The sequence below is a fragment of the Lissotriton helveticus genome, chromosome 12 (assembly GCF_964261635.1).
Source record: "Lissotriton helveticus chromosome 12, aLisHel1.1, whole genome shotgun sequence".
Lineage (NCBI taxonomy): Eukaryota > Metazoa > Chordata > Amphibia > Caudata > Salamandridae > Lissotriton > Lissotriton helveticus.
The window spans coordinates 748,543,022-748,615,110 of record NC_136073.1 but is presented as its reverse complement, the minus strand read 5'-3'; positions in this window follow the sequence as shown (position 1 = coordinate 748,615,110).

The following is a 72,089-nucleotide window of genomic DNA, read 5'->3' as shown; positions in this document are numbered from 1 at the left end:
CTGCCAGCACTAAAGAGAAGCTCCTTGACGTCATTCCAGCAGGAGCTGCGGAGGTTCCAGGAAGAGGGATATCAAAGAAAGGACAAACTTTCAGATCTGAAGCTGCTGCATGCAGGCCTTGAGTGCTCAAAGCAATAAATAACCAGTTTTGCTTTAAATCCTGAAACTTGAAGGTTTGCTTTTTTCCATTGTAAAACAGGACTGGTCGTCTAAACCAGTGGCTCAATTTGTGCCTCTGGTTACCGGTGGTGGCAGTCACGTCATCAGTGGCGTAGCAAGGGGGGTGGACGGTCTGCCCTTGGCGACACGAGTTTTGGGGGCGGCGGCCTCCCCCGCTCCTACATGCGTTTGCCGCAGGGGGCCAATGTAGGAATGACCAGCACCGCCACCACCTCCACCCCCACCACACCCAGTTCTTCCAAGCACAAAGTGTCTAGCTACGCCACTGACCGTTGTGTACCACCCACTCCTTGAGGTCCCCTAGAGGTCTTCTTTTCGTGACTTTTTCTTCTTCTGCTAAGTGAGCCAGGTTCAATGAAGGAGACAGAAATGAGGAAAAGTAGTACACAGGGCAGGCAGCAGTAAATGGAGCTATGGGGAAGGGAAAAGTACTAAAGAAAACAATGTGAGGAACGAAACTGGAAAAAAGGGTGAAGGAAGAAAGGGCCACAGGTCAAAGGTCGAAAATATGGAAGCAAGAAAAGGTAAAAGGAAAAGTGGAAGGGAGTTAGGGTGCAGCTCAAGGTGACCACCTGGCAAGAAGGAAAGTTCTGGACACTGACAGTACAAATTCAGGACAAAGGGTCAAAATGCAGCACAAAGGGTCATTTTGCTGACACACCTGTGGAGATTGCAAGTTTATAAAATAAACAGCTGACAAAAGTTCTAGTCAAAACAGGGTCATGGTGTTTAGTTTACAATAGGCATTGGAGCATTGAGCAAACATTCACACATAGCTGGACATATTAAATGATAAAAAAACTAGCAAACATATGCACGTGCTGCAGAATTTGACAGACCACATTAAAGGCAGTTTTTACAATTCTACCCTGTGCCATGAATGATAGTGCTGGAAACAACGCTGTGTTGCTGTACGTAGACTTAGAGGGCCTTATTTCCGAGGGCCCAAGGGGCATATTTGCGCCCCCTGGGTGTCCTTTTTTTGACGCTCTGGTGCCACAGCATATTTACAAGGCCACTCAAAGCCACTTTGCAGTGGCTTTATATGGCCTTGTAAATATGTGCACCTTTCATGCAGAACACTGTGTGAAAAGGGCGTTCCATGGGTGTTGCTGTGGATGTTCCCACGCAACACCCATGGAATCTGAAGCATTCCCAGATTTACGAGGAATTGTAAACCTGTGAATGCGGCAAATTCTAATACCACCAGGGGTGGAGTTAGGGAGGCGCAATGAGGAGAAATATCCTTATTTCTCCTCAGTTTTAGGTCTCGTCTGAGAGAGCGCATGCGTTGTCTCTTCGAGACATTTAGTAAGTGGCTTTTAAAAGTGTCACCAGAGGCTTTTGCTGGCCTACAGCTTGCGTTCACGAGCTCGTGCATGTGCACAGCTGCCATCTGTGTTTTTATTGCTGTATTCAGGCTCCTCTGCTTGCACTACCCCCCTCCCTTTTCCCCCTCCCTCTTGGTCAGCTTCATTTGTGTCTTCTAGCTGTGAATCATGCTCCTCTGCTCGCACTCCTCCCTTCTCCCCCTCCTCCCCATCCTCTTTGTCAGTTTCATTTGTGTCTTCTATCACTGTGAATGCTCCTGCTTCCACCAGGCACACACACCATCAGTCGTCAGTGCACGCTTTCACCAGGCACACAAACCACCAGCCATCAGTGCACAATTCCACCAGGCACACACATCACCAGCCGTCAGTGCACGATTCCACCAGGCACACACACCACCAGCCGTCAGTGCACGCTTCCACCAGGCCCACACACCACCAGCCATCAATGAACGCTTCCACCAAACACACACACCACTAGCCGTCAGTGCACGCTTCCACGAGGCACACACCACCTGCCGTCAGTGCACACTTTCACCAGGCACACACACTACCAGCCGTCAAACACTACCAGCTGTCGGTGCACGCTTCCACCAGGCACACACTACCAGCCGTCAGTGCACGCTTTCACCAGGCACACACACACCACCAGTCGTCGGCGCACGCTTTCACTGGGCACACACACCACCAGCCATCAGTGCACGCTTTCATCAGGCACACACACTACCAGCCGTCAGTGCACGCTTCCACAAGGCACACACACCACCAGCCATCAGTGCATGCTTCCGCCAGGCACACACACCACCAGCCATCAGTGCATGCTTCCACCAGGCAAACACACCACCAGCCGTCAGTGCACACTTTCACCGGGCACACACACCACCAGCTGTCAGTGCACGCTTCTACCAGCCACACACACCACCAACCATCTGTGCACACTTCCAGCAGGCACACACACCACCAGCTGTCAGTGCACGCTTCCACCAGGCACACACACCACCAGCTGTCAGTGCATGCTTCCACCGGGCACACACACCACTAGCCGTCAGTGCAGCAGGCAGGCTCTTCTCAGTTTCTTGGTAAATATGTGTTCGATGCCTGGGACGGAGTGGGTCGAGTTTCCTTAAACCATGCTGATTATGCAGGGGCAGTGCATGAACTCCTGTGTGAGTGAGTCATGCTGCCTGGGGCTCACTCATTCCACACTTGTAAATTGCGCCTGCACCAGGCTTTTTCTCATTTGCAAAGTTCGGCGCATGCGCACAGCTAGGCAGCCCCGACACCCCCGGGAATGACTGCTTCCTACAACCAGAATGGAAACAACATTCAGAGCAATGAAAACAAGTTCATTTGATGCAAAGAACTGTTAACAAAAATCATGTCCAGCTGTAGTAGATTTGTCAACTTAAACAAAACAGCAACAAAAAACAAACAAGCATTGGCATAGCCAATAGGTCTCGCTTTTTGGACCCTATAAGAATTTAGTTATGCAGCAGAATATCCTTGGTGCAACAACACCAACTGTTGCATGGCTAAAAACTTATAAGGTCGCAAATGCGAGACCTATTGACTATGCCAATGCTTGTTTCCTCGTTCTATGTGTGCTGCATTCTGCAGCACACATCAAAAGAGGAAGACACCTCTCGTGATTGTTTCTGTGCAGGAAGGTGTCCCTTCCTGCACAAAAACAATTACCCCTACAAAGCAGATACCCTTGTGCCAATGCGCAAGTGTGCCTGCATTGGTGCATGGCAGGCTTTTGTGCGCCCACGCAGGGAAAAAGGACAGGAGTGTTCTGTGTCTTATAGAAATGGCAGATTCCTTACCTTTTCTTTTGATGCAGGGCAGCTCAGCAAGATTCCTTGCAGCGCTGCCCTGTACGAAAACCTTGTAAATGAGACACAGAGTTCACAGGCAGTAGCACCAGTGGTGCAACATTAGCTCCTGAGGTGCTGGGAGCCCCGACTCCAGGGGGCCCCCTCAGCACAGAGCACTGACTGGATCTGGGACCATAGTGGTAGGTGGTGGGCCGGGGGCTTCATGTACTTTGCAGGGGGACCCCTTCAAGTTTCATTATGCTGCTGAGTAGCACTACTAGAGAGTGTGAAACAGAGTGAGAAATGATGGTGTGAAGGGAGGAAGGAGAGCTATATACAGAGATGAAGAGACAGAAATTTAGAACAGTGGAAGTGTACAGTGAGAGAAGAGGAAAGAAAGCAAGAGTCTGCCAGCTAAGAGTGAGAAAGAACAGGCAGTGAAAAATGAAAAGAGAATTACAGAAGAAGATGGGGCTTTGAAAGGAGAAACAAAGAGATACAGAAAGATGCTTAAGGTGACAGAGAGAAGGTTCAGAAGAGAAAAGAGGTAGAGGGTGCATATAAAAAGCGAGGTAGATTGAACCGAGAGAAAGCATGTGGGAGAGTGAGAGAGGCAGGGATGAATGACAAGGTAGAAGAGAAAGGAGGGAACAGATGGAGAAAAGGGAACGGAGAGACAGGTTTAAAAGGGAGTGAACAGTGAGATTATGTGAGGGTTCACTGTATAACTTTTATGTCAGAGCTTTCAATCACAATTCCAATGTACCATTTCTTTGAATATATGGTGCTCATCTGCTCTTTCACGCAACGGAGCGCAGTAACTCTATTTATTGTGCTGTGTTGCGTGAAATGTTAGTAAATCTGCCCATCAAGGGTTTGGCACAGGTGTACAGACATAAATGTAGTCTTGGACCTTGTGCAGTGCTCTGCTGCCTTTTGGCCAGGGTTGCGCTACTGAAATAGCATATACATATATACAGACAGACTGCAAATTGCTATTTTTTATGAAAAGGTTATTTTTCAAGGAAACAGGGGAAGCATCCAAGGCTCCAGCACGGAGCATTTGTGTGGTAGGTTACATTGTGGCACTAGAAGATTTTGGGATTAGTTCACACCAATCAGGTTAAACATTTCTCATTGTGCGCTTTCTTCTCCATTAACTGAAAATGTTGAAATAAAAACTTTACAGAAACAGCGATTACAATAAAATGAAATCTCGCCATTCTATGACTCTGCCTTTCTATCAGTCTGTCCCACAATCAGCTCCTGAAGTGCTTTGGCCTCAGGACCCGGGCACTGCACAGGCTCCCAGAATGAAAAAAGAAAGCAAGCCAACAAATGAAAGGGTCTGGCTTGGCTCTTAGAGCCCATGCACAATCTAAGCCTTGGAAATATTTGCTATGTAAATCACTACAAACATCACCTAAATATGAAAAAGTCTCTAACATTAAAACAAGGGTGTTTCTTCAATATGTTGAAGCATTAGCATTAATATGTCATATCATAGCACTACCCCAAGAAATACTCATTAAAAGTGTTTGTTTTTAAACAACAATTTAGAACCATTCCTGCGCCCACCCCACTCTGCTGACAGCGGCATTAGTGAACTAAGAGGTGAGACATTTGTCATGTGAACCCTGTATGAGGCCCAGATTGTTATAGAAAGAACAACATTATAGTCTATTAAATCCAACACAATAGTTTACATTACAGCTGGAATTCCGAACTCACATATCCGAAGGTGCCTTCAGATGTCAAAAAAGTGCAAAAAAGGGAGGGTCGGTAAAATAAAATATTTTCTTAATATCAAACAATGAAGTTAAGGGGGAAGCAGTGATTAATCCAGGTTTTGTGGTTTCACTATGTACAAGCCACTAATTGTTTTTACCTCTTGGTGCATGAAAGTAGAGCGAGGGTGGCAGGCAGAACCATAGGAAAGCTCCACTTGTTACGGGATTGAGGTTCAAATGGGACTTCGAGCAGAGTTAGAGCCAACTTTCAAGCTTGCGTCTGGCTCAAGCTTTGAGCGGCTCCCGCACCTCTAGCAGGGCAAGCTTTAGTGCTGGTGGCAGAGGGTGTGACAATCTTTGTTGTCACCCCCCCCCCCCACCAAAGACCTAATCCTCCACAGATTCCTTCACTACCACCCTCTAATGCTCCACTCGTGCCCCTCATCTCTACACCAACTCTCTCTTATGTGTATTTTATGTTATAGTGCTACTCATCTGAAGTATGCAGAGTGTTACATCACACACATAATATACAGAGACAATCACTCATTTGTGTGTAAGTCAAAGTATAGGAAACGTTACTTCAGACAATGAGGGCTACAAGGTGTAGGAGTCACGTGACATCCATACTGGTTGGCATTATATGTTAAGGATGCCTGGTTTGGAGAAATACCAACCAAGGAGTTAAAGTATAACATAGTGGCTGGAGTGCCTTTACTAATAAATATGTATTATTATCCATAGAAACCCTACTTAGTACCCTTAGAATAACGAATGATTGAGAAAGCATAATAATGTTCTAATCCTATGTATTGCATTTTGCATGCAGCTCTTTGATAACAGTTCAGAGGTCACTGTGCTATATTAGGATTACAATGTATGAACTGCAAGGAACTTTGTAACAACAGCAATACACCACTGAACTGTTTACATCAGAAAACAATTCTTTAATTTGCATGTTACACTTATGCTTTGCAAGAGTCACATTATCCGTGCTAAGTCAAAGCTGGAACTAGGCAAAACTCTGATCTCTCCAACAGATTCATTCATTGCCATAGTTAAACTGCCATTTTTATTATTGCCAACAAATTGGTGGCACATAAGGAGCTCTGAAGTCTGTACTTTTGAACCCTTTAATTGATTTAAAAGCACAGGGCCCCCAAAGTTTGGGCTGCAGGCCCCTGGACAAAAACAGAATGTATGCTTTAGGCAGGGCAGGAAGAGGTGCACCATTTTTTAAAGAGAGAACCCTGGCTCATATTTCTTAAATCCAGTTTACAGGAACAGCTGGACGGTTTTCTCTTCAGTTTTTTAAAACTGAGTATATCACAACCAGGAACTAGTTCAATGTTCTGTTTACAGTGGCAGACAAGAGCAATTTAAATGTTATCACAGTACATTTGACCTCACCATGAAAAGTGCTAGGTGTCTGGAACCCTTTGCTGCATTTACAACAGCACTGGAAATACAAAGGCAGGTCCATTGCCTGGGTGGCGTAAGGAAAGTTTAAGGCCCCCCCTTGCAATGTACACGGATTTTATCTGGAGCGCTCAGACCTGAGTACCGTGCTGAGGAAGCCCCCTGCAGCTGGGGGCCCCCCGCAGAGCGGGGGATGCGGCGACCTGTGTTAAGCCCCTGTCACCACCCCACCAACACACTTTTCCCCTGCAAATAAAATTAGATGCTGAAACTTCCTGTGTAGCTTTGAAAGCAGAGGCTTGGAAATAGTATTGTTTATATTGTCAACTGTTGTCATGCTGTTAAGAAAGTGCAGGGAATGCCAACCCGCACCCAGCCCTTTATTTGCAAGTGCAGGTGAAAGACTAGTGATGGTGATTACTCCCCAGGCTGGCCCATTGTCATTCTGTATGTAACCATCAGTCAGGAGACAGAATGCCTATGGGCCCATCGCAAGCTGATGCAGGTCGGGTGGGGCTGTTGCAGCCCCTTGACTTCAGAGAAAGAGAGCAAGCTGCCCCAGTAGCAGGGCTCGAGTCGGGGTACCACGCGGGTGGACGGCGTCCCCCCACTTATTTTACCAGGAGCTCAATAACTGGAGCAAATGGAGCCACACATTCACTCTTTGGCCTCTCTGGGGCGAGATGGGAGCCCAATCAGAACGCTGCTCACACGCTGGCTTCTCTGATGCAATCGCATCTAAGGGGTGAGCCAGGGGAGGCAATGAATCTGATGGTGCAAGCCAAATTTCGTGACGTCACTTCCTGTCGTGACGTCAGCGTCCACGCACTACTTTTTTTAGGACTTGTGCCCCGCCCAGTAGTGACTCCTGCAGAACTTGGAGGCTGCTCACAGGGAAACAGCAACACTGACTGCAGTCCCCAGAATTATGGACAAAAGGTGTCCCTAAAAGGGATCATTACGGACAATAGACATATCACCCAAATAATGGACGGTCCGTGAAATTTATGGACGACTGGACACCCTAGTGCAGGTCTGGAAGGTAGAAAGGATGAAAGAATGGATGGGTTGAAGTGTGAAAGGATCCGTTGAAAGGGTGCAAGGATGTATTGAAAGGTAGGCAAAAGGATTAACCAAAAGGATGAATGGATAGACCAGTGAAAGAATATATTATCGACATGTGAACAAAATGATAATTGGATATATGATTGTATGGATGAATGGGTGGAAGGCTGGATGGGTGAAAGGATGGACAACTGAAAGGCTGAATGGATGGTACAGTGAAAGTATGTATGATCGACTTGTGAACTAATTGATAATTGGATAGATGGATAGAAAGGGGAAAGATGGATGGGTTAAAGGATAAGCGGAAATGTGAAAGAATGGGTGGGTGAAAAGTTGGAAAGGTGAAAGGATAGAAGAAAGGAAGGGAGATTAAAAGGGTGAAGGGGACTAGTCTAGGAATGGCTGGGCTTACTTGCTCTGCTCCTTCAGTGTCGTCATAAGATTAGTTCAAAGTGGGAGACATTTTAATTTTCTGGCTCATATTGTATGTGCATTTATCTATTTAGATACATCAAAAAGCATGTATAGAACCCTCGTTGAAAATCTCTTGATTTAATGTAATGCAAAGTTTAATTATTTATATATAACGTTATGCCATTCAGCCTGCTTCCAAAATCTTATTAATGCATACAGATATGGAAACTGGGACTCGGGGAAATTAAATACTTTGCTTAAGATCATACATTGTGTCACGATGGAAGTAAAGATACATTTTCAAATTTCCAGCAACTAAAACACTACATTAGGTCTCCTCTCCTCCCACGAATGTTTCAAAGCAGCTGTGGCAGAAACGGATTAATTGTGGGTGAACATCATTGATTCAACATCAAATGCAAAAATCCTTCTCAAAAGATGTCCTATTTCAGGGGCATGTGGAGATAATTTCTGATTGCATGGGATGAGCAGGTTTAATTTGTCACTGTGTTTTTTAAAGTAACTTTCGACCTGATCTAGATTTTGGGGTGTTTACTCTGTCCTCCACTGTCACGCGGTTCAAGTATATGCGGCCCATTAATATGTTAATTTAGAGCAAATGTACTAATTAACATGTTTATTACTACGGTGCAAAGGTCAAATTCGAGTCTATTACCATGTAGTGCAAAATTGCCAGGAGAAACCCCCTTCTAAATGACCCACAGACTGCATGTAACAATTACTTTATAAAGGGAAACTTTAATGACTTTCATTAATCACTTGTCCACTTAATGTGATTTTTCATTACTGCACAAATGTAACCCCTTGCATCCTTGTTTTGGTTAAATACCGTTTGTTAAAACAAGTACAGATGAACAAATGTCGTGGCTTCTGCTATATATGCAGACCAGTATAGTACAATATGCCATTTACTACTATTTTTGAAGGAGGTGCAATATGACTCACTCAATGTTCCTCTCCTAAGTAAAGGCCTGCCCCCACACGAAACAAGGGTAATAAATAACATATTACACTCTGTGTATCTGCATACACAGTATGTATGGCGTTTCTGAAGACTTCCTGCTTACCTCAGATACATTTCTGACAAAGGGACTCAGCCTCTTGTTCAACATGAAACAGTCCCAAGAATAAAGCAGGGACCATTCTCTGAAGTTCCACTAATAACTGGATAAATAGGAAATCATAGCGCCTTGAAGCAGTTTCAAAATACATAAAGTAACCAAAACATCTAGGATTTCATTTACACAAGTATTTCAGAACAAACCTATGTGACTAGGAGCGACGAGCAGGATGAGCATGGTTTTAATAAAATAATAATTCTTAATCATGCATATCAGCCGTTCTCTTTGTGGACTGCACGTCCTGTGTGCAGTGACTCAGACGGTATATAGACAACCCATCTGTGTACAGTGAGTCACTTGGTGTTGTTCATGGGTTCCTCCTAACTGTGTGCCTCAGTGTTGCCATGAAGGAATGTTCATCATGTCCTTCCAGGCCCACATGCACAGTTGGAGATGCACTCTGGGAAAACAAAAATACCTCAGCATATACTGCCCAGAGTGAGCAAGGAAAAGAATCAAGTGTAAACCCAACAATGAGGGTTGCTTTTTAACCCAAGGACATTTTGAGGCAGTGTGGATCTGCTTTTTTATGCATAGTTTCTAGATTTATTAGTGAAAATCCATAGGTTTAATGGTTGATTTTACTAGGACCTAATAAAATGTTCTAAATATCAGCTGTCCCACAGAAGCCTGCAGTATCATTTCTTCACAGACGGAAAACTAGTGGCAGCTCCGCCGCTAAGGCGAAGGAGCATCGCCCCACTGCTCAATAAGGAAACTAAAAAGATAATAACATATTGATTACGAAAGTTCATGTGGTTTACTTGAGAACGAATTTGGAGGGGAATGCGATTCCAAGTTTTGGCAACATTACACGAAAACGGGAAACATCCTTTACAACGCAACTTTTACTCCGCACTACCATTACGACGCAACTATTACAACGCAAGTCATTACAACGACTTGCGCTGGATGGCGCTCTAGGATAGGGAATAGTTTAATTACTATCCAACACCTTCCCTACTATCCACGGGGACTGGAGTTGGAATAGTAAATTAAACTATTCCACTATCCAGCGCCCCCCAACGCTGTCATCAGGTGTTTACCCTCTGATCTTAAGGCTCTTTTGGACTGGTAGGGATGAATCACTGCCTGAATCATGGGGGACATTTTTCCGGACAGTGCTTTATGTGCAATGCACATAACCTTAAACTGAATCCTTTCCTGGATTGGAAGCCAGTGCAGGGAGCTCAGAGCTGGTTTGACTGAGAGCCGTGTCGGGACATTTAGGAGCAACCGGGCTGCACAATTCTGAACTGTCTGCAGTATTTTGCTTGTGGAAAGTGGGGCTCCTAGGTAAAGGGTGTTAGCATAATCAAGTCGTGACATGATCAATGCTTGTACTAGCAACCTTCTGGCCAAGAAAGGTAATAAGGGAAGGATTGTCCTGATCATCCTCAAAGGCCATAACAGGTGGCTGCCACTTGCCGAGCTTGTTCCTTAAAATCCAGGTTGGAGTCTCCACGTCTCCTAGGCTTTTTATATGCTTTTTCGGGGTAGGAGGAGGACCCAGACAGTTAGGCCAACAGGAATCTATATTGAGGTGGGCCAAGTTGCCAATATGAAATTGAATCTTCTGGAACAATATTTGCTTACATATTGTGTGGGTTAAGTGGGATGTCCTTACATAGCAGTAATACATATATACTCAAATATTAGTGTGTGCTCTACTCAGATAAACATCAGGTCCGTATCTGTAACCTGAGGAATGATTCAACTGTTAGAGGTCTGGTAGAAACCAGGAGGCCCATAAGTAACCTGCACTTGTCATAGCACACTCAACAACCACCCTGGCACAGCGTCAGTCCCTCTTCTCCTGGCACAGTAAGCAGCCCCCTGGCTTTGATCCACAGTGATCACACCAGAAAGGCCGGCACATTTAGACATCTACAACATATTTGGCCAGCACTCTTGGCAGGCTGATGGACAGAGCATCATGCTATTAGAAGTTCCTTTCAATATTTTAGCAGAACCTATACATATAGAAATGTTTTAGCAATATAATATATTTAGGATATGCCCTGCTATCTAATAACTGCACACTTTCATATAATTGCATCAATGCTGTTTGAAATTTAGTTTCCAGACCAGAGGATTTGATTGGCTATACCTGGCACAGAAATAGTGGTTCAGTGTCAGAACCCCTTCAAGAGGGTCACGGGGCATGCAGGGACCTCTGGGTCCAACTTGAGGGTTGAGGCTTTTTACTCCTGATGTCCTGAGGACTGACTTAGTATGGATCTTGAGCAACTGGCCCAAGTACACCTTTGGCACTTGACTCTCAGTAGTTAGGTGGACGAGTAGTCCAATACTCCCTCGAAGGTAGAGGTGGATTCATATAGTGAACATGGGCTCGCAGCACAAAAATGTGTGCAGCAGGAGCAATAAATTATTGTCCAGTCAAATACTCACATTATGAAAAAGAAAAGTGTTTTATTTCTACAGCTAACCAACCCAAAGAAAAAGTATGACATTCGCAAGCAATCACACAGTCCCCTCCGAGGTCACAGCTCTAAGATTGCCTTGGTCATCCCTGTCCCATTCCCTCCTTGCACTAGCAAAGTGGTAATTCCCCATTCACTACTGGTAACATCCAGAGGTCGCCCCACTAGTAGCCTGAGTCTCAGGAGTCCATTTTGACTGGAATATAACGTCAACTGTGTTCCAGCACCACAGCGCTAACTAGCGGCAAGGTCCTCAAGGGCCGAAATGCACAAAATCAATCTCATCCACACAAGTAGGTGTGAAGAATCTGGAGTTCCTTACCGCACCCTGAACTTGGTGCTTGAAGCAGCAGCAGCTGAGTATAGGTAAGTTTGCCCCACATCCCCAGAGGGCTGCACTCAGCTAGTGCAGAGTTTCTCACTCATGGTCAGTTTCTTGAGAAGACTGGAGGTTCCTCCTACAGGGTAAGTATCCAATCTGTCTCCCTGTGGGGGTGGTTGTCATGGTCCTGACATGAGTCCTTTACCTAAGTGATTGTGTCCTCACTTCTCCGCCAAGGGTTGCAGATCAGGTTGCAGTTCTTGATGCTCCTGGTGACCTCTCTGGCAGATGGGGTCACTGTATCCTCACAGTAAATAGACTCCCGCCTGATTGACATAGTGAAGTCCTTGGTAGTGACCCCACCTGACAAATGGGATCATGGCCTGCTATCGCTCAAGGCTACAGCCTTTACACTGTGGCAGTCTTTTCACAGTGGCCCCTCCTGGCATACGGAGTTGCCAGCTCAGCACTGCTGACAGTATTCGGCTCAATCGGTGCAGAGTGACACATGTCTCAATTTACAGAGGCCCTTCTCTGGCATGCTGGGGTCACTGACTTTGTCCTGCACATGGGCAATAACCCAATCGGTGATGCAGCTGGCCCCTCACACCTTGAAATTGGAGTCCACTCATCAGGGCTCCCCACTAGACCTTGCTCCCTCCAATGATCTCTTCTTTCTCACAGGGCACAATGTTCTAGTCAACCAGACAGGCAGTGGTGTTCCCAGCTCCAGGCAGGTGGTCTTGGACTACCTGGGTGATTTCTCCTCACCCAGCAGGGAGGCTAGCAGGCTTTGGACACCAGTCTTGGTCACAGGCGGAAGTCTTGCAGAGCTTCCCCTCCTCACACAGCCCATATGGCTGTTTGGCAGATGACACTCTTTGGGGTCTGAAACTCCCCTTCTAATAGCCCATTTACAGACACCTAATGTGATGTAGGGTCTGTGTCTTTGAAGTTTTATGTTGGGGCGGCGTGCTTATTTGGAAGTTTCCACTCCTCTATTCTCTCTTCCTCTTGAAAGCAGTCTGTCACAGCAGGAGTGACTCCAAAGCTGATACCCACATTCCAGGCCACTGGAGTGACTAGAGTTTGAACCTGGATGTCAGCTAGAGTGATATGTGTATCAAAAGGTTAACCCAGGGCACCTGCCCTTCTTTTTATGATTCTCTCATCAGCCCAATCTCCTTCCTGAGAGGTATCCAGGCCTCTTCTCTGTGACCTCTCACTGAATCAACGAGCACCCTTTGAAGTGTACAGAGGAAGGCTGTCTCTCCCATCCCCAGTGTGTGTCCCACAAAGCTTACATGAATGCAGCATACACACATCTGTCTGGGATATTTCTCTACCTCCTCTCCATGATTTAATATTTAGACCTGTGTCTCCTAAAATGGAACCCAGGGTCCTCCATGTATTGTACCATTTATAGGCAAACCAACATCCAGCACACAAATTTACCATGCACACACTGCACAGCACTGCATCCTCCATGTATTGTCCCACTCTTGGTTACACACACACCAAGCACATATACTCACCATGCACACGCTGCTCAGTACTGCATTATTCCTGTATTGTACCCTTCCCAGGCACACATGGACTCAGCACAGATAACCACTGCTGAGCTTCACAGAACTTTACATCAAACCTATGTAGGCCGAGGGCGAGTTAAGCACACAGCTGTGTAACTCTAATGATGAGTCAGTCTATAGGCCTCAATCCAGCGGCACTGGGTAAAAAGCAGCTTTTCACTACTACTGATCACTACCCAGTGTGCTGCCACCATCGCACTTGTGCTGCTTAACTCCTGGTGAAGGCAGTAGTCCTCCACCACTATGAGGGTAGTGCTTTGGGTGCTTTTGGTCCAAAAAGACCGCATTAAGTGAGACAGGCCTATGTCATGGCACACATTAGGCATCCAGATGTCAGTACAGTTGGGTACTCAGGGCAGTTGTGCACGTCCATTACCACACAGAGGACTTTTCCATCCCAAAATTCTGTGACATTTCTCAGAGAACAGGAGTGCAATAGCCATTTTTAGGTATCGCCTTACAGACAGCATAAGCTTTCTGCTGCCGAAAACACATACTGTCAGCTTACAGTGAGCAGAGAGTCCACCTACAGACCTCCATTGGTTGGCGTTTTTGTTCAATGGCTTACTTTTCATTCATTAGCTTAAGTGGGCTTCCCTTCCGCTTCCTGTATTTGTCCCTCCCTGGAGCATTAACATATTATTTTTCTTCTTTTCCCTTCAGTCCCTCTTGCCTATCTCTCCTCTTCCTCTCACCCATTTGTTTTTTGGCTGTAGGAGATTCTGAATACTAAGTGAACGAAAAACAAGAGTTTGTGTAATCGAAACAGACTATTCGTATTGCTCTGTTGATGGGCAAATATTGGAGTCATAATGAAAATAGAGTTTTCAAGCATCAACCATTTCATTTAATAATTCCAACATGCAGTCAACACAGGTTTCGCTACAGCAATTACCATTAGATATTTTTCTAAGCTTTACTGATCATAGTTTGTTAATAGGGTTTCCTCTCATATATTAATTAGTGTGCAGTTCTTTATTTAACATGGGAAGTTGCAATGTTGTCATTGTTGTATCAGACACCAAACATTTCTGGTTAAAGTGGGTACCTACCTATCTCATTGGTTCGCCCAACGAAGGTCCATAAGAAAACACTTGTTTGTCGCCAAAGCAAAACATTTGTTTGCCTGGTACCTCGCCGTTCCATTGATGAGTGAGTGCAGTCATACAATCTTGGCCTCTAAAAAGACCGATAAAAGTGGGTAGGCATGGAAAGTCACTATAGGCCATCGCCAAGTGGATAAGTCTATATACTCAGGCAACTAACATTGTTTTTGATGGGTGTAGTTCCATGTCCTGCCAGTATACTAGAAAAAGTGTGAGAAAAGGATGCTGGTGTTGATGCTGATTCAGGAATTCTCAAAGCCCAATCACCATCATCTTGCCTGAGGGAGTAAACAAGACTGTCAATGGCTTTCTATAGACTCATAGAAAAATGAAGTGTCCACCCTCTAAACTGTTCTCCACTTTCCCCTTCTATTCGAGGAGTACCTAGAGCCGGAAGATGCAGAGACTAGGACTGGGTGTTCTGGTAAGCCTGGCAAGATTATGTACTGATACAATCCGGGGATCATTCTGGACCCACTGTTCCATCCATGCATGTATATATAGGTGCAAGTAGGGCACGTACGATTCTAAGCCCTGTGTAAGTGCCCCATGTTTCATGACTCCACCATGGGTCTGAAAGGTCCTGCTGGGCTTTATCACCAGAAATGTAACCATCCAACCAGAGAGTGTGGTAGGCTAAGGGGCTTCTCCAGCTTTAGCGGGCCAACGCAGCTGAGGGTTGTACTCCGCTGACCTGGTGGACGACCGCCTGCCAATTTAGAGATCTCTCCCTTCCTGATGAGTTGGTGCTGCACAGGCTCCACTCGAGGTTTGTAGTGTGGGTGCATGTTCAATGTTTTTGAAGAGCGGACTCCTAACTAAGGAGCTTTAAAAAAAAAAAAAAAAAATGTCTCTTGCTCATTGGGAGTTTTCTCTGATTGTATGGGGGTCATTCGTTTGTTTTCCTGTTGAGTACCACCAGCTTTTCTGGCAGTGAGCAATTCAGTCAAAGGTTTCCACCAGCAGAAACATGATAGTCTGACCGACTCAAAATAGAGTAGAGGAACCGTAAGTTGGGTGGGCAGGAGCTTGTGCCACATCTGTGGTAGAGGACCCTGCATGCCAAGCTAAGCTCCTAAGCCTGCGCCTGTCCTTACTCATAGGAATGTGCTGTAATGTGATGTTTTGGGTCTGTCTAGCACCCGGTTGAGGAGCAATCATTGTTGCGCTTATTGGAGGAGTAGCTCATCTTCATTGAGTGCACCCACTCTTAGGCCACTTGGGCCCCTCCTGTTCACCAGTGTAGATTGTGCCCCTCTGTGTTCACCTCAATGGAGAGAGATGTATCCACTCCCAGGCATTTTCCCACACAACCTAGTGACTACATGACATTACCCATAGGCAGCAAAGTGCTGAGCATCATTCATAAAAATTGTGCTTTCAAAAAATGTAATCAAAGATACATTTCAGAAATAAATAATATCTTAGAAATAAATGGGATAAAGTGGCCATACATCTCAAAACAAAGAAAAAGAGAAACGTTTTGGCCAATAAAAATCTTCATCTCTAATCAGTATATATATATATATAATGTGCCTCTTTAGGTATGTTTTTTTCTTCAATCAAACAAAATGCCTCTTTAAACTCATTTCTTTTCATCTTACTTTATTGTAGCCTCGAAAGCAGTAAATGTATGAACAGGCGCATTCAACAATCCTTATGTATTAAAATCTGACCTATGCCACCTATAAACTGACCAGAGTTTCCATTCTGCATTATTTGGCCTTACTAGACTATCAACCCAGTACATTTCGCAGGTGTAGGGGCGTTTGTAACACTATACACTATAACCCAATATCGTTGTACCTCCATTTCCTTCTAGCTTTGCAGGAGTCAGTAATCCTATCAGACTAACATATATAATAGAACATAAAATTAACATGCAAATAGTGCATGGCCAGATATCCCTCCAGTCTCTTAGACTAATCTCAATTCATTGGAGCAGTCATTCAACCCCTCTGTCTCAGCATCGAACAGAGAGAGGAATCTGCATAAGGCAGTGTTTGCATAAACTGTCTGGCCAGTGTGGGAAAATGGCAGAGGCTGAATTTTTGAGTCACCTGCATACAAGGAGAATGTGTTTCAGAAACAAAATGGACGCAGGAGAAAAGGACACTTGTAAGTCTCTTCTGCTCCCAGTCATTGGTTCATAGAAGTGAAGGGCAGGTTTAGAGGTCAGCATTAATGCAGCGTCGGCCAAAAAAGACGGATTTCCAAAGTATTACTTTTGATAAAAGTAATGATTCACTTTTAAAGCACTATAAAGTAGCAACATTTGGGTAAAAAAAAAATGCTTTATAAAAAGCGCCAAGTCTCCCCTGGGCATTCGAGCGCTATATAAACCCTAAAATCAAATCAAATCAAATAAAAGTGTTATTACTTTTGTCTGAGGCAAATCACACTCCACTGTTTGCACGTCTCGCGCTCACTTTTCACAGTTTGATGGAGTAAGAGCGCTGCCAGCAGCCGGTACTCTGCCCCGCCAAGGTCTTGGTTCCTCTGTCTCATTTAGAAGTGGGAGAACCACTGGGTTTCCGTCAGTGGACCCTAGCCAGGCAGAAACTCATGATCTAGTGGTTCAGTCACCGCAGGAATGCCGGGCTTTGGTGGCAGTATCCCTGCCCTACTTTGGGCGGGGCAACTGGCACTTGTTTTTCCTGCCAGGGACCACAGTGCAAGATTTGATGGCACGGGTTTTGAATTGTATGTATGTGTTATTTCTATGTGGTACAAAAGGGGGTGGTGATGGACGGAGCATCTGAACCAATCAAACACTCACACCCAGTCAAAAGATCTGGGTTTAATCCATCACCGTTCTTTAGCCCACTCTACCACCCCAGTTCAGACATGGCCATATGCAAAGCAGTCTGACCCTGTGCCTCATGGGAACAGTCCAGCCCGAACTGCCAAGCCATGCCTTCCCTGGACTGGAAACGAGCTTCCTAGGACCGGTTTCTGGCATTTCAGCCATCTTCAGCCAAGCTTGCTTCAATCCTGTGGCAAAGTGAGCAAGGGACTCACGTCTGAGCATACCCTGCCAACTTATGGCGAACAAAGCGGTACAAAAGGGGGTGGTGATGGACGGAGCATCTGAACCAATCAAACACTCACACCCAGTCAAAAGATATGGGTTTAATCCATCACCGTACTTTAGCCCACTCTGCCACCCCAGTTCAGACATGGCCATATGCAAATCAGTCTGACCCTGTGCCTCATGGGAACAGTCCAGCCCGAACTGCCAAGCCATGCCTTCCCTGGACCGGAAACGCGCTTCCTAGGACCGGTTTCTGGCATTCCAGCCGTCTTCAGCCCGGCTTGCTTGAATCCTGTGGCAAAGTGAGCAAGGGACTCACGTCTGAGCATACCCTGCCAACTTATGGCGGCCAAAGCGGTACAAAAGGGGGTGGTGATGGACGGAGCATGTGAACCAATCAAACACTCACACCCAGTCAAAAGATCTGGGTTTAATCCATCCCTGCACGTTAGTTCAATTGTTCTTGCTTCCTGCAAGAACATACTCCTGCTTTGTGAGTTGCTTCTCAAAGAAAAAAAATATTTGCCAAGCAGGCACATCAACCATGGCACCTTCTCGGCAAAGGATTAGGGCCTTCACAGGACCTGCCGCAGAGGTGGGTCTACTAAAGGCACAGATATCCCTGCCAGGTAGATGGGGATCCCTATACCTGGCGGCTGTTCACATCTAGGGCAGCGGAAGACATAGCTTCTGATGTCCTGGTGGGCCACAGCTGGCTGCCAGGATTAAAATGAAACTCAGTGTTTCCACAAGCTAGCTGCTATGGCTGTGTAAGGAAAACCTGCAATGCTGTTGTTGCTGTACTGTGCTTGTTCGGCAGCATCTTCTGAAGTGCGATACCTGTGATATATGTGAAGGGGCTCTAGTACGGCTTCTAGTTGGGCAGTCCCACTTGCATATGGTTGGTAGGGGTGCATTGAAGATCCGCTGCTGCTAGTGACTCCGTTCTGGGATATTTAGGCAGAATATTGATTTAAAAAAATTGCATGAGCAAAATATTGTGTTAAATCAAAGCCAGTTGGAAATTCAAGCTTGCTTGCACCGCATTCTCAGCTATTCACATAGCATTGTCTAACTACCTTCACCAAACACTGCTCATCTCAGGCAGACAATGCAACCTCAATAGCTCAGATACCAGGATACTGGAAATTCCGGCCTGCCAGAAATAATAGATTAGAAAACAGGCTGCAGGGACAAATGTATCCAGTATCCAGAACTCCATCACCCATCAAAAAGAAGTCCACCCAACTTTCAACTATTCAAGAAGAAACTCAGAAACGTATTATTCCTCCAATTGTTCCTCCTGATATATACCTCTACCAACTCCTCAGGACATTTAGCTTCAGCATACTTTTATTTTATTCTCTTATCATTGTAAAGCTTGTTCAAACTTACAGTGTTGGTATAAAATCTAGGTTTAGTTCGTGCTATATAAAAAGTATTTATCAATAAGTAATATAAAGTGTAGATGCTGCTACATGGTATGGTGTAGGGAAACATCCTTTACAACGAAACTTTTACAACGCAGTGCTTTTACAACGCAGGTTTTACAACGAAAACCATTACAATGCATTGCGCTGGGAGGCGCTCTAGGATAGGGAATAGATTTAATTTACTATCCAACACCTTCCCTAGTGTCCACGGGGACTGGAGTTGGAATAGTAAATTAAACTATTCACTATCCAGCACCCCAAAGCGCTATGCGTTGTAAAGGTTTGCGTTGTAAAAACCGCGTTGTAACAGCATGCGTGGTAAAAGCATGCGTTGTAAAGTCATACATCCTGTGGTGTAGAAGGGAGGGTCTAGTGTTTGGTGTATGGAATGGGGAAGATTTAGGGTGATGTTGCAGGTGACAGTAATGGAAAGTACATGAGGTGGTATTTATTGAAAATAATTCTGTATAATGTGGGTGATCAAAACATAGTATATGAATGTCGATGATGTGGGGTGAAGCAGGAGTATAGAGAAGGTATAGATGCAAATGTAGATGCTTTTGTAGAAGGCAAGGTAGATGTAAAGACGTAAAGTATCATTGCAAGCGTAGAGCGATGTGGATGTGCAGCTCTTGTGGGTGTAGAATTGAGCTGAAGGTTGTTGGCATTTAACTAGGATATAGTTGATGTAGGTGGAGTTGGAGTGCATAAGATGCAGGTGGTGAAAATGTCGACCATCGGTGTAGGGTACGGTTGGTAATGTAGGTGGGGGTGTAGGCACACTCCTAATCCTGCCCCTCAAGCCTTCCATGTGACTTCTGACATTTACCCTGGACCAACCTCTAGATATATTAAAATGATTAGTGTGCCATGCTTACACCACTATATATTGAGGTATGGACAACAGCAATAGACATGCGTGCAGTGGCAGGAAGGTGGACCAATACTTACTCTCCAAGCCCGATGCCGCGTTCCAATAAGAACACAATAGTTTATCCCAGTGTTACTACAACTGTACTATGGCAATTACACTTTGACTAATACTTCTGAGATAACAACTGAATTCAAGTTTAAGTATTTTGGTGTTAGAGTGTAGAGGGGCCTGTTTCCGATACATGGCAGTCAACCATGCCCTGGTCAGATGGCCTACTTTCATTCTGTACTCTCTTTTTCACATGCTGATACTACAATGCTGAGGCATGTGTTTTCGCTTTTCCAATTAGAAGTATGAGCTAACAGGTCCTAGAACATTTTACTGAAAATGGATTACCACTAGAGAGTCATCAATATGCCAAATAATCTCAAGACCAGCGGTCAAATCCATGCAGGCAATGGCAAAATCAATTATTGCCTTTATTAAAGGATTTAGACCTTTTGGCTTTGCCAATACCGCATTGGTTTGGCATAGTTTATGGTAAATTTTCCAAAAATCATTCAAAGTTGGCTACTCGTGCATGCATGTGGCAACAAAATACATTAAAAAGAATGGAATCCACAGATATTGGCCAATATCAGGGGGGCAGGCAGCAGTATTGGCAGAGAGGGAGCAGTTGAGTGGGGACCCTGGATAGCAGGAGTGAGAAAGAAGAGAGTGAGAAATGGTGGGAGCGATTTGGAGAGGGTGTGTAAAGGGATGAGTGAGAACGTGGGGGGTGGAAGAGAGAACAACAAGTAAAGAGAGCGAGTGACAGGAGAGAAAATAATCCTGCATGAATTGGAATGCAAAGAATCTATGGCCGATGGATTGACACACCAACAGAGGGTGGATTAGGTGAGAAGGACAATTGCCTATGTGTGAACTGATCTAAAATGTCATTGACAATTTTTCAAGCCAGGAAGAGAAAGCCTAAAAGAGAAAGAACAGATTGAGTTGAAGTGAGCTAATCTAAAGCCCACTCTTAGAACATGTTAAACTTTTATAATTAATAGGTCTGTCTATGACCAGCAGCTTAAGCTGTCTCAAAGCCAGACCTAAAAATGTGTAGAGCTCTGCACTGACTCAAGCGTTTTAAGCATTTTGATGAGCAGCTCAAGAACTTACCTTAGGAGATGATCTCATCATGAAAGAACTAATAGAGTCCAGTACTATGGTTAACTTTGTGACTTTGGAAGATAAACATGTGATGAAGAGGTAGGACGAGAGGTCATTGAACTCCTTATACAATAAATGTTTTCCATCCAGGATTAGGCATTCACTGTGGAATGTCCAGGAAACCTCCAGTGGCCTACAGACTGAAGCCAATAGAAATAGCAAGTATACACTTGCAATAACAAATGTGGGTTTTGCAATCTAAACAGCAAAATATAAAATTAAGCAGTGGTTTCTGAGATACTCTCAAGTTTATACTGAAAAAATATTGACCTTGAACTGGATGTCTTGCTATGGCTGTTCTTTGATGATTATCGGCTTCATCCATGGACCCGGTGGCTGTAGCCGGTAACTCCACAATCCTGAAGTTAGTGATACCGGAGCATTGATATCTTCTGTCGCAGAAGGGAGTTACCAGGTATCGCATTTGGAAATCTGAAAGTCTCCTTAGAAATGAGGAATTACCACTGGAGCCTGTAATGCTGCTCCAGTTTTCCCTGGTTATTCCTCGTTTGTCACCCACAGACCCTACCTGCTGCTTCGTCTGTGGGTGAAAGAATCCTAATCTTTGAAGTTACTGAGGATCTTGAAATCCTTGATCTGCCAGTAAGTTCTGTTAATGCCCAAATAGGAGATTACCGGGGACTTTGTAATGATCTGTACAAGAAGGTGTGGAATACATATAAATTAACATCTGATTGGTGAATCTGGTTATTGGTGGGGGATATGGGTCTACTGTTGAGGTGGCAGACTTTAGCCAACTATATGGCTTTTTTGAAGGGCTAAAATTCGATCAGTGTAGTTGGGGTGCAGTCGATTGACCATTAACTAACTTCGCTTTTTGACTAGTCCCACTAGGCTCAACGAATGACTTGACTTACACCCGCTCATCACCAGGTAACCTACCAGGTGAAAGTGCGCTCGAGAAATCTGCATAACTTGAAATGTTCAGGTGATTGGCACTCTATCACTTCTTTCAAGGAAGGAAGCCTTCATCCGCCACTCTGGACAAATGTTTCAGATCTCCCAGGCCTTCAAGTCTAAGGACAAAGGTACCTGTAGCAGTGGTCCACAGTCTCACGATGCAGGGGGTGTGCAGCTTCCTGGACTGCTTGTCGGTGGTGCACCTGTGTGAAAGTTGCAATGTGGGAGACCTCCCGACCATTGTATTTCAGTATAAGGTCAAGATGGGGGTCCAGTTTCAGTAGCCTTTGCTTCAAATGTTCTTGGTGCTGTATCTTATTAGAAAGAAATGTATCTTCAGCCTCATTTACATTGGTAGACCCCTCACTTTAGCACAATTTCAAAAAGCTGGAATCAGACTATTGTATCCTGTCTCCTGGTAATGAACTTCCCCCGAAATAAGTAAGATTTGTGATGGAATAGTGTTGAACTTGGAGTAATGAAGATTACTATTTAACATTCAAAAGCCTTCAGTATAGAGTGATAAATGGAAGTCTATATTAGAGACTAAGGGAGATATGCATCAACACCTTTTCCCATAGACACAGAGGGGCATATTATCAAGCCTGTGCGATAAAATTATCGCCGCTTTATCGGCCGAAAACGGCCGATAAAGCGGCGATAATGGGCTTGATAATATGCTCTATGGAATTCCAATCGAAGCCCATGTTAGATGTCTTCATATCTAACATGGGCTTTGATTGGAATTCCATAGAGCATATTATCAAGCCCATTATCGCCGCTTTATCGGCCGTTTTCGGCCGATAAAGCGGCGATAATTTTATCGCTCAGGCTTGATAATATGCCCCAGAATTTTCAAAACCCTTTGATGCATCTGGCCCTAAGGCCTGATTACAAGTGGTCCCCGTTAACGTCTAACACGAGAGGTGTTCGGAATTGATCAGATGTGATAATTATCACCTATTCTGACTTTTTGGAGGCTAACATGCAGATTTTGCTGATTAACGCACCGAAATCTATGTGTTCCAGAAAATACCATCCCTTTTCCCTCAGTCAAACTGTGGAAGGTTGGACCTGCTGCAATTTAATAAATAATAAATGTTGTGATCTTTTCTGCACCTGGTAATTACCAAGTGAGATAAATAGAGAACCATTTGTAATTGGGATCCCCGCACAGGCACATATTTGCGCATGAATCTCAATTGAACGGACAAGCTGTAATTGTGCTCTGCATTGTGAGGGTTAAATTCCGATCTCGAGCAAAACTGTGTTTGCTTAGCTTTGAATTTTAACTAATACAGTAATTACCACCCACTCAATTTCCTCTTGGAAAATTTTGGCAGGTCAAACCAGAAAATCTACCAGGTGAAAATGTACAGCAGTTTCCAACGAATGTGAAATTTAAGTGTGGAATAAACAATTTGACATATAAAGCCACATTTCACAGAGGAAAACTCGAATTATGAGGAATTTGCCATTCCTGGTAAATATTGTACCTAGCGTTATCTGTATTTAATGGGTGTGGTATATACCTCACCTGTTACCCCTTACACCATGTAATCAGAGACTAGTATTCGGGGAGGGTTACTTTATGGTCAATAAGTTAACAAATGTGGAACCAGAGGCCCAGGTTATTATGCCAGTTGTCCGGCTTAAGCTCATTTGGGGCATATTACCAAGCTTAAGCGAAAATTATCACTAAGCTTGGTTAGCGGCTACATTTATATCGCGCGCTTCGCCTATTTTTATCGCTTAGGAGCCTTGCTATTATCAAGGTTTATCTCCTAAGCGATAAAAATCAGCCGAAATGCATGAATATCGCTGAAAAGTCAGCGATATTCATGCATTACCGAGCAAATGCTCTTAGCCATGTTATCCACCTACCATTGGATAACATGGCTAAGAGCTGCTCTGGGCAGGCGTTAGCTTTTGGAGATAATCGCGCTTAGCGCGATTATTTCCAAAAGTTGGTAATAGGAGTTAGCGATGTTAGCGACTGTTTCCAGTCGCTAACATCTTGGCACGCCCACTTTGCATGTCATTAGCGATATATATCGCTGACATGCAAAGTGGGCCCCCAGAAGCTCGCTATCTCCTACTAGCTGTCGCTAACTGGTGTTAGCGACAGCTAGGTAATAGGGCGATTAAATTATCGCCGTTTTAGCGGGAAAAATTCCCACTAAAGCGGCGATAAGGCCCTTGGTAATATGCCCCATTGTGTTTTCCTAGGCAAGCAAAAAACTCATTCTCACTTTGTTTCAGTTAAAGGTACAGCAAAAACAAAGCGTGCAAAGATGCCCAATAAGCATTAGTAATGTGTTATGTAAGAGCAGTCTCATTTTCTGTAGCCTTGAGTTGGAACAAGTGCATTTTGATATTTCTCCATCTCCCTTATTATGCCTCAGCAGTATCCAGCACTATTTCATCGTCAATTTTCACATCATGGTTGGACAATAATTTACCATAAGGCCCCCTGTGTTTGGTCACTAGCCCTCTTCACAGTTAATTGTGGTTTTGACCTGCGCATGGGGGCACATCTCCCAAGCCTCTGCCTGCCCTTGGCTGCCAGGAATGGTTTTCTCTTTGCTCAAGGCAGATGAATGCCTCTCTTGTGCTCTCTGGGAACCTCTGCATGGTGCCTTGTGATAGACAGCACCCTCCCTTTCAACCTTCCTTCATCTGTACGTGTGGTTAGGAGCCTGACAACCGAGGCAATATGAACATACACAGAGAAACTGGTTTTTACATCAAGTTGATACAATTTCGTTCTCGTGCCTTCGGAGCATGGTCATCAGAGTTTTTCTTGTAGGCTTGGTGGTGGAAGACTAACATTTTGTGGTAGAGTGTCAGTTAGTGAGTCAACAAAGGTTATTCAGTTTCACAACTATAAATATAAGTAGCGTAACAAATACGTAAAGTACATAAAAGACATGGACATTATCAAAAATCATTACACACATTATGCACTCAACATGTCAAATCATCTAAAATTCTATGTCCTTAATCAGATGTATTAAAAGTAGGTAGATTTTCACTTTGAGATCTGACATTTCTTCTATTATGAGTGAATTAACAGATAGTCATTGCCTTGGTGAACTCATTATAAATAATATAAATGTAAAAGTTCTTTCCCACAATGTAAAGTTCATTAGTATTAACTGGCTTTTGCCTCCAAGAGACGTTTTTAAGAGACATAGATTAAAAAATATCACAATATTATCAGACACCGGTGCATTCCTCTCGACCTGATTAAGGCTCCAGAAAACTTCAAGAAGTGTTGAAACCATTTTAGACCCTGCAATACTGTTCGTATCTTTGGAAGCCGGTTTAAACATAACCAGGCGTTTCTGTAGTGAGCAGTTTCACAGACACTGCCCAAACACTGCACAGCAGGAAAAATAACTCTGGAACTTCTGCACAGCCTTTAAAGTGCGCCACATTTATCACTAAGCCCTGTACCTGCACACTCATACACCGAATTGTGTTTTTCAATTAAAATATTATGGCCCATATGCTTTAAGCTTAATAATGTCTGTGAATGTGTGTGTGTGTGTGTGTGTATATATATATATATCCAAGCTCAAAACTTTGTTGTATTTCATGAACAAAGCAGAAGCACTCCGTGGTGGGTGGTCAAAGTTATTTTAATCCAGCAAAAAGCAACAGTGTACACAGACGCGTTTCGGACGTCTAGTCCTTCATCAGTGTTTCAACATAGCGTGTGTGAGGTGGCTGTATTTAAACGCATCATCGCGACATAAACATTGAAAGCGATGACGGATTAGGACCTCTGATTTTGCATGCAAATCGCGCGGCCATAATAATCCTGTTAACATACAGGTTTAAGTATTTGAAAAACGCTATAAATCAAGCGCAAATCCTTTCAACTCATTATCATGCCGTGAATCGGCAAATTGGCCGCTGTGAGACGGTATTGTAAACAACCATGAAGCCGTGTATTGGCACTGCACCAGCTATCACTCTGCATATAAAATCAAACTATGACCAATTAATAAAATATTTTAGGGTATGGCAATCAAAATTACATAGATCATTCTAATCCTCTAGATAGGTATCCACATTTTGTAATTCCGTTCATCTCAACAACCTGGAAAGATGATAAATCAAGATAATGATACACAAAAATTCATAAATATACCATGGTACATTTTCAGCAAAAAATCATGCATGCAAAAAGGAATAGTTGCACTGTACAAATCCACATCATCAATTCATTCCGATTCATCTATGCCTTACTTGCCCAGATGTGCTGTTAATTCTTCCCCACTGTTCATCCCTTGTGGGGTCTTGGTTTCTAAATCAATAATATAGCGTGACTCTAGCCTCCGCAACCTGAGAAGTCTGTCACCGCCTCTAGGTTGTATAGGTACATGATCTAGCCCCCAGTATTGTAATAGATCCTTATTACTTTGGTGCATTTTAACAAAATGACGGGCAACAGGGTATGTTATATCTTTGTTCGTAATTGCTCGTTGATGTTCCAAAATTCGTAGTTTAACACTATTAATTGTACTGCCAATATATTTAAGGCCGACTACGAAGGGGGTCGAGCATGTAATGAATTTATTGATTACTCTGCCTCTGGATAAGCCCGGTACTTTGTAAGTGAGTACTCTCGTACTGTTTTCGCACTTACAAAGTACCGGGCTTATCCAGAGGCAGAGTAATCAATAAATTCATTACATGCTCGACCCCCTTCGTAGTATATTGTCTGTCATGCCCATGCGGCCTTAAATATATTGGCAGTACAATTAATAGTGTGAAACTACGAATTTTGGAACATCAACGAGCAATTACGAACAAAGATATAACATACCCTGTTGCCCGTCATTTTGCTAAAATGCACCAAAGTAATAGGGATCTATTACAATACTGGGGGCTAGATCATGTACCTATACAACCGAGAGGCGGTGACAGACTTCTCAAGTTGCGGAGGCTAGAGTCACGCTATATTATTGATTTAGAAACCAAGACCCCACAAGGGATGAATAGTGGGGAAGAATTAACAGCACATCTGGGCAAGTAAGGCATAGATGAATCGGAATGAATTGATGATGTGGATTTGCACAGTGCAACTATTCCTTTTTGCATGCATGATTTATTGCTGAAAATGTACCATGGTATATTTATGAATTTTTGTGTATCATTATCTTGATTTATTATCTTTCCAGGTTGTTGAGATGAACGGAATTACAAAATGTGGATAACTATCTAGAGGATTAGAATGATCTATGTAATTTTGATTGCCATACCCTAAAATATTTTATTAATTGGTCATAGTTTGATTTTATATGCAGAGTGATAGCTGGTGCAGTGCTGATACACGGCTTCATGGTTGTTTACAATACCGGCTCACAGCGGCCAATTTGCCGATTCACGGCATGATAATGAGTTGAAAGGATTTGCGCTTGATTTATAGCATTTTTCAAATACTTAAACCTGTATGTTAACAGGATTATTATGGCCGCGCGATTTGCATGCAAAATCAGAGGTCCTAATCCGTCATCGCTTTCAATGTTTATGTCGCGATGACGCGTTTAAATACAGCCACCTCACACACGCTATGTTCAAACACTGACGAAGGACTAGACGTCTGAAACACATCTGTGCACACTGTTGCTTTTTGCTGGATTAAAATAACTTTGACCGCCCACCACGGAGTGCTTCTGCTTTGTTCATGAAATACAACGAAGTTTTGAGCTTGGATTTTGACTCGCGGTACCGGCGTGTTAAAGCACCCGCCCATGAGTGCCCTGGGATTGTTTGGTACAACTGGAGCTTCATATATATATATATATATATATATATATATATATATATATATATATATATATATATATATATATATATATATATATATATATATATATATATATATATATATATAATATTTTAGTTTCAGAACTACAGGAATGAGGATTGTCCATGGGTTGCCATCTGCAGCATGGTATCTGGCGTACTTTCATAAGGACTAGATTAAATACATTTGCATACAGTTTGTGTGCAAGCAAATCATTTACAAATCCAGTGATTATCCTGAAAATCAGTCAATTACTTAAAAAGATCCTCTTACCATATACTTTATCCTTCAGACTCTGAGACCCTGGGATGAAGGCCTATTCGCCTCTTCATTCTCCCGCTGCCTGGCAGCGTTTCCTGCCACATGGTGCAGTAGTCACCGCCGGTCTCCGGGACGTACACACCACACCACAGAACATACATGGATGTTTAAACATTAGCCGTGGTTGGCGCCAGGCTAGCCACCTGCACACAAGCACGGGTGGTCTGTAGGAACCCCATGTTTGCCCAAAACCCTGGCAGAGGGAGGCTGAAGGTGCAGATTATATGCTTAATGCTCGGAAAAGGGAAGCTGGGAGGTTGTATGATTTTAATGTATAAATGGTTCCTGGGAAATATGTAGCCAGAAGGAAAATAGTGATTCACAATGAATTGTGCAAAATAAAGCAGGAAGGCGTTCCAGTTAGGTGTAAGGGCACTATTGCACCAGGAAGCATGTTTTGAATGAATGAATGAATGTTAATAAAGCATATGGTTGTGGCCCGAGAGCTGAGGGCTATCAGGGAGACTTCCGTGCCTTCCAACATGCGTCATGACGTTCAACTTGACGCAGGAGAAGCGGGAAGGCGTTCTAGAGAGTGGGTGCAAGTAAAGGCAGAGAAGGCGCAAGCTCCTCCTCGAGAGTTTGCAAAAGTGGCACAGTAAAAAGGCAGCGTGGACTGTAAGCTGCTTGTACCACTGTGAGTCTAAGCACCAGACAAATGTATTGTGGAAAATACTCCACCCACAAGCCACCCCCCGCGTTGCCTTGTCTTAATTTCTCCTTTTCGATCTCCAGCAACATGTTTTGCATTCACTTCACCAGACCACACCCCACAGCACTTTGGAGCCACCTTGGGTGTCATAAAGCACCATACAGATAATAAACATAACAAAACGCAATATGATCGAACTCTGATATCCTAGCCATCCATCTTTCAGAGACCTTGTTATATCTTCATTAGTTTCGTCACGCTTGCACTCTTAGATCTCCTTTGTTTACTGTTGTTGCGTGCGCCAGGGTGTACCCTCCTTCTGAGTACAAGTAAAACAAATCTTGCGTGACCCTTAATTGAGTGACGTCCCCTGGTCACAGCGTTGTGCCCATAGATTGGGTTGTAAAGTTCCACAGAAAGTTTCAAATTAATTCAACTATCTTCAAACATCTTTATTTTCGTCGTTTCCAAAGTAATTTTCACAAAAATAAGTAATCCAGCCTTATGGATAATTGCTTTTGCGTCCAATGCATTTCGGCTATGTGATAGCCTTCATCAGGGACTGGATTCTACAAATCAAACCATCGAATAATCACATATGAGGATATATCAGGGACTCAATGTCTAATTCACATCTAGTATGTAAATAAAGTCTCAAAATAGTGCATAGTCATGTGACTTCTAAATGTCACCCCGTGAATTAAAGTGATAAGTAAGAAAATCCAAACATAGAGAACTGTTTTAACTAATGTAAGGAGTTTGGTTCAATTACGCTTAATCTGTGTACAAACCGAAACTGAATGGTTCGAAGTATGTGATACAAACACACCTCCACCAGATAAATAAAAAATGAAAACCAGCCGTGCACATGTAATGGACAGAACCGTTCGAGTGTGGTTACGAAAAGAACTCTTCGCATGCATAATATAAAAGAAGAAACGTGTGTACCCGCTTACCGGTTACGCTGAAAAAAGGTCCTGTGCGCCAAACGCGGAAGTTGTTTCCCGATCGGGTTCGAAGGCACAGGTTAAATCACCGTGTTCTTAATGAATATAGAAAGCGGACTAAGTCCCTAATCATTCAGTGAAAACAACCATGATAGTAAATATAGAAAACGGGCTGAAGTCCGTAATCATTTGGTGAAAGCAGCCATGATAGATAAGGGTGAAATGTGTAGACCAGAGTAAAATAAAATAAAAGATGAAGCAAAATACCGTGTTCATCATGCATAAAGAGCTCTTGGTGACTTAGTCAACACTTAAGTTAAAAAATGAAAACGGTGCCACTATTCTATTTGTGAACAATAAAGACAATCTATGTAAACAAATATAACAAACATCTCTGGAAAAACTACGTAAGATTAATCAAAATTGAGGGGTTAAAGATAAAAAATTAGCCGTCACTATCATAAGAAGGCAATTATAAGAAAACATGCATAGTACATTTCAGTTAAGTATATTATGATAAAGCTCATAAATAGCAGCTGAATTCAGTCCGGTCATTCATTCCAGTTGGTTTAAGAGTTTCCAATTTAAAAATCCAAAAGTTTTCTCTTTGCAGCAGGTTTTTATGGTTGTCAACACCTTCACGTTTTTTTACAATTTCTAAAATGGTGAACCTAAGCTGGCTAACGTTATGTGAAGCTTCACAAAAATGGGTTGCAACAGTTGATTTTGTTTGTTTGTTGCGAATGTTCGACTTATGTTCGTTTAGTCTTACTTTCATCTTTCTCTCAGTCTTTCCCACGTATCCTTGTCCACAGGGACATTTCAATAGATATATGATATTCATAGAATCACAGGTTGCTGACACACGTAGTTTGATCTTATATCCTTTGCTTGGATGGGTAATGACATTCCCTCTAATAATGTTGTTGCAGTGACTGCAGTTGTAGCAAGGCAATGTACCATGAAAGACTTCATTAGCACTCTCAGTCCTGGATTTAATCATGTTGCCTAAGTTCGTTCCCCTTTGATATGCAAAAAGAGGCATTTCTTTGAAAACATTATTGAACTCTGCTTTTTGGGATAGTATCGCCCAATGTTTTTAATGATGTTCTTAAATGCTTTGCTCTTGGTTGAGTATTTCGACACAACAACGATTCTTGTATTCTCTTTTTTAGGGGCTTGAATCAATAGGTTTTTCCTTTCTTTCTGAGCACATCTAGCTTTAGCATCATCTAGTATTTTTTGAGGATATCCTCTACTTTTGAATCTTTTTTCCATCTCGTTGATCCTAATCTCTGATATCTCAGGGGATGATACAATCCTTTTTACTCGCAACATTTGCGAGTATGGTAAATGAGTTTTCAAAGGATTATTGTGAAAGCTGTTATGATGCAAAACATTATTGCGATCTGTCAATTTCCGATATATGTCTGTTTCGAAATGTGACCCTTTCCTGCAAATTTCCACATCCAGAAATGTGATCTTGGTGGTATTTATCTCCGATGTGAATTGAATGCGTTCATCACGTGTGTTGAGCTCACTGATAGCATGTCTTAGCTCAAGTTCTGAACCAGTCCATATAACGAACATATCGTCTATGTATCTCAATATCATTTTCGTGTTAGACTTCCAAGGTTCCTGATCAAGGATATGTTTGGTTTCAAAATGTTCCATATACAAATTCGCATAGACGGGGGCTGCCGAATTTCCCATGGCAGTCCCGGTCAACTGCAAATAAAACTTCTCCTTCCATTTAAAGTAGCTGTGGAAAAGTATGAAATGTAGTAGTTCCATAAGGAACACTTTAAAGTCCAATTCCATCTCTGTGTTGAGCAATGTGTGCTCTATTGCTTCAATTCCATCTTGGTGTGGGATGGACGTATACAAAGATTTAACATCCATGCTACATAACGTGACTTGTTCGTTTTCTTCCAGATGGACCATTCCTAGTCTTTCCAAAAAATGGGTCGTATCCTTTACATATGTCTTCATCCTCATCACATTTGCCTGCAAGTGTCTATCCAGTAGTTGACCTATGGGTTGATGTATGCTCCCAACTGTTGATACAATGGGTCGAAAGGGAGGGTGCACCAAGTCTTTGTGTATCTTCGGCAACATATGTATTGCCGGACTCCTGGGGTGGTTTGTGATCAAAAATCTTTTAGTTTTTTCATTTATTATCCCATCATCGAAAGCTTTATTGATAATGGCCTTCAAAATCTTTGCAAATTGTTCAGTGGGATTATGATCCAAAAGCAAATATACTTGTTTGTCCCCTAGATGTTTTTCCACTTCTTGTTCATAATCAGAAACATTCATGACAACTATAGCTCCTCCCTTGTCAGCTTTCTGACATATGATATGTGGATTATCTGCAATTTTTCGGAGTGCGTCAATCTGTTTTTGTGTTAGATTGTGTTGTCTTGATTTTCCCTTGAAACTCAATTTAGATAACTCCGTTTTAACCAGGTTCTCAAATGTGTCCAGTGTTTTATGTGACACAGGTGCCTCATAGGTGCTATGTGGTGTTAATCCTAGTAGTTGGTCTTCTTTAGCCTCATTTCTTTCTGTTATGACGTTATCAAAAAAATGCCTGAGACGCAGTTTCCTCATGAGTTTATAGAGGTTGACCTCTAGCTCCAATCTGTTTGTTTCAGTAGTAGGGACAAAGGACATTCCTTTTTGTAATGTTTCAATAGTGATGTGATCTAGTTTGGTGTTGGAGATGTTGATAACTAAGTTGTTTGGATCATGGTTTTCTTGGGTTTGTCCTTTTTCTTCTCCGCCGCTACACTCCTGGTAATAGGTGGCTCTTTTTCTTTTCCCTTTGCCCCTCCTGGGTGTTCTTTTTCTTGCCGGCCCTCCTCTAAAAAAGGCTCCTCTCTATTTATCTGTGTTAAATTTTGAGCGGATCCCAAACTCTCTGAAAGTTGTTCGCCACTAGTTTGTTGTTGTTGTTGCTGTCGGGGTCTCCCACTTGTTTTAGGTCTTGAAGATTGGTCACTGCCAGTTGATGACGTGTCTGTACTCTGTGTATATGGCTTGTTCTGTCTACGGTGGGCGTACACCTCTGCCCAGGTATACACCTCCCCGAGCTTGTAATCCACCGTATCTCGTCTTAGCTTTCTAATTTTTCTATCATTCACCTCCTGGGTGTGTTTTCTCAATTGGACATTTATGTCCTCCAAGATCTTAGCCCAATCTTCAGGTGGTGTGCTTTTGGTGAGTTCTTCAGTTACTGTTTCTATTTCCTTCTGTAACTCCTCCAAAATAGTAGATAGTTCCTCGATGATAAGAAGGATAAGGTCCAAAGAACACTTGTTTAGGATAGCGAACCACTTCTCCTTAAACTTTAATGAATTTTTACACAGTGAAGGCTTAAGGGCAATCCTTAAGCCCTGAGGAATTCAAAGTGCTCTATGATATTTTACCAATGTACTCGCATGGAGTCTTTGGTTAATTGCCCGTTTTGAAAGATAGATTAGTTGTCTAATATTCTAATATTCTGCTCTTTATTTCAGAAACATTTGCTTTCTCAGCTGAGGAAGCGACTCGCATTTATTCTTTAATCCATGAGGAGACATCAGAGACTACTTCACACAGAAATAAAGAGCAGAATATTAGACAACTAATCTATCTTTCAAAACGGGCAATTAACCAAAGACTCCATGCGAGTACATTGGTAAAATATCATAGAGCACTTCGAATTCCTCGGGGCTTAAGGATTGCCCTTAAGCCTTCACTGTGTAAAAATTCATTAAAGTTTAAGGAGAAGTGGTTCGCTATCCTAAACAAGTGTTCTTTGGACCTTATCCTTCTTATCATCGAGGAACTATCTACTATTTTGGAGGAGTTACAGAAGGAAATAGAAACAGTAACTGAAGAACTCACCAAAAGCACACCACCTGAAGATTGGGCAAAGATCTTGGAGGACATAAATGTCCAATTGACAAAACACACCCAGGAGGTAAATGATAGAAAAATTAGAAAGCTAAGACGAGATACAGTGGATTACAAGCTCGGGGAGGTGTATAACTGGGCAGAGGTGTACGCCCACCGTAGACAGAACAAGCCATATACACAGAGTACAGACACGTCATGAACTGGCAGTGACCAATCTTCAAGACCTAAAACAAGTGGGAGACCCCGACAGCAACAACAACAACAAACTAGTGGCGAACAACTTTCAGAGAGTTTGGGATCCGCTCAAAATTTAACACAGATAAATAGAGAGGAGCCTTTTTTTGAGGAGGGCCGGCAAGAAAAAGAAGACCCAGGAGGGGCAAAGGGAAAAGAAAAAGAGCCACCTATTACCAGGAGTGTAGCGGCGGAGAAGAAAAAGGACAAACCCAAGAAAACCATGATCCAAACAACTTAGTTATCAACATCTCCAACACCAAACTAGATCACATCACTATTGAAACATTACAAAAAGGAATGTCCTTTGTCCCTACTACTGAAACAAACAGATTGGAGCTAGAGGTCAACCTCTATAAACTCATGAGGAAACTGCGTCTCAGGCATTTTTTTGATAACGTCATAACAGAAAGAAATGAGGCTAAAGAAGACCAACTACTAGGATTAACACCACATAGCACCTATGAGGCACCTGTGTCACATAAAACGCTGGACACATTTGAGAACCTGGTTAAAACGGAGTTATCTAAATTGAGTTTCAAGGGAAAATCAAGACAACACAATCTAACACAAAAACAGATTGACGCACTCCGAAAAATTGCAGATAATCCACATATCATATGTCAGAAAGCTGACAAGGGAGGAGCTATAGTTGTCATGAATGTTTCTGATTATGAACAAGAAGTGGAAAAACATCTAGGGGACAAACAAGTATATTTGCTTTTGGATCATAATCCCACTGAACAATTTGCAAAGATTTTGAAGGCCATTATCAATAAAGCTTTCGATGATGGGATAATAAATGAAAAAACTAAAAGATTTTTGATCACAAACCACCCCAGGAGTCCGGCAATACATATGTTGCCGAAGATACACAAAGACTTGGTGCACCCTCCCTTTCGACCCATTGTATCAACAGTTGGGAGCATACATCAACCCATAGGTCAACTACTGGATAGACACTTGCAGGCAAATGTGATGAGGATGAAGACATATGTAAAGGATACGACCCATTTTTTGGAAAGACTAGGAATGGTCCATCTGGAAGAAAACGAACAAGTCACGTTATGTAGCATGGATGTTAAATCTTTGTATACGTCCATCCCACACCAAGATGGAATTGAAGCAATAGAGCACACATTGCTCAACACAGAGATGGAATTGGACTTTAAAGTGTTCCTTATGGACCCAGCTGATCCTCTCCCTGACCAACGACCCCGCCACCGCCAGAGCCAACCTGCACGAAGGGATGAGAGACGTGGCCGAATGGATGACGACCAGCCGCCTGAAACTGAACTCAGACAAGACGGAGGTCCTCATCCTGGGCTCCACGCCCTCCGCCTGGGACGACTCCTGGTGGCCCCCCGCCCTGGGCACCGCACCCAAACCGACAGACCACGCACGCAACCTGGGCTTCATCCTGGACTCCTCCCTCTCCATGACCAGACAAGTCAACGCCGTCTCCTCGTCATGCTTCAACATCCTGCGCATGCTACGTAAGATCTTCCAGTGGATCCCCACCGAGACGAGGAAGACGGTCACCCAAGCCCTCGTCACCAGCCGTCTGGACTACGGCAACGCCCTCTACGCCGGAACCACTGCAAAACTCCAGAAGAGACTCCAGCGGATCCAGAACGCCTCGGCGAGACTCATCCTCGACATCCCCCGACGCAGCCACATCTCCGGACACCTGAGAGACCTGCACTGGCTCCCGGTCAACAAGAGAATCACCTTCCGACTCCTCACCCACGCACACAAAGCCCTACACGACCAAGGCCCGAGCTACCTCAACAACCGGATCAACTTCTACACTCCCAAGCGCCTCCTCAGATCAACCAACCACGCCCTCGCCGCCGTCCCCCGCATCCGAAGAGCGACAGCAGGAGGAAGATCCTTCTCCCACCTGGCCGCCAAGACCTGGAACTCACTTCCGACCAACCTGCGCCTGACCCAAGACCACCTCTCCTTCAGGAAGAAGCTCAAGACCTGGCTGTTCGAGCAGTAGCGGCACCCCCCCCCCCCAGCGCCTTGAGACCCTACGGGTGAGTAGTGCGCTCTACAAATGACCTGATTGATTGATTGATTGACTACATTTCATACTTTTCCACAGCTACTTTAAATGGAAGGAGAAGTTTTATTTGCAGTTGACCGGGACTGCCATGGGAAATTCGGCAGCCCCCGTCTATGCGAATTTGTATATGGAACATTTTGAAACCAAACATATCCTTGATCAGGAACCTTGGAAGTCTAACACGAAAATGATATTGAGATACATAGACGATATGTTCGTTATATGGACTGGTTCAGAACTTGAGCTAAGACATGCTATCAGTGAGCTCAACACACGTGATGAACGCATTCAATTCACATCGGAGATAAATACCACCAAGATCACATTTCTGGATGTGGAAATTTGCAGGAAAGGGTCACATTTCGAAACAGACATATATCGGAAATTGACAGATCGCAATAATCTTTTGCATCATAACAGCTTTCACAATAATCCTTGGAAAACTCATTTACCATACTCGCAAATGTTGCGAGTAAAAAGGATTGTATCATCCCCTGAGATATCAGAGATTAGGATCAACGAGATGGAAAAAAGATTCAAAAGTAGAGGATATCCTCAAAAAATACTAGATGATGCTAAAGCTAGATGTGCTCAGAAAGAAAAGAAAAACCTATTGATTCAAGCCCCTAAAAAAGAGAATACAAGAATCGTTGTTGTGTCGAAATACTCAACCAAGAGCAAAGCATTTAAGAACATCATTAAAAAACATTGGGCGATACTATCCCAAGAAGCAGAGTTCAATAATGTTTTCAAAGAAATGCCTCTTTTTGCATATCAAAGGGGAACGAACTTAGGCAACATGATTAAATCCAGGACTGAGAGTGCTAATGAAGTCTTTCATGGTACATTGCCTTGCTACAACTACAGTCACTGCAACAACATTATTAGAGGGAATGTCATTACCCATCCAAGCAAAGGATATAAGATCAAACTACGTGTGTCAGCAACCTGTGATTCTATGAATATCATATATCTATTGAAATGTCCCTGTGGACAAGGATACGTGGGAAAGACTGAGAGAAAGATGAAAGTAAGACTAAACGAACATAAGTCGAACATTCGCAACAAACAAACAAAATCAACTGTTGCAACCCATTTTTGTGAAGCTTCACATAACGTTAGCCAGCTTAGGTTCACCATTTTAGAAATTGTAAAAAAACGTGAAGGTGTTGACAACCATAAAAACCTGCTGCAAAGAGAAAACTTTTGGATTTTTAAATTGGAAACTCTTAAACCAACTGGAATGAATGACCGGACTGAATTCAGCTGCTATTTATGAGCTTTATCATAATATACTTAACTGAAATGTACTATGCATGTTTTCTTATAATTGCCTTCTTATGATAGTGACGGCTAATTTGTTTCTCTTTAACCCCTCAATTTTGATTAATCTTACGTAGTTTTTCCAGAGATGTTTGTTATATTTGTTTACATAGATTGTCTTTATTGTTCACAAATAGAATAGTGGCACAGTTTTCATTTTTTAACTTAAGTGTTGACTAAGGGCCAGATGTAGGTAGCCAAATACCGGTCGGTAACGGCCGAATTCGGCCGTTACCGACCGGTATTTGGCTTTTGACATGTAGGGGGAAGGAAACAGGCCAATTCGGTAATTTTACCGAATCGGTAAATATACCGGTCGGTAAATTTACCGACCGGTATTTTTACAGAATCGGTAAAATTGAGATGTAGGTGGGACTCTTCTGAGTCCCACAAGCCCTACAAATTAGGTATTTTACCATCAAATTCAATTTGATGGTAAAATACCGATTCAGGTGTGCATGCACATGTGTGCATGCACACCTGTGCCATATGACAGGCAGACCTGCCCTTAGGGCAGGTATGCCTGCCACATGGCCCCCGAACCTTTTTTGGGGGTGCTAGAGGGTGTCAAAGTGACACCCCCTGCACCCTTGTCAAAATCGGTATTTACCGATTCGGTAAATACCGACCGGTAATGCCCATTCATTCCTATGGGCTTCAAAGCCCATAGGAATGAATGGGCATTACCGGTCGGTATTTACCGAATCGGTAAATACCGATTTTTACCGATTCGGTAAAAGGAACATCTGGATGTTCCTACATCTCCCCCCTTCTTATTTACCGATTCTTATTTACCGAATCGGTAAAATTCGGTTAATAAGAATCGGTAAATTTTCCCTACCTACATCTGGCCCTAGGTCACCAAGAGCTCTTTATGCATGATGATCACGGTATTTTGCTTCATCTTTTATTTTATTTTACTCTGGTCTACACGTTTCACCCTTATCTATCATGGCTGCTTTCACCAAATGATTACGGACTTCAGCCCGTTTTCTATATTTACTATCATGGTTGTTTTCACTGAATGATTAGGGACTTAGGCCCAGATGTAGGTAAAATAGATTTACCGATTTTAAATTACCGAATCATACCGATTCGGTAATTAAAAATCGGTAAATCTAAGGGGTTGAGATGTAGGAACATCCAGATGTTCCTGCTACCGAATCGGTAAAAATCTGTATTTACCGATTCGGTGGCCCATTCATTCCTATGGGCTTCAAAGCCCATAGGAATGAATGGGCCATTACTGGTCGGTATTTACCGAATCGGTAAATACAGATTTTGACAAGGGTGCAGGGGGTGTCACTTTGACACCCTCTAGCACCCCCAAAAAAGATTCGGGGGCCATGTGGCAGGCATACCTGCCCTAAGGGCAGGTCTGCCTGTCATATGGCACAGGTGTGCATGCACACATGTGCATGCACACCGGAATCGGTTTTTTACCATGAAGTTGGATTTCATGGTAAAATACCGATTCTGTAAGGCTTGTGGGACTCAGAAGAGTCCCACCTACATATCAATAATACCGAATAGGTATAAATACCGAATCGGTATTTTACAGATTCGGTAAATTTACCGATCGGTAAATTTACCGAATCTGTAAAATAATGTGTCCCTACATACCGATTACTGAATACCGGTCGGAAACGGCCGAAAATACCGATTTTCGGCCGTTACCGACCGACCTACATCGGGCCCTATGTCCGCTTTCTATATTCATTAAGAACACGGTGATTTAACCTGTGCCTTCGAACCCGATCGGGAAACAACTTCCGCGTTTGGCGCGCAGAACCTTTTTTCAGCGTAACCGGTAAGCGGGTACACACGTTTCTTCTTTTATATTATGCATGCGAAGAGTTCTTTTCGTAACCACACTCGAACGGTTCTGTCCATTACATGTGCACGGCTGGTTTTCATTTTTTATTTATCTGGTGGAGGTGTGTTTGTATCACATACTTCAAACCATTCAGTTTCGGTTTGTACACAGATTAAGCGTAATTGAACCAAACTCCTTACATTAGTTAAAACAGTTCTCTATGTTTGGATTTTCTTACTTATCACTTTAATTCACGGGGTGACATTTAGAAGTCACATGACTATGCACTATTTTGAGACTTTATTAACATACTAGATGTGAATTAGACATTGAGTCCCTGATATATCCTCATATGTGATTATTCGATTGTTTGATTTGTAGAATCCAGTCCCTGATGAAGGCTATCACATAGCCGAAATGCATTGGACGCAAAAGCAATTATCCATAAGGCTGGATTACTTATTTTTGTGAAAATTACTTTGGAAACGACGAAAATAAAGATGTTTGAAGATAGTTGAATTAATTTGAAACTTTCTGTGGAACTTTACAACCCAATCTATGGGCACAACGCTGTGACCAGGGGACGTCACTCAATTAAGGGTCACGCAAGATTTGTTATATCTTCATTAGTACCATCATGGCAACACTCCCCACCCCCAAGCACATAGTATGCATGCAAATAAGTATACACCACACAGATTTTGTATTGGGAAAAATGCTGCAGGTTTATTACATACAACGTTATGTAATATGGTGGGTTATCTTAAGGGTGATCCAAGGGCAAGCAGCATTCTCACCACCTGCCCGCCTGATGAGCCGAGCAGCACTGGGGCGAACCCCATCTGTGCTGCCCTTTCTGGTGATCCTCCTCCTGGATCACGTGACAGCTGGTCCCTTCTTACTCATGCCCCTTTCAGGGCGGAGCGTAGCAAGGCAAGCTCCCGGTTGTTCACGCCCACAACCGCCCGAAGGACTAACAGGGCGCCGACACGGTTTCCAGGAACCTCCCATGGGGCTCCTGGGCTCTGGCACCCCTATGAGCCGTGCAGAGGTACCCTTCTGTACCCATTTGCTTCCAGATCGCCCTGTAACTCCGCCTGCAACGAAAAAAGTACAAGATTACAACATTCTCACCATACTTCCAACCACCAGCCACACCGGGTAAGCGGTAGGGTGGGCGACGGAGTGTCCAGCGAGGCAGCGACCGCGGCATGTCCGGCGCGACAAAGAGGTCGTAAGTAGGGTGAGGGGGACCTATATACCCCTCACCCCGCCTCACGCACCGGACATGACGCTGCCCTGCCCGCGCCCAGGAAGGGGACTCCCCCAGAGCCCCTGCCCCCTCAGGTGGAAGGGGGTGTGGGGTGCCCGATGCCACTAGAGGGCTGCCCTCTTGAGTGGCCTCCTGCGGTGGCCTCAGGCAGCCGCATAGTACCATCCTGGCAACACTCCCCACCCCCAAGCACATAGTATGCATGCAAATAAGTACGCTCCACACAGATTTTGTATTGTGAAAAATGCTGCAGGTTTATTACATACAACGTTATGTAATATGGTGGGTTATCTTACGGGTGATTACTTTACAGGCCAGCTTGACTCTTCTTCACCTGTAATCTCAACATTTTAGCTGCCCCATTATGTCCAGAAACCCTGTACGCTGACGGGACTCAATAGCGTAGCAAGGATTGCATGGGCCCCAGTGCAAGCAAAGAATATTGCACCTTTGACTGCTGTTGGGTAAGTACAATACAGCATTGTTAGATATCAATGTGCCCCTCGGGGCTATGGGCCGTGGTGCCACTGCACCTGCTGCGCCAATGGTAGCTATGCCCCTGATACAGGCAGTGTTTTAAATTGGTCGGTACTGAGTACCGACACTCTTTTATTTTAGAGGGAGAGTACCAGCACTTCTCAAAAGAAAAAGAATACTTTTAATTGGAGAGTACCAGCACTTCTCGTAAACAAGTAAATACTCTGTCACAGAGTACCTGCACTTCCATTTTTCCATTTCAAACACTGGTTGTTATTAACTGCAACGAACAACAAAGCGTAGGTTTGAATGCTTAAACTAATCTCAGCCACCAGCGATTGCTCAGAACGCATTCCAGTTCCATCGTTTTTTCGCCCATTGTGCCTCTCTAGCCATGGACCAGCCCTATCCCAACTAGTCTTCGTCCTACCCAAACCAACGAGTCAGCTGTTTCAGATGACCTTTGGTGCAACATTAGTTTACCATAGGACTACATATTTCAATGTAATTCTCTTTAAATGCCTTCTTTTTAATCACAGGCGCTCCTTTATACCAATCTCACGCTGTCAGTGAAGTGCTGAAGGGGTCATCTGATTAGAACCCAACCCTGTGACACACGTGGACCCTGGAGTGGGTGTATTTGACTCGATCAATCATCAGAGTATTTATGCAGTAGGTGCAGGATCCCACTGAGCTTTCCGAAAGGGTTTACAGGCCGCGACCGGCGTGAAAAACACTTACCTCTGCAGTAAGTGCGTGTACGAACAATTTTCCTAAAATGTGTTGGATGAGTGATAGACAGATCTATGCAGTCGGTATATTAACCCACTGTGCTATCTCACTGGCCTTTGAGCCAGTGACCTGCAGACTATACACAGGACTCTGCAATAGAAACATTGTTCTTCTCCCTTACATTGTAGCCTGCAACATACAGAGTCTGAGTAGTCTTAAAGAAGTTTCATTTAAACGTTTGAGTTTTACGCTCGTCTGCCCCATCATTTTTTCAGGCTTTGTTTTTTCTCTGCCGCATCTCCTTCCAGCTCATTTACCTTTTTTATATAGCTTGTGATTTTACCCTTTCTTTGTTAACCTTTTACTCTATTATTTTCAGTTGAACATGTCTAGTTCCATCCACTGGTTTTTCTCTTGCATTTTATTTCTCAACCATATTAGCTAATTATCTTTTCTTCTTCTTTTTTGTTGTTTTACTTTTTCTCTCCATTTCCTACCTCTGTTATTATCATCTCTTTTCATACCATATTCTCTTTTTCTGCTGTCGCTTGCTCTCATTCGTGTTTCCTTCTTTTCCACTTTCTCTCCCTCACCCTGGGCTGACCCAGGGATCCTAAAACAGCCCTGGCCAAAATGTTTAAACTGGCCATGCTTCCTTCCTCTTCTCCAGCTATCGCTCTCTTCCATCCATCCATTCTCTCTCCTTCTCTCCTCTTGTCCCTCTGATTAATTTCTCTCTGCCTTCCCCTTCCCTCCCTTTCTGTCTCTTGAAGCCTCCAGTGTCTGCTGCAATTAACCTCAAGGAGCTGGAGAAAGTGGCAAAGGCACCCGTTTCGGGCTAGGGATTTCAAACCCGGGACCCTCGTGCTCCAGCCCTCCAGACTGCAGCATACCCATTGAAGCAGGAAAAACAAGTTCATTCTGATGCCTGAAGTTCAGTCCTTTTCCATTTATGCTAAGTAAACATTGCACCCATTAACATCTAATGCACAAACATAGACTGTCTGAACATGTGTTGATGCTAAACATACAGTGCTTAATTTGAGCCGGTGGTTTCCAGTGCTCGGCACCTGCACCAAATTGTCAACATTGACGCTTATGACAGTCTGTCACATGGCGGTCATGTTTGTCAGATTTAGAGATGAGCACAACAACACTTGTTTAATAAATCAATATACATTACAAATGATTAAATATTTCCACCCAATCTGCTGTTGTAGTTTTGGGTGGACTGAAATATTCTGAATTGTCACACTTGAAGGAGTGTGATGGTTAGTAGTTGTGCTGGTACTTTCATTGGCAGCACTGGCAGGGGCAATGGGTGGTGCAAGCAGCAGTGTCCTCCTGACAGGGCCCTTGCTCATATTTCTTTTTGGAACAAATTTAGCACAAAAAAGATTTCCTGCACCAACACATATATTGAACATGGGTGGTTAGGGTGTGACGAGCTGGGAGTTGCTGTTTGGTACAAGGTCTGTCCTGCATGTAGACTAGCAAAGCAACTTCAGCAATAAGTAGAGCCAGCTGGTGGCGCTGTGGGATGTTTACGTTGCTTGTATAGTTTTATTGTGATGGTTGAGTGGTTTGGGCTGGGTTTTAACTACTATTCCAGGGTTTTGGTGGTAACTGCTAAAACCCTTGACATAGAGATTGAAGGGGAACGAGTAGTGGGTCAAAATGTTTCTCTTCCAAAGCTTGCTTAGTGGAAGACTGTATCACAGGAGTCTTTATCGAACACAACATCAGTATTTCTTCCAGTAGTCACCATGAGGTACAGGCAGTGCTTAATTTGAGCCGGTGCTTTCCGGTGCTCGGCACCAGCACTTACTTGGCATCCCCGGCGCGGATGACAGTCTGCCACAGGGTGGTGCTGTCTGGCTAATTTAGAGATGACCGTATCAGCAGGTAATTATTAATTCAATATACATTCAAAATTACTATTAACTGCAGCCCAAGCCATTTTTATAGCTTTGGGGGCCTGAAAGAGTATGAATTGTCACACTTGTAGGAGTGTGATGGTTAGTAGTAGTGTTGTCATTGGCAGCATAGTAGGGGCAATGTATGGAGCAAGCAGCAGTCGCCCCCAGGCGGGAGCTCCTGCACTTATTCTTTTACAAATTAAGCACTTGGTACAGGCACACTGTAATATACAGTCTAGTAGCTGGGATGGGCGGAGCTAGATGGGCTGAGGGGAAGAGGAGGGGTCAGAACAGGATGAGGGCAGTTAGAGTAGGGACAGGGTCGAGACAAGTTGTATTAAATAAAGCTCTGAGATATAAGAACCTGTGTCTGTGGTCCTTTGTAGCAGGATGCTACAACTGGCGACGAGGATGGGATGAGCAAGCCCACTGCGTGCAGAATCCCAAGAAGACACCCTGTCCCCTGCAGCGTCGAAAAGAGAAAGTCTGCTGCTGTAGGTGATGCTGCCAGCCAAAGAGAGATAAATAGTAGGTGACCCTGCCCCTCCTGTCATTGTGGGAGCCCAGAGGGAGCCGCTACCACGAGCGCTGAAGCGCTCGAGAAAAGAAGAAGCCTTCGCGCCGAAAACGCGAGCTCCGCCTGATGCGTGAGCTTTGGCACGCTGTCGGCACCGGAGAGCGGGAACTCCGAAAGTGAGTTGGGAGCCTACCCCAACCCAACCTGAAGACTGTAGTGGCCAGAGAAGAGTGAATCCTGGGGTGGATCGCCCCCCAAGGTCTACTGCTAAGCGCTGCTGAGAGCGCTGAAATTTGAGCCCGGGTGAGGTCCGACGTCGGAAAACCTCACCCCCGATGCGTGAGCTTTGGCACCTCACCCCCGATGCGTGAGACTTGGCAAGTCACCGCCGAGGACCCTGCAAAGTAAGGCGGGAGCCCACCCCAACCTCACCTGATTGTAGCAGTGACCAGAGGGAGCCAAATCTGGAGTATGCTGACCCTGGAAGCAACTGCCGGTGAGTCCCGTGTGAAGAATCAGGTTGAATGAAGAGAGAGAAAGTAGTGCCTGCAGATAACCACGGCGGCCATCTTTGAGTCAGGCAACTCTTGGGACATCATCCCTGTGTGAACTGTAGGCGGCCATTTTGAAGTCAGGCAAGAGGCGATAAGCAAGCATTGGTTGAAGCAAACAAACAAGCATTGGCAAGAAAAGATAAACAAGCATTGGCGAATGGAGATAAACAAGCACTGGCAAGAACAAATAAACAAGCATTGACGAGAGCAAAGAAACAAGCATTGGCGGAGACCAAACAGACATTAGCAAAAGCAAACAAGCATTGGTGAGTGCAAATAAACAAACATTGGTATATGCAAATAAAACAAGCATTAGCGAAGACCAAACAAACATTGGCAAAAACAAGCAAGCGTGCATTGGCACATGCAAATAAACAAGCATTGGTACATGCAAATAAACAAACATTGGTATATGCAAATAAAACAAGCATTGGCGAAGACCAAACAAACATTGGCAAAAACAAGCAAGCAAGCATTGATACATGCAAATAAACAAGCATTGGTACATGCAAAGAAACAAACATTGGTATATGCAAATGAAACAAACATTGGCGAAGACCAAACAAATATCGGCAAAGACAAGTAAGCAAGCATTGATACATGCAAATAAACAAGCATTGGTGCATGCAAATAAACAAACATTGGTACCTGCACATCGGCAAGCCTTGGTATGTGCAGATAAACAAGCACTGGTAAATGCCAAGAAACAGGCATTGGTAAGGCAAATGAATAAGCGTGGATAACGGCGCGTGAACAACGATGAACAAGTCTTTGGCAACCAAAACAGAATAAGCACGAGCTACCACAAGAGTGACTTAACAAACATACATTGACAAAAAAAAAAAACGTCAGCACGGGTGGAAACTCGAACATTGAGAAACGCAAGCGAATGCGCAGTGGCGAATGTAATGAAGTAACACTTGTCTGCAAAATAAAAGACGCACAAGCAAACGACCAGACCAAAGACCTTGACCAGAATCTCCCTCTCTCATGGCGGGAAGAGACGTAGCACAGCGGGTCACTCCAGACATTGAAGTACCGCCCCCAGCGGTGCAGACTGATGATTGGATCTCGGATCTCAAACGACACTGGTGGCTCGAAGCTTTGGAAGATTTCTTAAAAGCCAATGGTGAGCAAAGAGAGAGAAAATGTCTGATACTACTCCTCCATCTGGTGGGTCCTGAGGGCCGATGCCCAATCAGGACATTTTCCAAAGAGGATACAGATATCTATAAAAGACTCTCTGTGCCCATCTCAACGCACAGACAGATGTGGATCATAACCGCATGGTTTTCAATACAGCACGGCAGGAACCAGGCGAACCGTTGCCAAACTTCATCACTCGGTTACAAAGTCTGGTACGAGGCTGCCACTTCAACACTTTTACAAATGAGGATGCGGTTCGACTTCGGATAGTTGAAGGTTGCACAAACCCTGACACCAAGCGCAAGATCCTGCAAGGGCATTGGTCGTTAAAGGAAATCATCAAGAAGGCCGAAATTGGAAGGCAGATAAAAGCAAGAGACGGATTCAAGGACGTGCACCTGAGAGCAAACCATCAAGATACCTGGGAAGATAGAACTCAGAAAACAAACAAAACTGAAAGGAGAGAGAGGGAAGGCAGACCAGCAAAAAGACAACGGGAAAGATACAGTGACAATGAAAGTGACAAGGACTACTCAGAGTCAGACCACTCAGCGTCCGACTACTCAAAGTCAACCAAGGATTACTCAGAGTCAGATGACTCAGAGTCAACCATCCAAAAGACAATTCCAAAGAGTTATTCACCCCTCAAGAGTTCCTCAAGGAGTCATTCAAAGCATGACACACAGTACTCTGATGAGGAAAGAGCGTCAAGTGGGACAGATCGCACTCCTGGACAAGAGGGCATCCTGCACAACAAGTGGGAGAGAAAGACAAACCCTAGAAGAAGGGGTCGCATTGGTCAACACCTGAAGTCGGCACAGGAACATCAGTCGTCAAGCAGTGAAGACGAGTCCAAGGAAACATCTGGCAGGAGACCACATCAGCCCCAGATCAGAGGTGTTAGAGCATCAAACAAGTGTGAAGAAGAAACAGGTCGCACAAGACGGACTGATCCTCCACAGCAACGAACCAGAAAAGATCCATGCATCTTTGGCTCCCGCGACAACGAAGAAACGGAGAGGAAATCGTTAACTTCAGGCGAGAAGGACAAAGAGGCAAAAGCTTGGGATCAAGCACAAGGAACAAGCGTGGGGTCATCAAACAACCCCCCAAATGAGACAGCATTGAAGATGCTCCAACAAAGGCACACGGAGAAATATCCCAAAGACAATTCAAAGGGAAAGAGCAATTTGTCACGGACCACGGAATTCAAAAATCCATTACACAAGACAGTTTCAAAGAAACATTTGAGAAGGAATGGGAAGAAGGCTCTCTCTGACGCGGAGCGCACATCCATCCAATCCTGGAAGTTGACAAAAGACTTCTCTGACCCAGAAAGCACGTCTATGGCCAGGAACTCCTCTGGTTCAGAGAGCGCGTCTGTCCGATCCTTTAAAAGGGGTATGGCCCGGACCTCCTCTGATTCAGAGAGTGCATCTGCCCGATCCTGGAAGTCGACAAGAGACTTCTCTGACCCAGAGAACATGTCTGTCCAATCCCGTGAGTCGACCAAGTCATGGTCCCGACAACAGACATGGCGTCAACCACCCGAACACACCATGGAACCGAAGGACATCCTTCCCGTCAAGAGCAACATGTCACACACTAAGGTCTCTGAATACTCAGTCACTCCACCTGACAACCTGTCATGTCAGTCACAAGTATATCCAGACACAGATCAGACACCGTCACCCCTGAAGGGGTCCGCGAGGCTGACTCACAGGACCTACAAAAGGAAAACAGAGACAGTGGACCTTAGTAACCGGGCGGGAAGGGACCAGCCAGTCACTCCGCAAGGAAATCCGGACGTGTCAGGAGAGAGAGATCATCAGATGAGAGAGAAACATGCCTATGCACCGATAGCTCACGAGCTCGCCAGACAACCCGAGGCCGTGAATGAGTTATTGAACCAAACCAAGACCGTCTCATCAGGTAGCACCGTACTGTCTGGCATACATGACCCTGAATTGGTGGGCAGTGTTGCTCTCGACCGGGCTAGCCAAAAGGAAGTAAGGGTAGATGCGGCGAATGAGTTACCGAACCAAACCAAGACAGTCTCATCAGGTAACACCGTACTGTCTGGTATACATGACTCTGAATTTGAGGGCAGTGTTGCCCTCGGCCGGGCTAGCCAAAAGGAAACAAAAGTAGATGTGGGTGCTCGGAAGAGGACCGGAACATTATCCACTCGTGAAAGAGATCGAGCATCTGAACCAACCGTAGTCACACCACCGGAAGGAAACATGAGGACTGCGGACCGTGAGAGTAAACAGTTCACACGCAACGTGGTCAAGAATGCCTTGATCAAGACAACAGAAAGATTGACCAAAGCCAAGCCCACCACTGATTCGACACTACTGGAGTTTGAAAAACAGGCCGTCCACCGACCAGTGTGGTGGATTGAAGAATTGCGAACACTGAAGACATTAAACTCATTTTGTTAAGAAAGGGGGAGATGTAATATAGTTGACAGTCTAGTAGCTGGGATGGGCGGAGCTAGATGGGCTGAGGGGAAGAGGAGGGGTCAGAACAGGATGAGGGCAGTTAGAGTAGGGACAGGGTCGAGACAAGTTGTATTAAATAAAGCTCTGAGATATAAGAACCTGTGTCTGTGGTTCTTTGTAGCAGGATGCTACACACACGAGGAGAGGGAGGGGTGAGTTAATCAATGGAGAAAGTCAATTAGAGAAGCTTTGCTGACATCGTCTCAGTGAATCCAGGCAGTTACCCAAACATGGGCTGTCTGGTTTGCGGTATTTGGCACAAGAAAGGATGTTCCAAGACCTAGCACCATAGCACCTTCAATACTTGGCTAGAAAATTGCCAAATCATCCCATGCAGGGCAGACTTACTCCAAATTTTGTGCATAAACTATTCCAGCTCACCATGAGTGTGTGTGGTTGTGTCCGAACTCGGAAAACTCATGGTAAATTTTTACATAGAAATGTCATGTCAGTTACCAGAGACCTCATGTCTCTTTCAGTCCCACCAGGGGTGGGCTGGGAAACAAAAACAGCCCTGGCGGTTTGTCGGACCGACCTCCAGGCTGGGGGGTGGGATTTGATGTGGTTGGGGGGGACTCGTGAAGCACTGCTGCTTGATAAAAACAGGCCCACAGCACTTCTACTTTTATTACTGACTGCCAATATTGCAGCATCGCTTCAAAACCAGCCCCCAGTAACAAAACCGGCCTCCACCGCTCCAAAACCAACCCCCACCCTTCCAGCATCCAGCCTCACAGGCAAACATCTGATGCCCGATACAGCCAGTCTGGCCCTGAGTCCCACCCATCAAGTGAAGTTGAGTTACAGCTTTGGTATATAAAGATGTCGGAACAGCTGCACAAGGAAATGTTATGTTATGCTATGTTCATAGGCATTTGTTATGCGCGCCATCACCAGAGGCCTCTGAACACATCTACAGAACTGCTTTCCACTAAGCATTAGCAGCATGTGAAATTTACATTATTTGTGTTGGTCAACATTACATGAAATTATGTGTAATTATGCGAATTGAAAATGAACCCTTTATGCTTGATTTTTGGCATGAGAACGTATTTTGCGCTAAAAAAGGGCAAAAAACTAAAAGAACCATGAACAAAATCTGCTCGCTTACTTTTGTTACTGTGCGTTCGTAGTAACGTTTTTACCTCGAATGACATGTAATTGTGCTAAGTAGCATAATGGCAAAACTTCAAGAATTTTGCAGAACTAGCATAATGCAAAATTTCCCAAACTACGCCAGTTAAGCTGGCGTAATTTGAATTTCACCCATGCCTACCAAACACTTGTTTCGATATCAGTGGCAGACATGCTATTTTCTGCTCTTTTAATGCTTTATCATCCGTGTGCAGGATTTAAAAGATCGCATAATGTGAAACGTTTGTGGGTGAGATTTTCACGAGACCACTCCAGTGAGAACCTGAGGGTCCGCGGATGTAATGGCTTGAAGGCCTTGAGCAGAGTAATACGAAAGGTAGCATGTGTTTTTAGTACATGGTAACTGTAGGCATGAAGGCCAAGCTACCAAACCTTTGGCTGCCAGAGACAGTCTCACACACTCACAACTAGGGGTGGGTAAAAAATTCCGCTCATCTGGCGGAGTTCGCAGAGTTTTTCAGCACAGAGTTCCGGCAAAACAACACCAACTGCCATGTAGCAGAGTTTCTTCTTGTGCGTGGCTTGCCGACATTAGGTTGTCGGGCGCGAGTGAGAATTTCCATCCTCACAATGATTTTCAAGAGTTAGAACGCATCCTGGCAAGATTTCTCAACACGGACGGTCACAGCAGGTCGCTACCATTTGCATTGAGAAAGCTGCTGCTCATGTAGAAGATCTACTCAACAGGCAGAAAAAAGCAGCGCCCTCTGATGCGCTGTATGCTGCCATTCGTGCTGATTTTACATTGTGGAACAAGCTCCCAGTTCGAAAATCAGCGCGAGTAATGCAACGTGCCAAAATTCTGCCACTCGTGGAACTCAGTGAAATTTCACTGAGTTTTTTTGGTAACTCTGCGGAATTTCACAGAGTGAAACTCTGCGTGTTCCATCCACCCATACTCACAACACCCCCTCCTCCATTATTCAAGGGTTACTAGAGGGACGGTAGTTCTGTATACCTACGGTTATGGCAGGCTCCACAGATGAATATATGATGATGCAACGCATGCGTTTACAACGCGGTAAGTACAACAACTGTGTTGTTACCATGCATACCATTACAACGCAAGCCATTACAACAACTTGCTGTAGGGGGCTTTAGGTGTTGGATTTTCAATCCAACACCTTCCCTACTGTAGCACAGACTGGAGTTGGAATTGTAAATTATACTATTCCAAACTCCAGCACCCCCCCTACAGCAGGTAGTTGTAAGGACTTGCGTTGAAATGGTATGCATCGTAACAATGCAGTCGTTGTACAGACCTTATTGTAATGGCACCACGTTGTACTGACTATTTTGGGAGTCAAGATCAAACACAGGAGAGGTACAGCAATGTGGAGTGTGTGTGGGGGCAGAAGCAACACATAGGTGGTGGAATCACGGAGGATGTGGGTGGAGATAAGCAACAGGAGGTCAGGGGAAGCTACACAAAGGTCGCACAAAAGCAGCACCGTGATGTGGGTGGGTGGGTTGGTGGGGCAGCAAACAATAGGGAGAGAGAATTGTGAAGCAGGGAAAGAAAAAGTAAAGAAGCGAAAGAGCAAATGGAGCGGGTGGAAGAGAAGCACACAGGCAATTGAGAGAGAGCAACACAGACCATTGCATGCACTATTAGGCAAGACATAAAAAAAATCCACATCCTCAAAAATGAGATATGATGAAACCTGCCCACAGATCATTCCTTTCGCCCATGGTTAAATCAAGAATAAAATATGAGATTATGTTCACCTTACACAGCTGCACTATGGAAGAGGTCCCCCTTCGCTGCTTCTGTCAGCCAACGGCCGTCGCGAGCACTACCTCCGTATTGCTGGGCATGTCCATTTGCCGACGCAGCCCCACCCACCTAATTGAACCGCTGCACCGTGGTTAAGTGGTCAGTGCGCTATACCCCCTTGCAAGAAGCCTTTAAAGTGGCACTTCTAAACTGTTCACCGAAGAGGTTTTAAAAGACACAAACAATAGGGAAGGTGCCTAGAAGGTCAAGAGCCAATACTTTGGAATGCCCTCCAGTCATACTCCGTGAACAGAAGCTACCAATCTGCACTTTGGAAAACCTTTGAGAAATGAGCTGTTCATGGTTGTCTTCCACCTAGAGCCGTCGATGAAGAGGAAAGTGGGGAAAAATACACAGTAAAGGGTTGCACATCGCATTCGGGTAGACTGGCCTCAACTAGTTGCTCAAATTTGTTTTTTAAATCCTAGCCTGCAAAATTAATTACGTACAGTGGTCAAAGTGGGCGGGATTGGAGGGGCCCGACATGCTCATACTTTTTTTTTATTTTAGAACAACAGTTCCCCTACTTTTTGTGGGAAAAAACAACCATCCTGGGATGTTTAATTCTTTACGTTGAAGTGTCAGCAAGGAAGGCTCCTGTGCTGTGAAATCGACGGAAAGGCAGACAGGTAAAGAAGCCATCTTGTTAGGGTGCCAGCTTCTCCGAAAGAAATGTAAATGTGAACAACTGGTTAATCTGCAAATGTAAAGGTTGCTTGGAAGCCTGTATTGGCTTTAATTGATGGAACCCCTCGAAGTTTCTTGATGAGACACATTTCTTCTTTTTGCGAGGTATTGTAAGAAAGATACCAGCTAAGCCGTGAAGCCTTTCCTCTTAAGAGTTATTAAAAACATAATCCACTTCGTACCGTCTTGGTATTACTAAAATCTACATTTTTTTTATCTTATAACGTTTTACTCAGTTTGTAGCAGCCTATCCTAAACTGTGTGTAATGCAAGTGTCAAATAATGACTTACATGTTCACAGTGCTCTCTGTCACAAACTGGGGCCTTGTAGCATTAAACACACACAAGCCACCATTCTCCATTGCACCAACCAGGATTCACTTCTTTGGCTCTCTTGTGCAGTGCATTAACTAATAGAGGTTTCATAATAGTGCATTTCCCACTAATTAACATAACTTGCATTTAATTATCATTTAATTTGTGTGTTTTATAATATTTATTTACCTGAAGTTGAAAGACCGAAAAACGTTACAGAATATTTGTTTTTTTCAGCCACGCCTTTGTTCCCGCCTCCATACTGAATCACCCCTCTCCGATTCGCGCGTGGCATCACATTTCCCCTACTTTTTTTAATGCACTTCGACCACTGATCGTGAAAAGATAACGTTGAACATATAAATCCCTTAAGTTAAATCAAGTGTTACCTTTCCGTTGTCACATTTCCTTAAAAGTATTTTTTTATATCGATAGGCGTGATTGATATTTTACAATCAAACTGCACACCATCACATTCACAGTCATCTGATCAAACTTTTGCACCTTTAATGAAACTCCTTGGGTTGCTGTCCAGAAATCAGTTTCCAGCGTGAAACTGATGAGTAATGCCAGCTGCAGGCACATCTGCAAAATCATCCGCCCACAACCTATAATAAGGCCCCTCCCTCGCACAGCCCTCTTTCCAGATACAGCAGGATTATTGCAGAAACAGTGGCTCAGCAGACAAATGACACCTACACAGCAAATGTTTTTGTCACTAGGGGATATTTATTATAGGGGCAGTAGCTCAGCAGAAACATCACCCACACACAGCAGGACTTCCTTTCTGCTTGACCAGGTTTGTTACGGGAATACTGGGTCGACAGAAATCTTAGCCACACACAGCATTATTTTCCTTTTACGAGAAGATTACTTGCAGGACTAGTGACTCAGCAGTCCCTTCGCCCCCTTATAGCGTTTAGGGTCATAGATTGGGACTAATTTCCTCTAGGAGCTGAAAAAACACTTGTACAGTCTGTGCACAAAAGCCTGCCCGCTTTTCTTTTCTCAAGACCCTTTCAACATGAGCTGGTGCGATTGGCACCTCGGTGATGTCTTGGGAGTGTTCCGCTTCCGGGGTTACGACCTTCTTTCTACCCGGAAGGATTTGTTTGTTGTTATGTGCACAGTTTAATTTGCACACACGTGTCATTTCAGAAAGGGCAAGCACTTAACTGAAGAATGCAGCGTAAAAGACGGCAATGCATAGCTGCCAATGTTTCAGATTGCCATGTTTGACATTTTCATAAATTCAGTGTAATTATATACTCACTAACTGAGTGTAACACTTTCTCACGAGCAAAATCGAGCAATGAAGAGGAATGAAACATCTAAATATCAGAAATTGCACCCATTTGAGCAACAAGAAATTCCAAGAAGATCTTAAAACTGCTAAATAGCACCAAAAATTCTCTCTCTATCCACATGTGAGCCAGCCCAACAGGAAGGATGTGTGAGGGCCTAACAAGAACAAGTTACACACAGAAGCATCACAGCTGCCTAAGAGTCCCGTCGTCTGAGCTGACTGCACCATGCACAGGCTGTCGAGCACCATTTTGTATATCATCACAGGCTGAGGCCAGTGCATTAATCTCTCATACAACATTTCTGACAGCTTATGACTGTCAGAAACCTGTTTTAAATTACCCCGGCGGCGGTTTTGAGAAATAAACCACAAACATAAAGGAGGGCACGGAAACACACACCTGGTCACAGCCCAGGCCCAGGGCCCTTTCTACCATTAGGCAACACTAGGCGGCCGCCTAGAGCAGCAAAAGGGCTAGGAAGGTAAAAGGGGGAACCTTTTTAGGTCTCGGCTAGCGTAGGCTGCGAATGCGCAGTCTTGCTGGCGAGATCTTATGTCTCAGAGTAGCGAGGCTTAAACCCGCCCCTCTTCTCCATTGGCTGGCTCCCTAAACGGCGGCCAGCCATTGGAGAAGAGGTTTCTGTGACGTCATTTTTGGAAGCTAAGCCCCGTACTTTTCGGATTGAGGGGCGTGTTTTTTTCGTTTCTTTCTCTCCTGGAAAAATACACCCCCCAGTCTGCAAAGGACGGGGCTTACAGACTCCTGCTGGACGATGCTTGTTTGTATCCCACTTAAAGCACTAAGCATTAATATTTACCGGATGCGGAATAAATTACGTGCAACCCATAACGAGTGTCTTTGGGTATTGGAGAAAGGGAGCCTGGAGGAAAGAAACTATACAATACGAGCATGGCTATAGAATTCAGGAGGAAAGAAGAGTGATGTAAGTAGGGCGGGGACACTTTAATCAATTCAGAACCAAGTTGGGGGGACACTACGGAAACGCTGGCAGCGAGGATGAGCTACGGAATTTAGGGGAGAGAAAGTGCTGCAATAGCTTGGAGGGATGGACTGTTGGAGGAGCCTCGGGAGCGAGTATACAAAGTGCAGCAACAACGAATGGATTGCTGCAGGCACCTAGTGGCAGGAAGTGCAAACACCAAATGGAAGGAAAGCTGAGCAATCTACAAATCTCTCAAGGAATCTGTGATGAGTAGGGTGGGTGGAATCGCAGAAGCAGTGAAAGAAAATAGAATAAAAGTGGTGTTCTAGCGGGGAGACGGCCTGTACCGTGGTCGGTTACTACAAGGCAATTGTGTTCAAAACGTCACAGTTAGAGAGAGTATTATTTATACTCGCGGCAAGGAAACAACACATAAGCCCGCCGAAATCTTGGCAGACATGCACATAGTGATTAGTGATTATGGGCCATATGTATCAAGCTAATTAGCATTCGCAAAGGCCGAAATTTTGCGAATTTCAGCCTTTGCGAATGCTAATTTGACAAATGGTATGTATCAAACATGTTTGATGCAAAATAAGGAATAGCAAAATTTGCAATTCCTTATTTTGCGATTGCACTTAAGGAATCGCAAATTTTGCGATTCCTTAAATGCAATGTATCAAACAAAAAATATTCAAAAAATGCCATTAAGGATTCGCAAATTACCACCAACTTCTAGTTGGTGGTAATTTGCGAATTCTTTTCAAAAAGCTTTTTTCTAAAAAACAAAAGGTGCCATATGACGCCCATACATGCCCTTAGGGCATGTATGTGCGCCATATGCCCCCAAATGTCTTTTTCAGGGGTGCAGCAGGGTGTTCTTGAGACACCCCTGCACCCTTGAAGAAATTCATAATTTGCAATTAGCTAATTGCTAATCGCAAATTGCACCTTCATTCCTATGGGCCTCCTGGCCCATAGAAATGAATGGGTAATTTGCGATTAGCAATTTGCTAATCGCAAATTAGGAATGGTAAAGAATCGCTATTTAATAGCGATTTTGTACATACATACCGTTTTGCGAATTCCAAATAGCGATTCCTTAAAATTTGCTATTTGGAATTCGCAAAACTGTAGTATGATACATATGGCCCCTAGTATCCTTCTCCATCCCTTTGACCAAGAACTCCTGAGAATTAAAGAATAACCTTATCACTACTTACATACACTGTACAGGAATTCGGCTTAATGTCCGTTACTAATCGTTTAAAGGATGACATTTGTCCATTAGTAATTTCCGTACTTCCGGGAAGTACGACAGCCAATCCCTTGACTGAGCATATTCTGGCCGTCCATTGGAAGTGACTCATGACGTTGCTTACGACTAAACTTGTTGGCTGCATCTCAGCCAATCCTATGTGCTGCTGGGAATTCCGAAGTGCTTATTGGCTGTAGAGTCCGAACGTGCCTCTGCGGTGTAAACAGCCACTGTCCGAGCAATTATTTGCTGTATACTGATTCACCTTAGGTTCGTAGCCAGCTGAGTTCATCTCGCCTGCTATTAATTGCGCTGTTTAGAGCGCGCTGGAATTGGCTGTTGGCAGAAGTCAAGTAACGCATCCAGGGACCGAAGCATTATACCTGAGTCGGAGGGTGATATTAGGTCGTGCTAGGTGATTGAGCAGGCCTTTCTGTTGCGTTCTGAATGGCCGGGTTGCGGGGAAGCAGGGGTTGGACTGGCCGATATAGGCAGGGCTCCTGTAATTATGAGGCAAGGGTGTGCTAAAAAATGCGGCAGGGTTGATTAAAGCATGCAGATGGCAAAGGCAAATTATGCGACATAGTGGGCAATTTTTATAGTACTCATTGCTTTTTAATTTTTTATACATGATAATGGTGTGGTCCTGGCAAATATGTCACCTGATTAGTACCAGTTTACCAACCAAAGACAAAAATAACCTACTGAAAGATGACCATTTAACCTTTGCATAGGGCCTTCTGTCGCCTCCTCCTTAGCCCGGGAGCATGCAAAAGAACACGTCACACATGGAGCTAAACAATAGATGTCTTTATTCTAAAGCGTAAAACACACATACTGCCATCTCAATATGTCATAACCGCTAATAACCACACTTTAACACCTTCCAGCTGATTAAATAATTCCCCTATTGAGTCCGCCCAGAACCGCAAGGTCCTGGCACACATAGTCTCAAGACACTGCATCTTCCCCCTTGTTAAATTAAATTGGTGTAAACAAATAACTTCTCGAGACAACCAGGATCGGGTCCGAGGTAGCGACGGACAGAGCGGTGCCTCACGGCCTGAGTTGTTACCAGGAGCGGTGGGTAGTCCTCCCGATTTAATAAGGGTGTTCACCACATATCCCTGTAGTTCCTACCAAAAGTATTACACAGGTATAAGTTGGTTGTATTGTTCCAATAGTTTTGAAACTTTTTATGTGACAGTTTTCACTCACTTATTTCTGCAGTAGTAATAATAACTAGGTCCTGAAAAAAGCCATGATCAATTTGTGATCAAGATTGGATGAAACATTTTTAGGTCTCGGCTAGCGTAGGCTGTGCTGGCGAGATCTTATGTCAGAGTAGCGACCTTAAACCCGCCCCTCTTCTCCATTGGCTGGCTCCCTAAACGGCGGCCAGCCATTGGAGAAGAGGTTTCTGTGACATCATTTTTGGAAGCTAAGCCCTGTCCTTTTCGGATTGAGGGGTGTGTTTTGTTTGTTTCTTTCTCTCCTCGAAAAACACACCCCCCAGTCTGCAAAGGACGGGGCTTACAGACTCCTGCTGCCCGATGCTTGTTTGTATTAAAAGAAGCGGCGTGACCGTGACGGTAGGAGTGCTCTCCAGCTTGCCTTGCGTTTCCGCCAGATGGGCCTGCGCGTACCGCAGCTCTCCCCCACCGTCAGCGTCCTGCCTCCTCGTGGCCAGATGCTCCCGGGGCCGAGCAGGGCTCACAGTGCCTGCGAGTCCGCTGTCCACACTCCTCACTCGGTGTGTGTGTGTCTCTGTGGCTTTGTTTGTGTGTGTGGCTCTGTGTGTGTGGCTCTGTGTGTGTGGCCCTGTGTGTGTGGCTCTGTATGTGTGGCTCAGTCTCTGTATGTGTGGCTCTGTCTCTGTGTGTGTGGCTCTGTCTGTGTGTGTGTGTGTGTGGCTCTGTCTCTGTGTGTGTGTGTGTCTCTGTCTCTGTGCGTGTGTGTGTGTGTGTGTGTGTGTGTGTGTGTGTGGCTCTGTCTCTGTGTGTGTGTGTGTGTGGCTCTGTCTGTGTGTGTGGCTCTGTCTCTGTGTGTGTGTGTGTTTGGCTCTGTCACTGTGTATGTGGATGTGGCTCTGTCTCTGTGTGTGTGGATGTGGCTCTGTGTGGGTGGGTGCGTGCGGCTGTGTGTGTGGCTCTGTGTGTGTGGGTGCGCGTGGCTCTGTGTGTGGCTCTGTGTGTGTGTGTGGGTGCAAATGCAATAGGTCTTGCATTTGCGAGAGATTAAGCTATTGGCATTGTAAATGACAATGCCATTTATTTATGTTTTAAAAACAAAAATAATGTAATGAGCAATGCCAATAGCTCTAACTTTAACAAAGACGAGACCATTGCATTGTAAATACTTGTTTTAATTTGAAGGCAGCAGCACCTGTATGTGAGTGCAAACCCACCATGGCTGTTCTAGTGCCTTCCTCTTCCTTAATTTATATCTCCGCTTTCACGTCTGTATGTTGTTGTGTTCAATTCAAGCGCTCTGAGACCTTCGGGTGATTTATGCGCTATACAAAAGACAATTTACATTACATTACACCTGCTTGTACATGCTGCGCAGCTCAGCCTAGCATAGTGGTGTGTGGAGCGGGCCGGCGGTACCAGTATATGTGGGTCCCCAGGGCAGTCAATCTTGTAGTAAAGGAAAGTACTATCAATGACGGCCCTGGGCATCAATTTGGCCAGTCGCTGAGCAGTGCTTTTCATGCAGCAGCCAATGATGGTGACTTGCGTAGACGTGTTGAAATCTAGTTTGTGAGCTGAACATCATCTGCGCCATCTTGTCCCTTTCCTCAGACACACGCACAAATATGCACAGCAGCCATTTTAGGTGCCATGGCCTCTCCGCCTACGGCCGCTAGCCAGCGCGTCTCACCCCCTCACTCCCCGGCCTCGCAAACACTCCCCCCCCCTTTGACAGGCCCCGGTCTCTCCTGCTTGGGCCCAAACGCACCTCCAGCGCGACCCTGCCTCCGAGCCACATCCCGTGCTGAACCCCCCACACCTTTTCATCTCATTCATAAAACAGGCCCTTTTGATAACCTCTTCCTCCTTGCCCGATTGTTCGGCCTGATCCCAGGCCATCACTTAGCCAGCAGATGCAGTTTATTGCCCCTACAGTAGGACCTCGCCTCACTTCAAAGGAGCGGGGATTAATCAATGCCCTTACACCCCAGATCCGATCGATTACCCGCATTTCTGTTCCCAGCGGAATGTCCAGCTGCGCGATAGCCATCATGCTGAAATTAGGGGTGGGGACTCCTACTGTAGATGTGTGTGGGAACGGGCCTGAACCGGGGATTCCAAAGATGCCTTTTCCGTACTTCAAAGCAATACCACGGATGTCACAAATGTAATAAAGCCATAAAACTATGTATAAGAGGCCAGGCCTCAGAGATGCGGTTAGAGCACCTCGAGAAGATACCCTGTTGTCTGATTTGACGTGTTCTGTTCCGTCGGAAATAAACTCCTGTTTCCTGCCTTCCAGTCTCTAGCGCCTGCCTCTTTATTTGGTAATCCTGAGTTGGGTGAGAAGCGGCTAATGCCGGGCAAACCTTGAAAGGGGTAATCGACCTGATCTGCCTGAACCCTTTTGTTTTACAATTGGCGCCCAACGTGGGGCCCATCAGCGACACGTGGATCCAGTGGGAGAGGTCCTGACGACGGAGTGAACGACTGCAACGATCGGGAAGAGCTCCTGCCCGATAGACCCTCGTCTGGCAGCCGATCATCCGAACTTCACTGGTTCCGAGCAGACCTCTCTCGAGTGATCTACGGTCCTGACTGGGAACCATCAGGAGTGCCACGACAGAAGATAGAGGACGATCGGGCGCTGGAATCGGAAGACAGGAAACTGTCCATGCGGTCCGGGTAAGGTCGTGTAACACGACAAACTGTGAAATATTTGATTGATTGATTGGAAAATACTAGTATTACTCTCCGAATTGTTGGTTCTCTTGGAGATTCTCTGTCTGCAAACGGAGAGGATTAGAAAGTATTCTCTCTTCCTTTGCAGGTAGGGAAGGGTAGGTAACGCAGGCTTTTGCCCCCGTTGTAATCCGTCGTGCCTATTTTTCTCCCCCACTGATTGATTGGTTGCCCGAACATTGTTTGTTCGAGGATTCGTTTCTCGAGAATTCTCTGTCTACAAACGGGGAAGGATAAAAGTGTCCTATCCTCCTTTGCAGATAGTGAAGAATAGGTAACGCAGGCTTTTGCCCCCGTTGTAACCCGTCGTGCCTATTTCTTTCTCGCCACTGATTGTTTGATTGAACGGACATTGATTGTTCGATATTGGTTCTGTGGAGGTATTCTCTGCTTACAAATAACGTGGAATAGAGATATTCTGTCTAGTCTTTGTAAACAGTGAGAGGGTAGGTAGCGCAGGCTTTTGCCCCCGTTGTAACCCGTCGCGCCTATTTTATTCCTCATTTGATTGATTGATTGTTTGTCCGAACATTGATTGTTTGGAATTGGTTCTCTCTCTCTCTGGGTATTCCCTATTTGCGAATACTGTAGAATAGAAATATTCTGTCTAGTCTTCGCAAAGTAGTGAAGGGTAGGTAGTGCAGACTTTTGTCCCCATTGTAACCCATCATGCCTATCTTCTCCCCATTGTTCAGTAGTTGGTTCAGCCCGGACCGCTTATTAGAGGTGGATCATCCGGCTCCTCTGGAGGGCACCCCTAATAAGGACATGTTTTTAAAGTATGGACTAGTCGCCGTAGCTTATAGTAAGTTATGGCATAAATATACTAAAAAGGATCAGGAAAGTCAGTGGCCACTGATAGGATCCTTGGATGACGCAAAAATAAGCGTGCTGGAAACAGCCCTTTGTAACAATAAAACAACGCCCACTATGCTTGATAGTTTCGGCATGTGGCGCAAAGAAACAGAGCAACATAAGAAAAGAGAAGAAGCAAGAATAGGAAAAGAGTTACGAAAACCTGACCGCTAAGAAACTAGAAGAAGAAATAAAAGAAAGAAAGGAGGCCAGACAAAAGCAGGAATCTGAGTCGGCAGGCCAATGCCCTGTTAGGACCCCCTCTACGCTCTACCCTGAGCTACCCTCCAAACAACGGGCGAACGATGAGTTACTGCTAGGTCCTCCGATCATCTACATGCCCCCCCCCCATATGCCCCCTCCCAACCTCTAGTACAGCACCTGCCAGCTCCGAGTGCGAATGAGAATGGCCTTGGAGCTGGTACCTCAGCCCTCACGGCCTCCGCACCGACAGCATTAGTAACAACATCAGATGAGCTCGAGACTAGCAAGCAGCCACCAGCCAGACTGAGTAGATTGAGCAAAGATGAGCGGGATGGAATTGACAAGATAGTAAAGACACTGGTAGAACGGAAGGAGAGCGAGGAATACACGATAGATATGCACAATTCACATGCCGGTAGTCACAGACGGCATTTCGTTTTACGGTTTAGCTACCACACTCTGAACGCATATGAGGATAGGTATCAGAATCAGGGTCCTGCTAAACTGACAGCTTTATATAGAAAAGTCAATGTTGGAGACGAGGCTGAGCATGACGTGACGGACCTCTTCATGCAAACGCTTGAGGTCTTCCGCCACCTCACGGAACAGAAACCAGAAGTTAAGATTACAGTCCCTGACACGACTGGGTCCTCAGCAGAAGTAGCCACCACTATGATGCCTATCAGAGAAGCCGCCCCCTACTGGGTTCCCCCGCGAGGTCAGGGAACAAACGACGATATCAACCACGCAGATGCAAAGGGGAGGGTTGTGTACAACTGGGTTTATCAACCATGGGATCGGCAAGATATTTTAACTTTTAGGCAAACCCTGCCCGATTTAAGAAAGAACCCGACCGCATTTTATACCGAACTAGGTACAGCCTTGGGTTCAACAATAATGACTCTAGCGGACATTGACTTGTTTTTCGGGCTATGTCTGCCGGCTGACGTGTGGAAGCAAATCCGGAAAACCGACCACACAGATCCGTTCGGACATACCTGGAATCAACTCAGTGAACTAGATAGACAGCGAGAGCCCGGAAAGAAACCTGTAAAAGACATACTGGAACTCCCGGACAAAATAGTTCAGAAGCTAAAGACATTGATCCCAGAGAAGAAGGTAGACTGGTCGATAGTCACGGCTTGCCGTCAGAAACCCCAGGAAGACGTATCAGAATACTTCTCCCGATTTGAAACAGTGTTCTCCGACTACAGTGGCCAAGACATGACCACTGCAACCGGACAACACCTATTCATGCAAAACTACGTAAAGGGTCTATCGCAAGAGGTCTCCCAAAAGTTACAGACGAGCGAGAGTAGTTGGGGGGCCTCCAAACCTGCAGCGTACTGCTTCATCATCGACCTTCGAGAGGTCAACAAGGCAGTTGTACCTCAGTACCCCGTAGTCTCAGATATCGCCACCATTCTGACCCTGATTCCTTCCACAGCCACCACCTTCACTGTAATAGACCTCAAGAACGCTTTCTTCTCCATCCCCATCCACCCAGACAGCCGCTACCTTTTCGGCTTCACGTTAAAATCCCGCTCATATAGATTTTGTAGAGCTCCCCAAGGTTACACTGAAAGTCCCAGCATCTATAGCCAGGCCCTCAAGAGACAGCTGGACGCCGTTCAGCTACCGGAGGGAGTGGTGTTGATATAGTACGTCGATGACATCCTTTTGGCGGCCGACACCACTCCACTTGCAGTCACAGCCAATCAATCAATCAATCAATCAAGTCATTTATAGAGCGCACTACTCACCCGTAGGGTCTCAAGGCGCTAGCCACCATCCAACTCCTGCACTTCCTCGCGGAAAATGGTCACAAGGTCTCCAAGAAGAAGTTGCAATTCTGCCAACCCCAGGTCACCTACCTAGGCCACCTCTTGTCCAAAGACGGGAGAAAGCTTACACCCGATCGAATTCAGGCCATTCTAGAAACCCCTGTCCCAAAGACCCAGAAACAAGTCAGCTCCCTGGTAGGCCTCACCTCCTTCTGCCGGCAGTGGTTGCCAAATTTCAGCCTCATTGTAAAACCACTACTTTCTCTACTAGCCAAAGATGTCCCCTTCCCACTCCCTTGGACCCCCGAATGCCAATCCTCCTTCAAAGAACTTCGAGACGCCCTTTGTTCTGCGCCAGTCCTAGGAACCCCCGATTACACCAAGCCCTTCTCTCTCTACACTCACGAAAGGGAGGGGTGCGCTTTGTCTGTCCTAACTGAAACTATTGGCCCCAAGCAACGACCATGTGCCTATTTCTCTGCCACCCTTGACCCCGTAGCGAGAGCCTTGCCTGCCTGCCTTCGAGCCGTAGCTGCCGCTGCTGTCTCTATCCGACAAAGTGAGGGGATCGTACTCTCGAATTCCCTCACGGTATTAGTGCCCCATGCTGTTGACACCCTCCTAAACCAGACCAAGACGCAACACCTGACTAGCGCACGACTGACCGGATACAAACTGACTCTGCTTGCACCCCACATCACGCTGAAAAGATGCACCACACTGAACCCAGCCACCTTGTTACCCCTGCCCGAAAACGACCCAAATGTCCCCCCATACATGATTGTGTGACCCTCACAGACGAACAGACTAGGAGTAGAGTTGACCTCCGAGACACCGCCTTCACAGACCCTGACGGAGAGCTATGGGTAGACGGCTCTTGCATAAAACTCCCCGACGGCACCACCTCAGCTGCCTATGCAGTTACCACAGCCCGAACTGTAGTTGAAACCGCCCGCATCACGCAACGATCCGCACAGGCGGCAGAACTGATTGCCCTCACACGAGCATGCATTATAGCGACAGGGACTACGGCAAACATTTACACGGACAGCCAGTACGCCTTCGGAGTGGTTCACCATTTCGGACTCTTGTGGAGAGAAAGGGGATTCCTGACGTCCCACGGCACGCCCATCCTCCACGGAGATCTAGTCTCCGCCCTGATTGAAGCAGTTCTCCTCCCCAAACGATTAGCTGTAATCAAATGCCAGGCACACAGGAAGGTGACCGACTTAGTCGGACAGGGAAACGCACTGGCCGACATCACCGCCCGAACCACAGCTGAGAATAGGACGACGACACGCATGTATGTGACCAGGTCACAAGCAGAAAAATGGACTGACGCTAGGGAAACGATTAGGGACATCCAGATGGCCAGCTCACCACACGAATTGACTGAATGGACACGGGTGGGAATGAAGGACGATGAAGGCTGCTGGCGGACAAAGGACACTAACAAATGGTTGCTACCCAATTCATACCTGATCCCCATACTGACTACGGCTCACTCCCCTGCACACATAGGATCTGCCCCCATGACCGAACTCGTCTCCAAGGTCTGGCACAACGACAAAATCCCCGACGCAGCCAGACGCCTGGTCCAGCAATGCCTTATCTGCCTGCAACATAACCCTGGGAAAGGAACTGTGGTACCCCGGGGAGGGTTTGGGGTCCCCGACCATCCTTTTGAGGTCCTCCAGATGGACTACATCCAACTAGAAAGATGCCAAAGCCTGAAGTATGTATTAGTCATTGTATGTGCTTTCAGCAAATGGGTAGAAGCCTACCCAACCCGTGATAACACTGCCATGACCACTGCCAAGGTACTGCTGAAAGAGTTTTTCCCTCGCTACGGTCTTTGTCGAATTCTATGGAGCGACAACGGCCCCCACTTCATCGCTGAAGTTATCCAACTAATCTTGAAAGGGTTGGGTGTTAAACAGAGGTTTCATGCAGTCTTTCACCCCCAATCTGCTGGCTTAGTTGAGCGACACAACGCCACACTGAAACTAAAACTGTCGAAGATAGTGGCCACCACAGGACTTAAATGGCCAGATGCCCTCCCACTGGCATTGCTATCGATGCGCTCCACTCCCACTAAGCACCATTTGACCCCCTACGAGGTTGTATTTGGGCGACCGATGAACCTCTGGACTGCCCCTAAACCGACCTCCATTCACGACGTCCCGGACGTCCTACTGTCTGATTATTTGTGCAAATTGACTAAAACATTGTCTGTCATTCATCAGCAGGTGCAGCAGGCCATCCCCGATGCTTCCAGGGGTCCGGGTCACGATATCCAACCGGGGGATTATGTGCTGATCCGAAATTTCCAACGGGCAAAGAGTCTGGATCCCTGGTGGACGGGCCCCTGGCAAGTACTGATCACCAACCGGACGGCTCTTCGAGTGGAGGGGAAACGACACTGGCTGCACGCACACCACTGCAAGAAGGTCTCCTCGACCCTGGCCACGACAGAAAACGTCAGCACCCAAGAAGAACTCCTGAACAAAGACCGGCCATCACTGAACTGTTATCCTGATACCGAGGCACTTGAACTTGCAAAAATCTCTGATCCCACTGTGCCATCCAGGGAAGGGTATTTCCTGCGTCGAAAGGAGGGAGCTTCGGCTAAGTAGACCACAGACTAAGTTGAATCTCTGAACGGTAGCCTAAACACAACCAAGGGTTACCCGGAGAGAAGCTAAACGAAGTCTGCGGTTCTGCCCACTACCGAGCACCTCGAAGATGATGGAAGCGCCAGATAAGAAGATGATGGAAGCAACCAGAAATACCCACTACCGGAACCCAAAGACTGACAGTATACACAAATCGAAGACAATTGCCCTTTTCATTGTCCTCCTCTTTTGCCTCCTCCTCATGACTTCCTTCTGGATCGTGGAAGAGAGTGCACCCGCTCATCAGATATTGCTGACCACTGCACAGCCAACCACTATCAAAGAGCATCACCTGATCTCCCTTTCGCCTCAGCTCCGAGAAAGGCGTAAGGAGTTCTGGAACAATTCCTTCGTGCAACTGTTGCACCAACACAACCTTGCCGCCAACGCCACAAACTGCTGGATCTGCGGGTTGCTCCCGCATGCCACCGGACACTCCATCCCTTTCATCCCTTCCCCTTTCGCAGTTCATGGCTCCTGCCTTGCCTGGTTGATCCTCTTGCAAGAGAGCTACAAGGACAACGCCACTTCTGGTCAAACAGTGTCACACTTCTACCATGGGTTCTGGCTGAACAAAACCGGGAGGACATCTGCTCCCTTTTGTCCTTTGACCTCTGGTTCCTCCTTCCAGATGGACATCCCCGCCAAAGAACGAGTCGAAATGCAGGTGTTCCATAATCCAGCCAGACCCACCTTCTCCTACCTACGGAAACGAACTGCTGCCACACTGACTGTGGCCCTGTCTGTTATCAACGTCACGGGCCTCGTGTGCCTCGAAGGCCTGGGAACACAGCTGGTGGGCCACAGTTCCTGCCGCATCACCAGAACATTGGACTCAATTGATCCCCCCTCCTTTGTTGCTTCTCCGAATATGTACTTTGTTTGTGGCACCAAAGCTTACACTTGGCTTCCAAAAGGTTGGGGGGGTACTTGCTACATCGCCTTCGTTCTCCCTCCAACGTACGTGGCCCCAGCAAACCATCACCGGCAGAAGCGCGCAAGAGACATTGAACAAGCCGACTCCACTGGAGCACAGTTCCTGGATGCAGTGAAGGGACTTGTCCCTCTGTGGGGCCCAATGGCAAACAGCCGCGCCATCCGACACTTGACCCAGGCAGTAGAAACGTCCTTGAACATCACGGCTGGCATCCTCACTAACAATACGGCCGAGCTTCAGGCAGTCCGCCTGGTGGCTCTTCAGAACCGCCTTGTTCTAGATGTGGTTCTAGCCGACCGTGGAGGAGCATGCCGCATCATCGGATCTAGCTGTTGCACCTACGTGCCAGATAACTTGCCCTCAGTCTACAAAGCAATCGAGCACCTCCACCGACTTTCCTCGGAGGTTCACCAGGAGCAGGAAGGATGGTCGCTTGGGAGCTGGTTCTGGGGTACTTTGAAGGACTGGGGATGGAGGTTGTTTACATTTATCTTGATACCGGTCGTGGTACTGTGTGGGTGTTGCCCAGGTATTCAATGCTTGCCACCTTTGTGTTCACTCATTGCCAACTGCATGTGCCCTAAGACTTTGGACTTTGGAACTGAACATATGAGTCCCCTCTATGAAGTAGAAATACGTGGCCTTATGGGGATAGATCCGAATTGACAAGTTGGCGAGACATGTTAAAAAGGAGGACTGTTGAAATCTAGTTTGTGAGCTGAACATCATCTGCGCCATCTTGTCCCTTTCCTCAGACACACGCACAAATATGCACAGCAGCCATTTTAGGTGCCATGGCCTCTCCGCCTACGGCCGCTAGCCAGCGCGTCTCACCCCCTCACTCCCCGGCCTCGCAAACACATACCCCCCCCCTTTGACAGCCCCCGGTCTCTCCTGCTTGGGCCCTAAACGCACCTCCAGTGCGACCCTGCCTCCGAGCCACATCCCGTGCTGAACCCCCCACACCTTTTCATCTCATTCATAAAACAGGCCCTTTTGATAACCTCTTCCTCCTTGCCCGATTGTTCGGCCTGATCCCAGGCCATCACTTAGCCCAGCAGATGCAGTTTATTGCCCATACAGTAGGACCTCGCCTCACTTCAAAGGAGCGGGGATTAATCAATGCCCTCACACCCCAGATCCGATCGATTACCCGCATTTCTGTTCCCAGCGGAATGTCCAGCTGCGCGATAGCCATCATGCTGAAATTAGGGGTGGGGATTGCTACTGTAGATATGTGTGGGAACGGGCCTGAACCGGGGATTCCAAAGATGCCTTTTCCGTACTTCAAAGCAATACCACGGATGTCACAAATGTAATAAAGCCATAAAACTGTGTATAAGAGGCCAGGCCTCAGAGATGCGGTTAGAGCACCTCGAGAAGATACCCTGTTGTCTGATTTGACGTGTTCTGTTCCGTCGGAAATAAACTCCTGTTTCCTGCCTTCCAGTCTCCAGCGCCTGCCTCTTTATTTGGTAATCCTGAGTTGGGTGAGAAGCGGCTAACGCCGGGCAAACCTTGAAAGGGGTAATCGACCTGATCTGCCTGAACCCTTTTGTTTTACAGACGCACATTGCACCACCATCTCTCTCGGCGCGCGGGGGACAGACTGTGTGTGTCGGCTGCTCTGGTGTCTTGGTGAATTGATTACTGCTGTCAGTGCCACATAGTCCTGTCCCGTCATTTACTCCGAGTCCTCCCGCTTTGAGACCCCAGACCGACCAGAGTCTCACTCTCTGGATGGACCGATGGAATGGAGTAATACTAGTCACGCACGCTCACGCAGTGTATGTTGGACTCAGAGACTGGCCTGCGTGCACTGGGCCTGGCATGTGTGCTGCACTGGCCCGCGGGCGTGGCCCAGCCCCAGCCTTTCCTTAACTCTTGAATAGGTTGTACTTGTACAAGCATTGACAATGCCAATAGCCTTCGCTTTTATACAGTCGAGTGGTAGCATCATGGAAGAAAAAGAAAGCGGCTGTATTCTATATATGTTTTCTAATGCAATATAGCAAAAACACAGCTTAGTTGTTGCTACTGCATAAAAGTTCATCTGCAGAATGCTTGTCTCTTGCCTGAAAGATTATTCATTCATCAAGAGCTGTATTAGAAAATGTTTAATATCTTGTTAAGTACTTGCGACCTAATTTATGGCATTTTAGTGTAGGGCAGCGCAGCAAGGCACCTAGCTGTGCTGCTAGTGAAAGGGCAGGAATGCACCATATTTAGGCAATATGTGCATTCCTGTTCTTTCTGCCTGTGCTGGCGCCGTTTTGGCAGCCTAGCGCCAATGTAGGCACCCTTGATGGTGCAAGGGAGCCTCCGTTGCAGGCAGGATTTTTTTTGTGCAGGAAGGGGCACCTTCCTGCACTAAAACCTCCCTTTGAGGCGTTTTCCTCTTTCTATGAGTGCTGCAGAATGCACCACACATGGAAAGAAGAAAAAACAAGTAGAAATAAACATATTTCTCCTCTTTAAGCCTCACCTAGGGAGGCGTACAGATGTAATGCCTACCCAGGTTTACATCACATTGTAAATCTGGGGCAGCGTCAAATTCCATAGGTGTCGCGTTGGAAAAGCTACTGCAACCCCCAAGGAACACCTCCCGGGCGGAGAGTTAGGTGCCACAGCAATTTGCTCTGCATCACCTAACTCGTGACTTATGAAGCCATTCATAAATCCTTATGAGAGCCTTTGTCTCACATGTACCACTTTACATGGTTCAAAAGTGACGCAGGGTTCTCACAAATAAGCCCCTTGGTTTATTTAAACAGGATCAGTGTGCCATGCTTACATCACTAATTCACACTACATCATCTTGGGTGGGAATTAAATTGTTAGACTTTTTCATGCGAGTAAGATAATGGGTTTCGAGCTCTTGGCTATCTTCTCCAAATCTTATGTGAGTTATATTGGAAGCATTGTGGACTTCCTAGAGCATGTGGGCCCTCATGTACCAAATCATTTTGTTGTCGGAAAGGCTCAGATTAGTAAAATCTGAGTCTTTGCAGCCGCAATATGTAATTTTTGTATTCAGAAAATGCAAACAGTGACTCAGTAACACGTTACCAAATCACAATTTGTGTTTTGGAATCCATGTTGATGCAGTATTTAGGAGGGGCGTGTTTTGGTTGCCCCTTCCAGATACCGACCCCTTAAGGTGTATATTAATGTTTTACAATTGAAGTCTGGTAAAAAAAATATGTATATTTTGCTACCTCCCAAAAGCTGTTCGCAAATGAGAAGGCCTGGGGGGTCAGGTGTTTCTACCTTTTCTTGATTTTTAACCTTTTTATACCTTTTTCCTTGTGACTCGGTTCAACCGAGTCACAAGATGGCCGCCAACACTTCCTGCTTTGAAGTGTTAACAGCCAATCAGATCCCAGGCACAAGATCGGGAGGGTTCTTGGATCCTCCGTAGCCATATTTGTATATCTGAGAAATGTATACATTTCTAGGAACTACTGAACGGATTTACACCATTTAACAAAAAGAGTGCCCTCTGGACCAAGAGCTAGCCTTCTGCCAAATTTGGTGTAATTCCGTTCAGCAATTTGAGCTGTAGCTGCATCAACAGTTTTCTATGGAAATCAACATGCAGAAAAACTGCCCCATTAGTTTTGAAAATTTCGCTAAGATTTGTCAAGCGATGACAAAGATATTAGCAAATCAAAAAACGCTTTTCCTATGGAAACTATGTCCTAACTATAGCGACCTACTTGCGACCTGTTTTGATTCGATTGAACGAATGACTTTAATACACCTTAAATCAATGATTTGTATGCAAAACCTCAGAACTGGAGAAAGTGTGTGCATGAGGAACCCTTCATGCCTTAAAGACCATCAGGGCATGATCAGGCTGTGCTTCTATACCAGTATATGGCAGGGATTAGAAAACATAGGTCCAACTGTTGTTTTCTCAGACCATTGTCATCTGGTGTGTTGGTTCAGCTAAGGCACTAGAAACCAAAAATCCTACAATTAACAGAATTAACAGATTTTTTAAATGAAAGTCCATAGAGTCCTGGCAACATCTGTGGGGAGGAGAGCTTTCAATGTGAAATCGCTATGTAATCTCAGAGCAGACGAATGGTCCTTTGCAATGTGTCACTTTCAACCAGTCCTTGATTTTTTGCAAAATAAAATTTGTTTTCTGGGACATTTTTCTGTTATAAATTTCGAAAAACAAATCTCAGCACAAGGCTGCTGGTATCAAATAGGGCAGCAGGTGCAGCGGTACCAGGGCCCAGAAGTGAGAAGGATCAACTTCATACCTAATAGCTCTACTGTCTCACCATACATAGTGCTGTATGCTATTTTTATTTGTGATTCTACATCGCACAGAAGTGGCCAGAGGCATCTGAGCGCGTTACAAAAGAGCCGAAACATATCAATCACAATGTGGATAACACAAAGGTACAACCTAGGTGGAATGAACAGTAGCCAGCACAGCCTGAGGGTGTTAAATATGAAAGTGGCCTCTTGAAAGCTCTGTAATCTGACTGTACAAAGAGCAGGCAGCTAGCAGTCACTCTAAAATACGTCATAGCTTCAATTAAAGGACAGGAGCCTGCATGAGAATGGGAAGACCAATTAGAGAAAGGAGAGGCGATCGAATTAAGGAGCCTCGAGGGAAGTTAGATATGACTCACTCGGAGGGAAAAGGCGAGGGAAATTAGAAATGATGGCAACGCCGGTGACTTGCTGTTTCTTGCACGTGTATGTTGTAACACTTCCTGTTTAAAGAGGAAACCCCTAATTGCAGGGATCTGGGATTGGTGCAGCAGCCCCACACCCTTTCCCATTACATGTTGGAAACGATATCGCTGCGGGAGTCTTTCTCTGGGACACAAAGAGGCAGGGAGGAGGGTTTCCTTGTCCCATACAAACCTCTTCCATCTCCAAGGCACAATCATCAGACGCGTTTCCTCAGTATTTTCCCGCCTCAGAATGGCCGGATGCTTTTTTTCTGGGAACGGTGGGCATTGCCTCGTCGCCAGAAAGTATTGGACGCAACACTTCTGGTAATGAGGACTGAGGAGTGTTCTCTCAGGATGAGAGTACACCTAATATTACCTCAGCCTGGCATTCCCCAGGGAAGAACCTGCCACCGTTCATAGGGCCAGACTCATAAACAAAGGCATAAAACTTCAAGTAGGAATATTTTGTTCCTGCAAGGTTGTATTTTATGTATTTTTGGAATTCACAAACATTTTCTGTGGTAACGACTGACAATATTTCTATAAGTAATCCTGGAAATGTTTTGTGAATTTCATTTGTGACACTTGTCTTTCCACAGTGCGGGAATTGTAAGCATTCTGCAATTGTCCTTCATGGAAAGCCAGTGCCTCACTTCAATGTACTGTATTGTTTTGTGATTGCATTGATATAGCGCTTACTACCCCTGCCGAGTCATTGAAGCACTTTACAGCATTTAGCACACTACTCCTGAGCCCAGGTTTAGTGTTTAATCCATTTGTTATTAGTTATTGGCTTGTTATTGGTTTGTATTGATTATTATTGGTTATTGAGATTAGTCTTGTGCTATGAAGGAATCCATTACTTGTATTTTCCTTGCTCCTTTGGGGATCTACATGAGTTTTTCTGCTAAAGCATGCAATACACGATTCAGTGAATATTATATTTAGGAGATTGAGGGAGAAGGTGATGATATTATGGTCGGTCCTTCTGGCAAGTAAAATTTGTTGAGTAACTATTAGTTCTTGTTTGGAGATGATGACATCCAATGTATGGCCTGCTATGTGGATTTGGTGTAAGTTTTGTATGTTTAACCCTGAAAAAATGGCATTAGACTAAGGCATATTTGGTTTGTTTTTCTACCTACGGGGAAAATATTTTCCAACATGGAGAAACGTCTTTTCGTAGATCTCACACTGGTTGGGGTTTTCACTCCTTTTCCAACCCTAGAAAGGAATCTACTCCTATCTTTCGCAGGTGTAAATGTCTGATGATTTCTAGGGTGGTAAGGGGTCAGAGAGGAATTTGCG